Source organism: Patella vulgata, chromosome 6, assembly GCF_932274485.2.
Source record: "Patella vulgata chromosome 6, xgPatVulg1.2, whole genome shotgun sequence".
In the NCBI taxonomy this organism is placed as follows: Eukaryota; Metazoa; Mollusca; class Gastropoda; family Patellidae; genus Patella; species Patella vulgata.
The window spans coordinates 51,587,334-51,659,422 of record NC_065884.2 but is presented as its reverse complement, the minus strand read 5'-3'; the positions used below and the strand labels follow the sequence as shown (position 1 = coordinate 51,659,422).

The window sequence follows — 72,089 nt, the reverse complement described above, 5'->3', positions numbered from 1 at the left end:
TTAAGGTGATGACCTTTTGATTTGACGTATTAAAATGCTGGAGAGAATATAGTAAATCCACCCAGACTAAAATGATAGCATTGTTAACTTGGAGCGCAATAACGTTTTTAAAATCTAAAAACAGGAAAAATAATAACATAATTTTATGGGATACAATGACCGGTTTATTATACATATAACGCGACCTGTCAACCGCACATGAATTGTGAATCCAAATTACGCCATATCAGCTATATCGTCCAAAACAAGAGAAAAACGTCTCAAAATGTTACTTTTTTTCGAAAGAGCAAACCTGAACTCGTATTTCGAGTCTAAAATCGCCTAACCAAAAATAAGACCAAAATGATCACAACTGATCGCTTATAGAGGTTTCACAACAAAGTTGCATATAAATGAAGAGCTCCGCGGAAGAACGATCTAAGTCACTTTTTCAACGAATCCCAGTTAATGGCGCCATCTGGTTCTGTGGAACAATCAATTTCAGGTAAAAACGACCGGAGTCACATCGAACCACAACCCTTCTGAAATGGCCTCCCGGACAAATACAAGTCCATCGTACCCTTTATTTGACCTTAAATTGGCTGAAAAGTGGAAGTCAGTTGTTGTACTGGTAATTATGATTCGTATTAAACATCATTTTGAAGTTGTAATTAAACCTACTCGTTGTTCTGTTGCCGTCAAACATTCTCGTAATAAAGTCTGTTTTTCCTTTTATGCGAAAAGACAAAAATGTGACTTAGATCGTTCTTCCCCTGGACTCTTCAAATGTTATTACCACAAATCATTAAAGAACAAAAGGCTCGTTCATCGTATATATATAAACAACCTTACGTGACTGAAGGACGAAAACACATGCTGACAACAACAATGTGTATTTACATGTAACCTGGCAACAATCAATTGAAATTTGACTACAGCTTCAGTTGAACATTTGGAAGGTCAAGCCTTGAATCGTCACTTTTAGCCCCCTTCTTTCTCCCGAAAAAAACTTATATATTAATTTAAACGATGTGTCTTGTGATGGACATTTGCCCAGAGGACTGATTTGATGCCTACTCTTCGTCGAGGTCCAACTACCAAGGGTTCTTTAATGTGTATGACAAACGGTACCTCGGTTTTTATTTCCCATCCGAACCACTAGACCCTATTTCTTTCCAGACGCCGCCCGCGTCCCGCACCACTGAAAATCCCGGGGAAATATTTCGGCCAACATCGGGACCTCCTGGTTAGTGAGCTAGCGAACTACTCACCGTGGCGTCGTTGCTAAAAGCTGTCTGTACCAAACCCTACGATATGCAATAGAAAGAATGTTAACCATACAGTGGGAATATTATTATTGGTCCGTTGGTCGTGAAAAATCCTTTATCACGAGAAATATATACCGCCTCATACAATGTTATTCTAAAAGATATTATATCAAGCGCAGATCCAAGAATTACACTGTTGTATGGTGTTTGTGGAGGGAGACCAATTGAAAAACGGCAAATATTATGTATTTTTTGCTTTGCCCTGCAGACCCAGACCGTCAAAATACCCCCCAAAAAAGCCATTTTACCTTCTAATCGATAGATTTTCGTAAATACTTTATTTACGTGTTTAGTTGCTTGTTAACCCTATCCCACACACACAAATACCCTCCATTTGGTGCTGCTTGATAAGAAACAACTAACAATCCTTTTTACATCTCTTTTCAGATTTAAGTCAGTATCAGCACACTCACAGTAAAGCTAAGTTAACGAAGCGGGGACATCCAGACGTTGATGTGTGGCAGCTATGTCCTCAGAGGATGGCCCAGGCCGATTGTTTCTACACATATCTACGGGTGTATGCAAGATTGAGAAAGGGTGCCAGAAATGTGGAACCCGTAAGCATGAGGAATATTGGCAAGCGCACGACCTCAAAGTCGTCATCGGCAATAAAACGCTCTACTGCAGGGACCAAAGACAACATAACAGTTAATTGTCCAGATTATCTAGAAAACATTGAATGTTATTACCAAACTCTTGTCTATGCTAAGAAAATGATTCAGTTATATAAAGAGTCCAATTCCTGAAATTAAAACAATTTCATTTCTTGTTTATTGGTTGGATTTTAATTAATCGCAATTTAAGAACGTCATTTTAAATTCCACATTCAAGACTTCTTCTTTGGCTTTGAACTGAATAATAAAACAAAATGGGTGGTTAAAGACACGGAAGTACAGGTTTTATGACTTGGCGCATTATTATTGGAATAAATGTGTAGGCAGGCGTATCTTGTTTTCAAGTGTGTTTGAACGTACGGGGTAGTCAGTTGCAGTGTGAACATTTTGAGACAATTATTCTTTTCATAAAGCAGGTGACAGCTTTTATAAGCATAAGTTTAAAAAATATGATATAATGGATTAATTATGCAAGTAAAAGAAATCAAATTTATTTTGTAATTAGTGTCTCAAATTTCCCCTCACACTTCTATTAGCGTTTAGTTTGCTTCGTCAAACGAACGGGTAGAATAGTTCACAGTTAAACAAATGAATAAAGAAACTTATATTGACCGGGTTATTTGCTTTCAGGATGGTAATAAAAGTTTCTATTGTCCACCACCACAAACAGTTAATAGAGTAAATATATGCAGCTCTCTAGGGCCGGGCTTTAAACTATTATATATTTTAAATCATTAATTTGTGTATCCGCCTTGATTCTGTTAATATTAATAGACTATTTGACCTTTACAACGTTCTTTTTGCAACAAATATGAATCAGAGTATTCCCTAAACTGAGTCGTTAGGGAATCTAAATGTCTATTATTAAAAGAACGATTACATTGTCTCAATGGCCACAACAGAAATTGTACAAATCCAAATTTTATGGCTGATAATTAACAACATTCAATTCCGCTGTTGTATATTATTGGTTGCTATGAGGGTGTCGCCTTAGGGATCGGTGGTTAGAAGGTCAAAGAACTCATACCTTCGACTGACAAAGTTGCAATGGGAACGCCTATTAGAATCAATGACCATAACTTCCGGGAAAATATAAATGTAAAATTATATTGATAGAATCATACAATTATGAACCAAGATCTAAGCAAATGCCGAATCCGTGTAAATAAAATATTATAAATTCCGAACTTACGTTTCTACCAGTGACTTGATCAATCTGATTAAAATACAGATATATATTTCGTTTCGTCTTTTTGTACTTTCGATGGCCCCACTACGTGAAGATCTGGAAGAAAGTCATGTGCATTGTGGGTTCGGGTTACGGTAAAGTTTAGGACCTGTAGATTTCGTCAAAGTCTCGAGATGTAAACAGGGCTAGCTCTGACCCCGACCCTAACCATGGACCAATCTGGAACTGCTACTTTAACAATGAACACATTCAAGATTGCACCATATTTCAATTTTAATTTCCGTTTTTAATCAGATCATTTCTCATTATCTAACTGAGAACAATTTTTGACAGATTAATAGATCATATTACTATATCCACCTTCTACTGTAAATGCGGCTTAACAAGAAATCCTCACGGGACTGACTTCCCCAAAAAATAAGACCCCAAAAATATATACCATTAAGTATTATGTCAATGACAGTGTCAAAGCTGAAGTTGCGTTTGGTGAATTACAATGAAACGGAAATTAAAAACGTTGCAATCTTGAATGTGTTCATTGTTAAAGGAGCAGTGACATATCTTACATCATATTCAAAAGGTTTTAAGAATCCAAATTAAACGTCAAAATATAAAGAAATAGCCAGCGGTCTAAAGTGTGCTATTTAGGTCATAAAGTCTAGTGGCGTGGTTTGGATCTCGGGATTGTACGCAGGACAAGGTGTCGGGTCGTCCACCAAACCTCGTTATTTCGATCTCAGGTTTGAACTTTGTGGTTTCGGTCGTTGGTTTATGTGGGACAAACAGTAGCTGCAGTTTATCCTCGTGGTTTCAATGCCATGATTGTACGGGATAAGGAGTAGGGTCGTCCGCCTAACCTCGTTATTTCAATCCCAGGATTGTGCGCGGGACAAGGAGTGGGGTTGTCCGCCTAAACTCGTGGTTTCGATCCGAGGATTATACGGGACACAGTATTAGAGGCGTCCGCCTAAGCCCCTGTTTACTACAAATACTTAAGACCCTTACGCGCAAGCGAATTATTAAAATTCCATGTTAGTACCAAAACAACTATACATTACTGTAGGTGACAATTTGGAAGCATTGCGATTTAGAGAATTCGAGATTGAGATAAATGACTCTTTCACACGTTAATTTGATTCAGTATTATTCTGGGGCTACTCCTTTATTTTCATTTTTTCTAGGCCAAAGATCAATTCTAATTACAGCCACAATAGATAATACAGGATAAATAATATCTAATTCCATGATAAAAACATTTATTGATAATTTGTAGTAACAAACTGTGATTATAATTAGTTTTCAAATCCAATTAACAATACATAGCGTCTGAAAACTTCAAACACGCACGGTTCAAAGATTTTGAAAACCTAAAAATGAAATATTTAATTTTGATATTATCAAATATATTCATTTAATGTATGTAATTTTACTTAATTCAACATTACCGTATCATTTTTCTTTTAAATTTCAATTTTCATAATCATCTTGTATTTCTGAAATTAGTCCCAATAAGAGCTGGATATATAGACAATCAAGAGTACTTTTAATTATTAAAAAAAAACAAAAAAAAACAACATTTTATTCCTGGAATTATTCATATCTATCAATTCTTATTTTTAATTTAAGTTACCGCCATTTTGGGATTACATCGGCTTCTGTTGATTTCACATCGTCATTTCTGAAATCAATGGGGAATCCGTGGAGAACTGGCCCTGATTTCACAAAGCATTCTTGGACTAAACTTAAGAATTTGCTCAACTTGCAATCACTGTCTATGACAAATATCTATTTTATTGTTGTCCCAGTGAACTTTGTTGAGTACAAGTACGATTATGCACGTTTATCAGACAAAGACAACCAGACGACAATCCGTAGGGACCGCCTGTACCCCGATACTAACTATCCCGGAAAACTAGATGAAAATTAGTCAATAACTTAGCTCTGTAGAATGAATACAAAAAAGAGAGGACGGACGAAAGTGACCGACAGACAGGGCAAGAGTCTAAAATTACTGAATGTGAAAACAGATATTTATACTTTTTACAAATCTAATCTTATTCCATTTAAGTTTAATTTCTGCATGTTTACGTGTATTTTTTTTTTTTTTTTTTTGTCTTCGTAACCTAATTTCATCCACTCGGAAAGATGTGTGCTGTCGCCTGTTTTCCATTATCAAACAAATGCAAAGTCTCATTGGGCAATTCCTTCAATAAAATCAAACTCAGAACGGACAACAAAAGAACACCTTTGATCATATTTCCCACCAGAATGGTTAATAGGATAGTCTCCTTGCAAACCATGCTCTGTATAAGACTCTCGACGGCAATCTGTCCGTCTAAAAAGCAGATAATATATTGGCTGTTGTTGGGAGAGTGTGTGTAGGAGTATAAATGTAATAATTGTCTACATAATTAAAGCTAAGCATAGTATAGAACTCGAGGTTAATATTCTAGACTATAATGGTGCAGAGTTCTATAATTACGGATGTACTATTAATATTTAAAAAAAACCACAAAAGCAAAATGGCACACACTCTATTTTCGTTTCTTTTTATAATATACTGTTAAAAAGCGTGTAAATATTTACTTGGTAATTAGACTATATAGCCTTATGTATAGATTAAATTGGTTGCTTAGCCTTTTACTAAATATTTTTAAAATAACTGTAAAACAGTTAATATTTAACTATAATCTTTACCAACCAGTCATAATATAACCCAAATCTACCGTTACTATACGAGGTTTACGTCCATCTAGGAAACCGACAAATTCTAAAAGAGATCGAGGGTGGAAAAGAATCAACGACAGCGAAAATAGCTCACGACCCAGGACTCCATGGTGGAGGAGGGAGGCTATAGCACCGCCTTGACAAAAAAAAAATTGTATAGCCCCAAACGGGCTATACTATATACCGGAAGACACCGGAAAACACTGAAAAACACCAGAAAACACCGGAAAACACCGGGAAAACACCGGAAAACTACCGGAAAACACCATGTTATACTGAATTCCGGAAAACACCGGAAAAACACTAAATACCGGAAAACACACTAAATAGGTAACCCGGAGAAGGGCTATACTATAAACCGGGAACTAACCCTAACCCTAACCCAGGCACACAGGACCAGGCTCCGGGTTACCTATTTAGGGTGTTTTCCGGTATTTCCGGTGTTTTCCGGTATATAGTATTGTCGCCCCAAACCCAGATCCACTTTTATATGCCTGCGAGATGAAAATTCCCGTAATTCTCTACAAAACGAAGGCCATTATATCAATGGCAACAATTTGATTGGCCAGTAAGTGATCTGATCAACTTCTTCATAAAATAAAATATAAAACAAACGTAATTGACATCGGATTTCAATGATATCGATAATAAAATTTATACTTTAGACTAAAGCTAATATCCTTAAATGACATTTAGAAGTAGAGGTATAATATTCATATTCATAATACCCGTAAGAGTATTGAAACGTTGCATGTAATAAACTAAGAAGTAGTAAATCCATAAAGTTGTGTTATTATGAATAGACTAAAGCTGATGATCATTTGCTTTTTTCGGATAATATCAAATGCAGTCAAATTGATCATTAAGAATTTTTAAATTTAATTTGTTTTTCTCGATTTAATCCACACAAAAAAATTAACATTTAATTATAAGTGGCACTGGCGATAACTTTGTAAATAATGAACTGAACTGGGCCATTTTTAGACTGGAACTTCTTTCAGAGATCCAACTTTCACGCAATTGTTGTTCGAAGTGGATTCAAAATTATGTATAACAATCGTTGTTAAACTAAATCGGGGAGATTTCAATTTGACAGTTTAACAGGTTTCGAAGTATTTTGGTTCTGTTATGCAAGATCTTTTTCGACGTACCAAAGTAAAGTACGGTGCTAAGACCACCTAAAGATAAATTTTAAATGTTCCTATTATTAATCAGAACAGGTTTCGCTTTAGTTTTTATATATTACGCTGACATTTATCGCTTTAAATCTTCCTAGTGCAAAAACCGAAAATGTGACCTTTTGAGCTCCGGGGTCACAAACCACAAAGAACTCTCCACACTAGTCTCGCTATCCAGCATAGTTTGGACTGCAAGGGAAGACAACTCTGGGAGATTGAGAACAAAGGTGAATTGCAAATTTACATTTTTATTGAAAAGGTGATTACTTTCGATCATTTTCAGTATGTTTTCATGATACAAGAATGGCTGCGCATACACTTTCAGTGCAATTGACCTCATTTGACCTTTGACCCCGCATAATTCGAAAACGCCCCAACGGCAACATATTCTACGCAAAATTTTACTATAGAAAAGTTGAGTTTGGTCTTGTGCCCATTTGATGGATCCCCACTCACCCCCACGCACTGACCCTCAATGATCAAAACAAGCCATCTAGAGTTCCTAGACGCAGTTTTATACTTCTTTTTACGTTTTGATTTATGTTATCTGTCAAGTACAGTTCTTGACATAAATTGGTTTTAATCATATTTGAAACTGTCTTGAAATTTGGTTGACGATTTTTCAGAAGATCTGCTCTTATGTATATAAAGAACGAATATACAGAACTATCTGAATCCATATCCCCACATTTCTGCTCCATACAACAAAACGGGTTTTACAACTGAGTCAAATATCTTGAAACTTCATATAAAGGATATTGACCTGGTCTTCCGAAGAAGTGACTTTTTAGCTTTGACAGGAAGACTATACACAGCTTTGCTCCAAACTAATCTGGACGAAAAGGTACACCGAGATAATTATAATATGAAACGCACTCTATCGTATTATTCGTGTAGTAATACTGTTCATATTTTCGTAAAACGCCTCCATTTCTGAATACTACAACCTTTGTTTTTGGTGTATTAACATTAAGAGCAGCGCAGAAAGTATGTAAAATATGTATTTTCTTCTGTATATCAACTGCAGAGTCCGGTGGTATACCCAAATCACCAGCATACCGTAACATGAGACTATTTTTGGCATCTTGATTAGTAAATATATCTCTCTAACGTCACCGCAGTTCATATAATCGATGATTGACGATGAATCGTTTGATGTACAAGCAAAATAAGAGAGGACTTAAGAGGCAACCTTGACGAGAGAGAGGGAGAAATGGGGTTTAACGTCTACTCGAAACAAATTAGGTCATTTCGAGACTAACATATGGTTTGAATTTATTCGCTTGCGCATAGGGCTTGCTCAAAATCTATCAGGAGTTTGTAAGTTCGCGCGCAATTTATCACAACTTAACCCTTGTGCGGATACAAGGGATATCATGATTCATGACCCCATGGCCATATCCTTAACATTTGTGGCTAATTGTCTAGCGAGAATTTTATATTTGTGAGCTAATTAATGTCGGGTATAATGCTGCAAATAGAACAGAAGTGAGGCAGTGGCAACATTCACCATTTGACAAAAAACTAAAATTAAAACGTTACCAGAAACAAGTTGTCTTCGGGGCCACCCCTTTAAACATTTTGCTGGTTACAAGTGTCTAATCTGTTCTGCGATCGTTATTTACAGATCTTCATGGTTTCAGAAATACCTTTTACCATGACATGGCGACAGACAATTATGCCCCCAGTGAGTGTCCTTGTAGACAAATATAACAGTAGGCGATATGCAATTGGATAGGCCATTTATTATTAATAAATGACAGAGAGAGAGAAAATATAATATACGTAATAACAATAATGTAACAAAAATAGACTAGAATACAAAAATACCACATTGGGAATGATTATTATGAATTTCAATATTGATTATGTTATTACCTCAATTATTTTTTTTACTTTGCCTAATTATTCTCAGTCTTTATATGCAGCTCTAGTTTAATCGTATTTGAATAAAATTATGCATCCGAAGACCTATTTATGTCTGGGGTCTTAGATTACCCCTTGTTGCCGAAAAGGTTTTTGGTGCGACGTGTTTGCACATGGGTTTTATTATTCATGATCACGTTTTTTACTTTCATATAAGGATTTAAAAACACCCTTACTTTTAGTATACATTTTAAAATGATTAACATTGTTACTTTTTTCTAAATCGATTTAAAAATTTGTATTTCAATTGTTTCTGCCCTAGGAATTTTCCATCGGACCATGGGGGTTGCCTATTTTGACTGCGAAGTTTATTACCCGTTTTTGCATATCTGAAATTGTGCACATAACAGTATGCTATGAAATCTGTAATATATTTTACAGAATCGGGATTCCATACATATTTTGTATAAGATTGTAATTCATTCTTCTCGCTTTCTGAAGATGGCTCTAAACCGTTGGCTCGGAAGTCAAAGATTAATGGCTGAAGATCAGATTCTGTTCTTGGATTAACTGCAAAATGTTTCACATTGATATGCATTATTCCAATCAATATAATTATGCCCTCTTTAAATTTATTGTCATGGTTTTTATATTTACTATTATCACTGCATTCATTGATTGGTCCCCTTGAAACATTTCGTCCCACACACATTGTTTCTCAACACAAGGGAATATATTTTAAAAAAAACAGCCATAACACTGAATTAGTTGATGAATAGCTAAGTCTTTGTTCTGAAAATCATCACTCATTAACAGCTTAATCATAAAAACATACTGCACCAGATGTGGTGACCCTAGGTACAGAAAACGAACGCCGCGTTAAGCGGAATAATTTCCCATGGGACGTGGCTAATATTCTTTAAAGGAGCTAAGTAACTAATATTTGGGACCTAGAAATTGACACAAATGGGTCACAACGCATACAGTAATGTAATATGAATTTATATAAATTGATTTACATTCAATCGTTTCTGTTTTTACTGTAATTTCTAATCAGTTAGGTTCGGCGAAATACGCCAGTATTCTCAATCGAATTTCAAACATTAGCGTCTGGTTATTCGAGTCTACGCCGATAGTATTTATTGGGCACGCTCTCCAGATAAGAATATATCGTCACCGTTTGACATGACTTGTGGAATATGTCTAGCCTCGTTTTTCGAGACCCTTATTACAAATAGCGCTGAAACGCATTATGGTACACGATTCGTGTACCAATTGTAAAATGTTTATTTTGTCTTAAATATTGGATATCAGAAGACCATCTTTTCCCGGTAAGAACACAACATCAATGTTGATTTAAACCGACAAATAATTTGTGTTTTCAATGTCGACGATTTTGGATGATATTGAGTTAGAGACTTAGCTACTTTAAGTATTGATAAGGGCGATAATAGTGGGTATGGGTCATTATTCCATGTTCAACCACATTTTTTTCCTTTTGGATTCTGTTACCAACGTGTTTGATTGACACGTATCCGAATTAGGATTCTTCTATAACTAAGTACATTCAAGAATTTTCGCTTAATTAGAACATTATTATTTGTCAACTCAAATGTTGAATTCACATATATATATTGGTCAGACAATTAGCATAGGCTGTATTTAGACAGAATGTCTCTTTGCCAATTTTTGTCCAGAGAATTGGATTTGTTTTTAGAATAATGTCCGGGTTGATGGAGGAAAAATACAGAAAGTGCGACATAGGATTATTGCTAGGACCAACGAAACGAGTAATTTAAAAAAAAAAAAATTATGGACACAATTTGAATCGTCCCTTAATAACTGTTTACAGCAATAACCATTGAAGGCTATGATGCCTCATGCTGAACGATATAGCTATTTAAAATAGTCATACTATGCACCTTGTCAGTTCATAAAATGACCAATAATTCCCCGAATATAAGAGACACGCCATACATATTGGCATCATCATCATCGTCATCATTATCATCATCATCATCATCATCATCAATCTTAGAAATAAAATACTAGAACTGCATGGCAGTGCTGAACCGGCTTTAAGAGTCCATTTACCGGGCTATCCAACGATACTGAAGCTGTTTTGATCCGTAATATCCGACGGAGAAATCGCTTTTTTCGCAAAAAAACATCATTTCAGAAACATGGACAGAAAATTCGAAATATAAAGGGCGATAACTCTGAACGAAACTTTAATTATTACTGGAATCGGATGGACTTCAAGTATCTAAAAATGTAGGTCAAATTTGAAAAATAACAAAAATTGTCTGGTAAACAACGTGTTGTCAATTTTCGAGCGATAGAAGTCACAGACGAATGTTCGAAACTGCAAAATGTGAGATTGCTATTGTCTCGGAAAGGAATCGGGGTTTAAGAAAATGTGATTTGTTTGAAAATAGGTAAAGAATTGACGAAACCACGGCCGATTTTTAATTTCTGGTCACCGTCCGAAATTCGGTCACTTGCGGTCTGCGCAAAACTTTCAAATATAGTTTTTCAAGTACCCATCACATGGTTCCCCAACAGGACATTATGTCTCAGATCGATATCTGTTACAATCACTGAGAAATAGGTTCCGGGATAAATAATAATTTTAGTAAAAACAATAGTCTTTCGTCCCATCCGAACGACTATATACGTTATCCCTTGACATGCCCTCCGTCCCACATCCCTGACAGCCCGGTCGACACTGGTATGGAACACGGGATCTCCATATTAGCGAGTCAACGACTTACTCACTGAGCCACCGCGGTTCCCCAAAACTTATCAGAAAGTGGTTATATCCAATCTGCTCTTATTGACAGATTTATATTCAATATTCTGTTATATTTTTATTTTCAACATGTGTAGATAAAAAAACGATATATTTCGTTAAAAATAAGAAAGAAGTCGTTATCTATAAAAAGGTCCGGTATACAAATTTGTTTATAATGCAAATTATATGAAAAGAAGAGGGACGGGGTTGTTGATCTCGATATAATGGTTGTTATTTTCAGCTGTAAGATTATCAGACAGGCAGCCTTAAGGACAGATTCTAATAGGTGTCAACGTCATATTCCGAAATGTCGATAACCAATCATTGAAACACAATCAAAACTATAGAAAATTATACTTTAACGCCCTATTATTTCTTAAACTAGACTCTCAGATCTATTTCGGACATATTTTTCATTGAAAGTGAAACAATGGTGTACAGACACGATATCATTCTATCCGCCATTGGTAACAAAAACAAATTATACACTGCCTTGTTCATATTGATACGCCTACATTTTAGGATATTGACCTAAAACTATGCAGTTTAAAAGACATGTCAAATAATGACTTTACTTTTTTAGACTCCACAATATTATGCAACAAGGACAGAAATCAAAAGTTCCATGCCAATAACACATTTATAATGCAATTTTAAAAACATTATGAGCTTACTAACTACATCAGATAGCAATTTTGAAGCTGGGGTGGGGTGACAATGGATGTGACGACCCCGGGGCATCCATTTGAGAGAGTGTATTAATATTGCTATAATTTTTGCTCTTATATTTAATGATAGCATTATATTGTATTAATTAATATCTTTGGCAAGTTATTAGATTCACATACATGTAGTATTGTACTTAATGAATAAGTGACAGGTTGACACATAAAAAGAGTTACAGAACCAAAATATAGCTGGATGTATGTGTCAATAAAATACCACGAAATTACACATGCTTGAAAATTTATTAATTGCATCATATTAGTAATTGCACAGGTTCAGGGTCATGAATACACTAGTTTTGTGCGAGCTGTTCATAGGTTCTATAAAAAACATCATGACAAACTTTTAAGCCAGATTCTATTAGATCCCGAAGAGATTACCATCTGAGTGCCTAGACAGCAGACAGGTTCTGGAAGAGAAAAGATGTAGCAATTTCTACCAGCAGACTCGCCCAGCGAGTCTGGCTGAATGAGGTTTGAGAGAATGACTTTATTCTATTATGCATTGTGCCATATGTAAGCAGCTATGATATATAAAATGTAAAAACGAATTGTTGCATTGTTATTCCTGGTAAGGCAGACGTCTTAAGAAAACAGTAAGAAGTAAATATACAACGTGAAGCAGAAGCAAAGATAGCTAGAGACAAATTCTAGACGATCACAAGGCTACTAAAATATGTAGTAAGAAAAGATGCATGGGTCATACGTAGGATGTGGCGACCGGAGTTGGTTACCCCGCTTTCACGTCCGACAGAAAGGCCCATGGTGCTACAAGAGGCATCCATTCAAAGAGTGAAATTAATTAAATCAGGCTTTAAATTATCACTGTTAGCTTTGTTATATAAACTGCCCTACTTAATCTTAAAATAGCTAAATCTCTATTCTTTGGCACCTCTATAGAGATGGGCCCAAATGGGTTGCAACGCATATAATAATGATATATGAATGTATATAAACTGATTTACATTCAACCGTTTCTGTTTTAACTGTAATTTCGAATCAGTTATGTTCGGCGAAATACGCGAGGAGTCCTATTTTGAATGGCAGTCTTTGGCACCTGGTTATTCCAGTCAACACCGGTAGTATTTTCCTGTGGGATATGTAAAGCCTCGTTCATCAAGTCGCTTCATCAGTACAAATGTCACTCAGAAGCATTCTGGCACGCGATTCGTGTGCCAATTGTAAAATTTTCATTTTGTCTTAAATATTGGATATCAGAAGCCCATCTTTTCACGGTAATATAAAAACATCAATGTTGATTTAATTTGACCAATAAGTCGTATATAATGTTGAAGACTGTGGATGATATTGAGTTAGCGACTTGCCTCCTTTAATTATAACTTTTTTAAAACATATATAAAATGTCTTCCTTTTTGACATATCTGATAGGCCTACGATTCATACACTGATCACAGTAGCTCGGCAAGGCAGGGTCGCTACTCCCTGTTAGGTTAGCACAACAACCTTTGCCTATCTCAATCAGCTGTTGCATGTTCAACAATAAGCTTAGACATCAGAAAATAAAATACTATAATAGGTTGATGTTTGTACAAAGTTTCCAAAAGATTTCTTGAACGGATGATGAAATATGCCCCGGAAACGAAATCAGGACGAGAACGGTCATCAGAAAATAAAATAATAGGTTGATGAATGTAAAAGTGTTATAAAGCTTTCTTGAATATTTCTGTGATATGCTCTAGAATAATAATTATAACCAAAAACTAAGTCAAATGTGTAGTAAAAATTCAAAAATCATTCAACAGAGAAACTTGTTTCCATGGAAACACAAAAATTATTAAATCCGAGAAATTCTAAATTCCCAAAAGGCACAACTACTCTAATACATTAATGTTTGTACAAAGTTCCATGATGATATCTTGAATGGTTTATGAGATATGCTCCGTAAACAAAAACTAAGTCCAATTTGTTTTCAAAGAAACACAAAAATTATAAATCCAAGAAATTCCAAATTATCAAAAGACACAACTACTATAATAGGTTTCATGAAGATATCTTCTTGAACGGTTCATGCTCCGGAAACGAAATCAAGAGAACAAACGGAGCCCATTTCAATATCCCTCTCTAACTTCGTTTGATGCGGGATAAAAAAGAAAGTAGTGTTGGTAACCGATTTCCAACTTTGTAAAGTCTTGCCCAGCAACAATCTGAAAATGTCATTTTAGTCGATCAGCATAACACAAAACAATGATTCTGTTATGAATCTAGCAAACAGATCTGTTCGCTTAAAAAATACCACTTACACCTCCACTTTAAACCACTTCAAAAACATGTTTATCATTATGAAATGATATAATTGGCTTTGTAAGAAGTATACCTGAACACTGAATGACGTGATATCGATCATTTGTGCATACATTTTTTTAAAGTATTGGCTATAAAAAGAGTAAAATTGTTAATAATTCAAAAGCAAAATTGCAGGATTAGATGGCAGGTACCCTATCGCTTCCTGGACGCCAACACCACATTAAGTGTGGTTTAATGGTCGAGAGCGAGACATTAAGTAATATATTGTAACAACATAAGGGCCGTGAGGCCCGAATGTTTTTACAATATATACTATTCAAAAAAAGTAGGGGATATTTGATTTTGGGGGCATAATACTAAAATATGCAAATGACTACGAAAAAAGTCACTATAGAACCTAACAGAAGAAACATTTCCAGTTACATGTGACGCCCAAACGCACCAATAGCTACGGCATGGAATGCAGGTGATGCTTGGGGTCATCATGGGGGTCCAACCCAAGATTTGCACGACTCTGACTTTGAATGTTACAGTCATTGTGGCATTGAATTCCAGGGTGGAAACATCAGTTTAATTGTTTTAGTGACCAGAAAACAAATTTTGATATGCGTCGGCTTACCCAAAATGAAAGGTTACGTGCCCTTAGCATGCTACAGATCGGCACAACACAGGCGGTTGTGGCGCGGACGATGAATGTTTCTCAGTCTGTCATAAGCAGGCTATGGTCCAGATACCGTGATACACAATCTGTACAGGACAGACCACGCTCAGGTCGACCAAGGGCGACAACTCAAGCCCAGGATCGATTTATCCGTACCTTGGCCTTGAGAAATCGTGTCATCACAGCAAATCAGATCAGCGCTCGTCTTCAAACAGACACTGGTGTGAGAGTGAGTGGCCAGACGATTCGGAATCGACTGCATAGGGGTCACCTTCGCGCCCGACGTCCTCGCGTGATCCCTTGTTTGAGAGATCATCACATTCAGGCAAAACGTCGTTGGTGTAGGGATCGTCAACACTGGGATAATCGACGCTGGAGCAATGTGATGTTTTCAGATGAGTCAAGGTTCACTGTTGATTTTTTGGACAGACGTAGGAGGGTGTGGCGTCGTCGAAACGAGCGCTTCCCAGACGTTAACGTCATCAGACATGATCGATTTGGGGGTGGTTCTGTTATGGTGTGGGGAGGCATCACTGTTGCTGGAAGAACGGCTTTACATGTTGTTGCAGGGCGTGTTACAGGCCAGTACTACCGGGACAACATCTTGGCAGTCCATGTTGTGCCGTTCGCACGACGTCATGGCCGCCGTTTCATCTTCCAGGATGACAACGCAAGATGTCACAGAGCCAGGATCGTTACAGGTTACCTCCAACAACAGAACATCACCACATTACCTTGGCCAGCACTGAGTCCCGACCTCTCCCCCATCGAGCATGTCTGGGACATGCTTGGACAGAGGTTACGTCAACGTCAACAACGTCCTGCCAATGTCCAAGAACTTGCTGCTGCGTTGCAACAGGAATGGGACAATCTGGACCAAAATGACCTTAGACGTCTCATTAGGAGTATGCCACGTCGGATCAATGCTTGTTTGGCAAACAGAGGAGGATTTACCCGTTACTGACTTGGTTGTGATGCTGTGGTAACTTTGCTGTTTGACCCCGGGTATCATTTTACCCTTATAATGGTCAGTCTGTGCCTTACTTAGTCTAACGATCATTTGGAATAAATCGATGAATGTGAACTTCATTTCATTTTGTCATTTGTTTCTTCGTCAGTTTCATTAGGTGACTTTAATAACACTTAAAAATCAAATATCCCCTACTTTTTTTGAATAGTATATATTACGCAATGTCTTAAGCTCGAGACCATTAAACAACTTAAAATACAGACACTTGCACGTGCTTTGGAATGAAATACGTCACTCGAGTTCAATATTTTACCAAGTTACTCTTGGCACATTGCCCGTACGTCACATCTGTATTTTAAGCTGATATATGTATGGAGGTTTGCTAGAGGACCGATAAACAGAAATGAAAATAAAAACCTACGATTTGATTTCTACTTCTAAGTTTTTTTTCCAATGCTAGGTCACTAACTCTTTACAATTGCAGGGGTTTCTCAACCTTGCATTTGCTCAGCCAACTGAGAGAGAATTTAATCTTGACACAAACTATGTCATTTAAAGTATTTAAAGACTAACATACTGTTTAATTTTTATACGGCCCTATCTGTGCGTTTGTATTGCCAACCTAACGGGGACCTACAATAGGTAGAACACCAACAAATAGAGGACATTTTGTAAAGTGAGGACTTGAACTTGGGTCCTCACTCTGAAAATCTTAAAATCAGTGCAAAATGAGCTCTTTATCTAAATTTCCAAATTTGGTAATTTAGTCCTCTGATATACCATATTTGAGACATTGCATACACTTGTGCCATTGTCGTAGCACAGATTGCAACCCGTTATGGTAGAAAGACAGAGTGCTAATGTTGACCAATGAAATCGCGTGTACCACGAAATCTAATGTTGGCATCATTTAGGGGATACACATTATGTGAAGACAATATATGTTCTTAGACGTAATACAGGTGATTTGCTACCCTGCCCCGTACCCGGTATTTGAATACATACTAGCTGGGGCCCCTAGCTGGCGGATTCCAATGTATAGGGGCCGAGATATTAGACCGCAAATATGGTCCCTCGTTTCACGAAATCGCTCAAACTTGGGCCCCATATGCCAAAAAACCCCACCAGAGTTCCATCTGTAAACACCCAGATGCACCCAGAGGGGGGGGGATTCTGAGGTTCGGTATTATTGAAGTATATCGACCCCGGGGAGTCGCCTGGGGCCCTCGGAATTCACTCCCGTCAACCGGAAATAGGTGAAATTACCCAATGTTGCACGAAAAGGCCTGTGGACCTGACCGGACGTGGATTCTTGGGCCATATCCTGATTCGCAGGGGCCGATTTAGGTGAATAGTGCCCACTTCCGGGGCCCTTGCCTCCTTTCCTGAACTTTGACCTGGAAAAAGCAGTTGCAGGGCCCTTTTTGCTGTCTTTTTGGGCCCAATTCCGAAACCGGCAGTGCAATGTCTGTAATTTTGGGCCATGGCCCAGAACGACCCCAAGATCCTGGTCCCATAGTTTAAAGCCACTAACAGCGGTCCTTTGGGGTTTAGGTGCCCAAAAACTTCTTATTTCAATCATTATTTTTTTCTAATTTTTTTCTAATCTTCCGCGGAATTAGTCCTCGCGGCTATTCCCACTAAATCGACAATTGCGCGTCGTGTGGTGCCCTTGAAATTTTTCTGCCGTGATCGGAAGTGGGTCAAACCAAGGTAACCGAGCAAATCCCAGGGGTCGATTTAGTTTAGAAGGCCGCGACCTCAAGGTCGTCGAATCCGGTTTGGGACGTGCGAGTTACCTCCCCTTTGACCACATCAGTAAAATCCGTCTATTTGGTTACCGGATAGATCGACCCCACATCTGTTCTTAATTTTTTAAAATCGTCAACCAAAGGTCGTGACCATGACTCGCTAAGGGTCCCGGAAGGATTTCGGTTTTTGCCTACTAGGGACACATCTAATAAAGTCCGGACCACCCGACCTTTACCTCCCGACATGGCACAAGGCCAACATGACCCCGGTAGGTCAATGTCATCTGAAAGGGCCAAGGTCACCAAAATATCTACCAACTTGTGGCCTTCCGGGCATCTGGTGGGACCCCGGGCCCACGTGGCAAGACTTTTGATGGACAACTCACTGACCTTTCGAATGAGACCTTGATCTTTGACCCGAAATTTGACCTTAGACAGGTCACGGGGAAGTCTTGTGCGTCAGGGTCATAACCTTAGCTGACATATCCTGCCCCCGGCGGCAACTAAGGTACAAAACCCAGACTTACAAAAAATTTCACCAAGGTATCCGTGGTCGATTTAGTTCAAGAGGCCGCGAGTCGTGGTCGTGAGTACAGATACGAGCTGACCGAGTGGGTCCCGCCGGTCCCAGACTGGGGGCGTGAGTTCAGGTCGTCCAATCGGATCGGGTCTCGGTGACCTGATAGATCGACACAATATTTGTTCTTCATTTTTTTTAAAACGTCAACCAAAAGTCGCAACCTTGATCCGCTGTGGGTCCCGGAAATATTTTTGACTTTTGCCTGCTAGTGAGCCTCCGGATGAGGTCACGTCTACCGGATCTTGACATCTGGACATGTCCCCCGGTCCTGCATGACCTCGATAGGTCAAGGTCATCTCAAAGGTTCAAGGTCACCGATAAATGAACCGATATCGAAGCGTCAGGCCCCTGGGAGAGGCTCCAGACCCCGCAGGAATTCAAAGGTTACGCCCCAAGATAGATAGTTCACATGACACCATGACCTTTGACCTGATCTTTGACCTTGGGGTCGATAAACTCCCCAAATTTCATGTACCGTCTAGACTTAAGCCAGAAAGGAAATGGTCAAGTTCAAGGTCAGGATACAGACGGCCAGTCACGGGGCTGTCATTTGGGCCCAAGATCTTGACCTTGGCTGACCCAAGCCATTTATGTAAGATTTACATAAAGAGCTGGACGTTATAATTGATATAGTAGTTAATAATTAAAAAGGAAATTTCAATCAAATCAAATTACTTATTCTGGACGAAGTTATGAATGTTTGAATTTTGACAAGATTTAGCCTAAATAGTTTCGATTGTCAAGTACCCAATGCCGGATTTAGCTATAGTCTTGGCAGGTGCAAGCCCAGGGCCTCAAAAGGTATCGGGCCTCCTGCCAAGGTGTTTTAAATTTTTGAGACTGTCATAGGCCTTTCTTACACGCATTTTAGTCTTAAACATCTGCTATCATCCTCGGCTTTGCTTCCATCTTCCTCTAGTCACGAGAGTGGGCAATTGGGATGGGCCTCACAATTGGAATAGTCTGGGGCCTCTCTTTAACTAAATCCGGCACTGCAAGTCTCGATTACGGTATATTGTCTAATCTGTTTAATAGCTCAGCCATCAAATGGTCTAGGGAGTTGGTTGTGGGCTTCTCATGTGAATAAATGTCTAAACAATGATTTATATAACATTTGAAGCCAGAAAAAAGACCTATGATAGGCAGGTTTAGCTCTTGTGAGGTCTTATAACATGTTTCTTTTATCAAAAATGCTGTTATTTTGATTTAACTGGTGGTAAAAAAATGTTAATTATGTTATATACTATTCAAAAAAAGTAGGGGATATTTGATTTTGGGGGCATAATACTAAAATATGCAAATGACTACGAAAAAAGACACTATAGAACCTAACAGAAGAAACATTTCCAGTTACATGTGACGCCCAAACGCACCAATAGCTACCGCATGGAATGCAGGTGATGCTTGGGATCATCATGGGGGTCCAACCCAAGATTTGCACGACTCTGACTTTGAATGTTACAGTCATTGTGGCATTGGATTCCAGGGTGGAAACATCAGTTTAATTGTTTTAGTGACCAGAAAACAAATTTTGATATGCGTCGGCTTACCCAAAATGAAAGGTTACGTGCCCTTGGCATGCTACAGATCGGCACAACACAGGCGGTTGTGGCGCGGACGATGAATGTTTCTCAGTCTGTCATAAGCAGGCTATGGTCCAGATACCGTGATACACAATCTGTACAGGACAGACCACGCTCAGGTCGACCAAGGGCGACAACTCAAGCCCAGGATCGATTTATCCGTACCTTGGCCTTGAGAAATCGTGTCATCACAGCAAATCAGATCAGCGCTCGTCTTCAAACAGACACTGGTGTGAGAGTGAGTGGCCAGACGATTCGGAATCGACGGGTCACCTTCGCGCCCGACGTCCTCGCGTGATCCCTTGTTTGAGAGATCATCACATTCAGGCAAGACGTCGTTGGTGTAGGGATCGTCAACACTGGGATAATCGACGCTGGAGCAATGTGATGTTTTCAGATGAGTCAAGGTTCACTGTTGATTTTTTGGACAGACGTAGGAGGGTGTGGCGTCGTCGAAACGAGCGCTTCCAAGACGTTAACGTCATCAGACATGATCGATTTGGGGGTGGTTCTGTTATGGTGTGGGGAGGCATCACTGTTGCTGGAAGAACGGCTTTACATGTTGTTGCAGGGCGTGTTACAGGCCAGTACTACCGGGACAACATCTTGGCAGTCCATGTTGTGCCGTTCGCACGACGTCATGGCCGCCGTTTCATCTTCCAGGATGACAACGCAAGATGTCACAGGGCCAGGATCGTTACAGGTTACCTCCAACAACAGAACATCACCACATTACCTTGGCCAGCACTGAGTCCCGACCTCTCCCCCATCGAGCATGTCTGGGACATGCTTGGACAGAGGTTACGTCAACGTCAACAACGTCCTGCCAATGTCCAAGAACTTGCTGCTGCGTTGCAACAGGAATGGGACAATCTGGACCAAAATGACCTTAGACGTCTCATTAGGAGTATGCCACGTCGGATCAATGCTTGTTTGGCAAACAGAGGAGGATTTACCCGTTACTGACTTGGTTGTGATGCTGTGGTAACTTTGCTGTTTGACCCCGGGTATCATTTTACCCTTATAATGGTCAGTCTGTGCCTTACTTAGTCTAACGATCATTTGGAATAAATCGATGAATGTGAACTTCATTTCATTTTGTCATTTGTTTCTTCGTCAGTTTCATTAGGTGACTTTAATAACACTTAAAAATCAAATATCCCCTACTTTTTTTGAATAGTATAATATTAAATTTCATGATCTTGGCTGGACTCAAATTTTAAACTCATGTTAATTGAGATAGAAATTCTATTAGTTGTATGTTCTCTGAAATAAAAACCCTTCATCTAAATGAAAGCTTTTTTTTTAAAAAAAAGAGCTAAAATATGAGAAAAAAATTAAATGGGGTTTAATGTCCATTCAACATCAACTGGCTCATTCAACACATCATCAGGGTGTCTTTGCGATGTGAGTGTGTGTGTGTGTGTGGGGGGGGGGGGCTTGAATGGTTTAACGCATAGCTTTAGATAAATATAAGGTCTATCATTGAGTCAAGTGGCGTGGTTTCGATCCCATACATGTATGTGACAAGGAGTAGGGTCGCCTGTCCAACCTCGTGGGTTTTCTCCGGGTCCTCCAGTTTCCTCCCACTGCTAAAGACGCCTACGCACAAGCAAATTATTGTCTAACTCCCAGGGTGAGGGCCTCACCCAATTTTTGTGTTTTTTGTCTACAGGCTGGAATTCTGAATGGATCATATTTATTCCTTGTACGAAAGGATAGCAACTGTCCCGACTCCCGACCCCCAGGGGTGTAGTACCACACCCACTTTTTTGTTAATTTTTTTTCTGTAAATACTCTACAAGTTGCAATTATTAACATATTTTGTTCAGTACATATCCAACCCCCAGGGGCAGAGCCAGGCCCAATTTTTGTGTTTATCATCTACAGATGGCAATTCTGAGTGGATCATCTTGGAAATTGCATATTTATTCCTTATATTGCAAGGACAGCTACTATTTATTTTGGTGCATGCCCCGACACCCTGGGGCAGTTTCACACACCCACTTTTTGTTAATATATTTAGTCTGTAAATTTGGCGAAACAAATGAAATGGGGTTTAACATCCTACTGTTCTGCTCCGAACTGGGCTAATGAAGACGGGTATACGCCATACAGTGTGCTATGAGGGAAATTTTGCCCAGACAGACGCACTATGGCCTACTCTTATATTGAATTCCAACTGTCAAGGGATCTTTTATGTGCATGCCAATGTGTACACGGGACCTCGGTTTTTTGTCCCATCCGAACGACTAGATAGCTGTACTTGTCAGGCCCTCCATCAAGCATCATTGACAAGGGGGGAAACCATGCCGAAAAATCTGGATGAACTTTCTCGGCAGGGATCGAACACCCGATCTCTAGGCTAGTGAGCCAGCGTCTTACCCATTTAGCCACCGTAACCCCCTTGGCAAAACAAACCCAACACCTTGCCTCTTGTCATACTATACTCATTGCTGCCATATTTCATGCTCTTCATTTTAAAAAGTACCATATCAATCAAAGCAGTTATGTTGACATATATTGCAGCAGTAGTGATGCTCTTGTTATTTCAATAATTCGCTTGCAGATAGTGCACTAGTGGGACGAAATACCAGAAAACCCACAAGGCTAGACAGGTGACACTATTCCTCATCATGATCAGGTACAAGTGTAGGATGAAACCATGCCATTTGGCTCAATGACAGACTTTATGATCTAAAGCACACCCCTTAGACTACTCGGCCACCGAACTGTAATAATATTGGGACATTTATGATATCTGTATGAATAATTAAATTAGGCAAATATAAGAATTTTATGGCTTGGACATAAACCAGTTAGATATAGCAGTACACCAAACAGACATGAATTATAATTTGATAAACACATCTGTCATGTGTCTAGTTCATTGACATAATATATATTGCTTGATAACCTTTAATATGAGTTTATTTTAAACAGAGTTAATTTATTTTCAATTTTCAATATACTGTGAGAAAAACAGGATATATCAGGTCTACAGTCAAACAGTCAAGGCTAGTTTTGTATTGTCCAAAACACTCGTGAGGGTTACCAATTATGTCTTTAGGCATAAGTAACCAATCACATAATTAATTGAGTAAGTTTGGCCATTTGAATAATTAATCGCAGAAGTCTAGACATATAAAACAAAAGATTTGTGTGCGTCAGGACAGACATGCATTTGATTCTTTAGAGATCAGATACCATGTAGATTCCTTAGGAGATACTGCTGGTTCTTAGGGTAGACAGGATGTACAGATTTCTATCAGCAGTGTGGTAGCTAAAGACATGTTAATTTTGAGTATTGTAATGTAGACTATTATGTAATCTGCTTCCATATAAAGATGTTAAAGAAACTGTTGTACTGTTATTCCTGTAACTGTTCAGTCTTAAGAAAAGAATTACAATAATATACCTCTGAGACAAATCTAGACGATCACTGGTAACAAGACGTGTAGCTGAGAATATATCCGACATTGGATGAGGTAAAGGATTTGGTGGCACCGCTTTGCCATAGCTAAAGACATGTTAATTTTGAGTATTGTAATGTAGACTATTATGTAATCTGCTTCCATATAAAGATGTTAAAGAAACTGTTGTACTGTTATTCCTGTAACTGTTCAGTCTTAAGAAAAGAATAACAATAATATACCTCTGAGACAAATCTAGACGATCACTGGTAACAAGACGTGTAGCTGAGAATATATCCGACGTTGGATGAGGTAAAGGATTTGGTGGCACCGCTTTGCCATATTCGACCAACATATATTGCTACACAACCCCACCTAAATTTCAAGACAATATTGACGGACAATGGATTGACATATAAATGTCTGCATTACAAAATAAATATAACTAACAATGTAATATCACAGTTTAATAAATGAAAAAAAAAAATTTATAATGACAAAATAAAAAGATTTGTTACTGTTTACATTTCAGCTTATACTTAAAAATTTTACTTAAAGTGTTAAAGGTCACCGGAAAAGCTTCATTTTTTTTTTAAATAAAGAAAGTAATTATGTCAACATATCCTTTCCATAAGTATAACAGGAACTCGAATATGTTGCCATAATTACTTGTATTATTTAAATAATATATGATTATGAAGCTTTTCTGGTGACCTTTAATATCATTAACAAATTGTCTTCTGTTATCACAGTTAACACCGGAACAACCAAAACTAATAGAGGGTGTATTCTAAATCACAATATTGAGGAGTGTAGTGTTAAGAGCTTATATTTGCACATTTCTTCATGAAAGATCAATTTTAATACATTTAGTTTTTAACATGAATATGACCAATGTATACAAAGAATATACGACATATGTTCTGATTTGTGTGTAATAATTAAAACATTTAAATTCATCATACCAATATGGTAATTGTTCCAACAAAACTAATATACCGTAATTACAATCAATTATAATTTTCACAATGCAATCAGAAACTAACAAGAATATTTTTCAACAAAAATGTTTTAAATAATATTCTTGAGTGGAATTCCAATACAATGTTTTCAAAAAGCAATAACAGAACAAACTTTTGGATGGAATGTTTTACAATAAGAGATAAGATTCCTATCGGTGGAATATTTATGATAACTGATAAAATTTATTTAGACAGATAAAATTTCTTTGGCTGGAATATGTTACGATAATTGATAAAATTCCATTGGACGAAATGTTTTACAGTAACTGATAAAATGTCTTTGGACGGAATATTTTTACAATAACTGATAAAATTCAATATTTTACAATAACTGATCAAATTTATTTGGATAAATATATCACAATAACTGATAAAAAATCATTTGGATGGAATGTTTTACAATAATTTGTAAAAAAATACACTCTCAGGCGGAAAGTTTTACAATAACTTACCAAATAGTTAAATAAAATGTTTTAAAATAACTTAGAAGTACAGTGATAAGACTATACAATATTTGCATAACATGATTGTTCCTAAAATATTTTTATATACAAACACAGTAACACCTAACAAATTGAAAATAATATGGCCATATAATAATATTTAATTTAACAAAACAGGCATCCATTTCATAGAATTTAAAAACTTAATAATATATGTACATAGATGCGATGGAATATTTACCATTAAAGTTTATGTTCTGTTTATCACAGACCAAACATAACATGTAATAATAAACCGATTATTTCATAACTTTCTCATCATCTATTTAAAGATGTAAGAGCCTTCAGCATACAGCTGGGCTACCAGATCATACATTTTGTTCATGTTGTATCTAGTTCTATTCTCACATTTCAGTTAAAGAGAATGAACTGGGATTATTTCTATTCATGAAGAGATAAGAGGTTTCTTGCAAAATATACATTAGCAACACAAAAGGTTTTCCATTGTGAGAATCGGCTACATGGATTCCATAATATTCTTTTAATTGAAAGTGAATTTATGGTGTGAAATAAGTGGTATCATACAATTCCTTGGTAATCCTTTAAACAGCATTGAGTAATTTAGCACAAATGATTCTATGGAAGGGAAGGAGAGACACAGAAATGGTTTTAATGTCTATTAAACAGAAAGTAAGTCATTTTGGGACTAACATTGTAAATTTTATTTCAATAATTGAAATGAGCGTATAGGGTCTTTAGCAGTGAGAGAAAACTGGTGGACAAGGAGAAACTAGTGGTTGCCAGGCAAGATAGGCCCACATTTTGCAAGAGATGGATAGAGAACAAAGTAAAAAAATCAAACAAAAAGCGATTATTCGTACAATCAGGGGTCATAATCCAGGAAGTTATGGTCTGAAATGCGGCAATATCGAAATAGAATGAGATACTTGGGATATAAAGATACATTTTAAGTTTCTTCAAAACCAGATAAAAATTGTGACTTCTAGAGGGTCTACAACCTTGGTATTACATACTTTTACACTATTTGCGTACAAGGAGCGGCCATTTTGTCCGGCAGTTTGGGTCAGATTTTTACAAAATTCAAACTCAACATTCATTGATGGGTAATGGTGATATATTTAAATGTTTTTTTAAAATTTAATACAAATTGTGACTTCTAGTGGGTCCACAAGCGGAACCGAGATCTTTGGGATATAAAGTCATATTTAAAGGTTCATCAAAAGCAGATAAAAATTGTGACCTGTAGAGGGTCCACAAAAAAAAAAGTTTAACGGACACACAGACGGACAGGGATAACAACATAATACGTCCACATGAAAATATACAGTAATCTATCCCCTTTGGTCATAGATTAATTTGAGTTCAAAATGACAATATGATTCCTTGATACCACCACTATAAACATGTATTAGTTTGCTAATCAACCCTGGTACGTGTATGTTATATTATTTGAGTGTGTCACTTATTTCCATTCATTTCTACATGTCCACTGATCATCACCTTCTCACCTCCCATAACAATTCCCCATAACAATTCCCCATATCACCTTCCACCTATTATAATCGCTTCCGCTCATTCTGCCTTCCATGCTCTTTCTACCTTTCTTATCAAATACCAACACTACCCATTTATACCAGACATACACTCCTCCAGTCACCTTACTCCTCCCCTCCCATTCTAATCCCCCAACCCTGGTTCCCACCTCATTCCCGTCCTACACACTTTACTTGCCTGGCCCATCCATCTTACCCCTCCTCCATCCACTTTAACTTTGCACCTCTACAATTTCACTAAACTTCAGCATGAGCAACACTTGATTTGAGACATGATTATCTCTGTTCATGAATGTTAACTGGTAACCTAGGCAGCAGTGAATGATTTTTTGACTACAAATACAGTGACCAATACATGTGGGCGTATAAAAATGGATTTGTGACTATTGATATAACTCTAGTTTTTAAATCTAAGTTGGATAATTTGCATGTATTCAAGGGATCTATCTGAAATTAAAAAGCCTGTACATTTTTTCATGAAAGCCAGATTGAAGTGGGCACATGAACAGAGATAGCCCTCAACGTGTATAATATTCAGTAATAATTTGAATTTGGTACCAATAGTGGTGTGAAATGGTTTAGATTTTGAGGTTAATTTTCTAAAAACAGGATGTTTGTAGTTAGATCACTTATGCTCTAGACCCTCCAATTATTATTTGAATATGTGATAAACCCTTTTTTTGTATTACTTTTTATGACCTTTACACATGTTAAATATATAGTTTAACCCGTTAAGTGCGTAGGTCGTTATATAACGTCCTGGACAACTGCCACTCACTGTGTGTAGGGCGTAATATAACGCCTTGGAGGTATTTTCCCCAACCTATTTTTAGAACATAATACATAGTTCTTTGTCACTTCGTCAAATTAATTACACAATAGGGGGTAGTTAATGTTTTAAAAATGTCACGCTTAACGGGCTAAGACAAAACACAATAAGAACATTTTGGTTCAAAAATTATTCAAATGGGTCAATTTCAACTTTTGTTTTGGAGATTTAAATTGACATTGGTTTCTAATCTATTGATTTTACACTTTCATCTTTATGGGTCTAAGATAAAAAAAAAATATTCTGCTTTTTCCTTAGTAGCAAAATGAGTTGCAAGTCATCGTTCACGATAATAATATACAAACAAAAATCTGAAAATAGGCTAAAAATATGAAAAAATGTAGTGTGATTAACTTTAACCTTTTGCATTATATCACTAAAAAGGTATTTTAAGCCCATTTTAACGGTTCGTTCATATCTTAAAAACTCATTTTGCTATCACAACAGGTCACACATTTTTGACCTAAGCAAATTATATGTGAACAGATTGGTTTGATGTGCCCTTAATAAATAAAAAAAATCATATGTACAGATATGTGTGTAGTTTTATATATCTTATTAATTAATAACCATCATTTAAAGTACCTTTCTTTTTCTTGGATTTTTTGCCAGCAGGTAGTGCTTCAAGTTTACCAGGTCGTCGTAGTCCAGCCTCCTCTTGTTCTATCAATTGTCCGTGCACTGCAGCAGCTCGTAATTCTTTTTTCATTGGTTCTTCAGTAAAACCGTTTCCGTTACTTATATTACCGTTACTACTGACGCCGTAACTATTCCTTATTTCTCTCATATCTGAAAACAAACAAAGCGTAGAATTATTTAAAATGAAATGAAATGGGATTTAACGTCACACTGTTCTACAAATGAAGATGGGCATACGTACCATACAGTAGGCCAAGTGAGGCTGATGTCCCCTGCCGAAATTCCCAAATAAATAGATGACACATGCTAATTAATTGCACATTTATCTTTTTGAAAAATACTGAGTAATCAAACTGATTATCTATATTTAGTCTAAGCAGAAAATGTTCACGATCAAACTCAATAAAGGTTTTGAAGTATCTGGTAGTGAAACTATACACTAAGTTTCATCACTCTCCATAAGTTCAAACATTCTACCTCAATTAAAAGTAGAGTTGTTATGTTCCAAAATATTGACTAATCAAATTGCTTAAGTAGAAAATTCTCATCATCGAACTTCGCGACAAGATGTTAAAATTATGAATCTATTCCCTGGAGTTTCATCACTCTTACCAAATTAGAACCACAGTTATTGTGTTCCAAAGCCTCAACTAATCAAATTTCTTATCGCTCTGCTTACCCTGTGAAGAAAATACTCATTATCGAACTTAGTCAAGGTATTGACATAATGAAACTATACACAAAGTTTCACCACTCTCACTTCATTAGAACTAAATTTATCGTGTTCCAAAGCATCAAACCGCTTATCTATGCTTAGCCTAAGCAGAAAATGCTCATCTTCGAACTCCATCAAGGCATTCACCTAATAAACACCTACATGTTTATTGAACATTCTAGCTCAATTAGGAGGAGATTTATTGTGTCTCAAAAAGTGTAAAGGACAGACATGTACAGATAGACGGATGGACGGACCCATTTTAATAATTTCATGTTTAAATTGTCATTAAAATAGAATAACTTACTGATTTTATGATAAGGATCTGGTGAACCAATCAACTGACTTGCTCTCTTTGGTTGAAAATAAGAATTAGAGAAATCGTCATTTCTTCCCAGTCTCTGAAAAAACAATTTCAATTTACAGATGTGGTAGTTTAAATGTCAAGACTTTTAAAAGTGCAGATACATAAATAATCATGATACTTGGTTAACAATCTGACATTGTACACACAAACATTTGTTTTAATTTTATATTTAAGATTTTTCCAATCCATATCATTTATCTTTCCAGGGTCAAGGTAATACTGTAATTTCCACAAGTCATGGATTACTGTGACCAATAAGTCTATGGCTAACAACTATAGTTTAGACACACCCACATATAGTGCTGTCCATCTAAATTACCCAATGAAACTGTTATTAGTGTTAGTTCTATTGTGCACGATCCTATTTCAAAATTAAAAAAGAAATGAGAACTGTCATTGGTTAAAAAATATTGCTCTCAGATTGATAATAGTAATTTTGTCAGGGTAATATTACACATCGTAATTAGCCAACTATTCATTGTATCCTGTCATATTAGATTCCTGGATGCAATTCAAAGGACATTCCGCCAATAACTGAACCAAATGTAAGTCATCATGGTACTGTACCTCACGATATCTGTCATCAACCGGGTCATTATAACCATGTCCTATATCACCATTGGAGGGTCCACCTATTGGTCGATTACGTGCCTCTGATGATCTTACACTGGGCATGGTAGTCCCTGGACCTGCAATTAGGAAGCAAACATTACTTTATTCAACATTGGAGCAAGAAAAAAAATCTATTTCTTTTCTACTGTTATTGTGTCTTCTGTTAGCCTGCATAGACAGAACAAGGAGCACAGCATAAATATTACATATTCATCGATCAGAAGATACAGAAAAAACGTGACAAAGTGTTCCATAACTTTCATGAAAGTTAGACTATTTTCTATCATATATGAAATACTAACATTTATTTAGAACCACTGAACCCGACATGTTATTGATCTAAGATATAAGCTACTGTATGACCACTTCATACACACATATTTAATTACAGACTTAGAGCTACTTTCCAACAAAAGTATTTATCAGGTGGTTATTTCCAATAAAAGTATAGCAATTTTGGTATATATGGAAAGTAGAAACATCCAATCTTACTAAAAAAATACTGAATTCCCTGAAAAAACACTGCAAACACTGTCTGGCATGATATTCACAAAATTTAACAGTCAAACTTTAGTAATAATGCGTCTTTTACTTTCTTTTTGGACAACAATTTAAGAATTAACATCAACATTACCTGTAGAGGGTAAAGCTGTACGTTCTATGACTAGTTTAGGTAATATCCATTTCTCATTAGCTTCATCCCATTTACAATCTAGTTTAACTCTATCTAGATTACTATAGTTAGAATCTCTGCGTATACATGGCTGTATTCTCTCTAGTAAAGCTTCTAATAGTTTAATTTGCTTATCTTGTTTTCTCATTGTATCTAGATAATCTATACGATCAAACTCAAACTCAGACTGTAGATCTAATACTTCTCTCTCTAATCCCAATACCTGATAAATAAAACATAAATAATATTTGTAAAAAATATAATTTAGTGAAAAGGTAATGAAATCTTTCACCAAGATCTCAGGTTAATGTGTAACTTGTACTTCATTTACCCTACCCTTAGAACAGAGCATTCAGTAATGCAGTCATATTTTTCCTACAGAATTTACATGCTACATAAATTTCACCTTGCACTATAAATATAACCTGAGAGAGAGAGAGAGAGAGAGAGAGAGAGAGAAATGGGGTTTAACATCCACTCTACACAAACTAGGTCATTTTGGGACTAACATATGATTTAATTTTATTTCAATAATTCGCTTGCACGTAGAGGTCTTTAGCATTGGGAGGAAACCGGAAGACCCAGAGAAAACCCACGAGGTTGGACAGGCGACCCTACACGTTGTCACATACAACAGGGGAATCGAAACCACGTCAGTTGACTCAATGACAGAATTTATAATATAGCACGCACACACTAACCATTCAGCCATCCAACCCCCCTATATAACCTTAGGCCGAGAAAAAAAACCTGGTCCCAATTTTGTGGAGTAAGTATTCTGTGATATTTGGATCTGGTCTACAAATTTGTCCTTTATGGCCAAATAAAAAAATACCTGGGTTTACGGTTTCTTGGCCACCAAAATTAAGGTTGGTCGGGTAATTACATTAGGATGGGAAAGAAATGAATGGGTAACATTTTTTTAATGGACATAATTATTTGATTGCCCACTAAATTATGTAATAAATTAATTTACAGATTCAGAATGCTCAGTGATTTATTAATGCCCTCAGTGAATATAAACCAGAAAGGAAATACTTATACCTTTTCCTTTTCATGTTCAAGTAATTGTGTTTTAACTTTAAGTTCATCGTGTACATTATCAAACAACTTTAACATAATACCATCATCATCCATCTTAGCTACAGCTTCTGTATAATATATATTAAAAATATATAACAAAAAAGTTTGGATAATTGTAAAGTCTGAGTGTAATGTTATAATGCATTATGGATGGCCCAAGATTCATTCACTTGATTTGATATTTGTTTTGGTTTTTTTTGCAATGTCTATGTAGTTTGTCTTGTCCGCAGGTTTGTCATGTCGGTTTGTGTGTAATGCGGTCATGCTTAAGATACTAATAGAGCATCTGTAATGGCACACAAACAAATGATGCAACTTAAAATTGTTTTATGACAAAACATCATCAATACACCTGTAAGTTGAATTAAGTCAGTCTTTTGTTCTTTTGCATACATAAACAAATTAGTGAGCAAAGGGGGCACAATTGGTTCCCATAAGAATACCAATTACTTGATGAAAAATTACTCCTCAAAATTGAATAAATATGTTGTCAGCAAGGAATTCCAATATCCTTAAGTGTCATTATCACTGTATCTGTGCTTAGTGTCATGGTTTTTAACAAAATATGTATAATTATAATTGATGAAAATTTATGTATATCTAGAATTTCAAATTCTCATATCTTTAAGTCTAGATTTTAACTTACTACCGGTATGTGGAAAAGTGGCATGTGGTATATGTATGTGTAGGAATCTGTAGACAGTGAGAGACAGAGAGAGAGAAATAAGGTTTAACGTCCACTCGACACAAACTAGGTCATTTTGGGACCAACATATGGTTCGATTTTATTTACACAATTCGCTTGGGCATAGGGGTCTTTAGTAGTGGGAGGAAACTGGAGGACCCGGAGAAAACCCACAAGTTTGGACAGGCGAGTAGACAGTGAGTGTGACAGTAAATTTTAAAGAATCTACATCTGAACAATGCTACTGTTGGAGTATATTGTTTCACAGTATATTTGAGGGTCATCTTTGATAGCCATTAAAATGGAAAGGTCCTTTGTGAAACTATGGAAAAACTTCCTACATAATACTGTTTCAATGGATTTTTGTGCAGGTTTGGAATGCAATACAATAAAGGGAGATTGACATTTACATCCCCAGTTGTAATACTGAAATGTGTATGGACAAATCTATGATTGAATATAATGTCTTGCTTACTTAATGTGGCGAGTTTGCAATTAGCATTACCGATAAATTCCACAGAAACGAACCGTGCTATCCATATCTACAAACCTGCTAATTTAAGACGTTTTTGTTCAGCAAACTTTTTTCTAACTTTTCTTCTTTCTTTTACTTCTTGGTTGTTGACATTTTCACCTCCAACCATCTGATTCTCTAACTCTTGTAATCTAATCCAATAATCATGCAATTTTCAATAACATTAATTTTAAATATGATATATTAGACAAGGTAGTTTATTTTCTATCGGAGTAAAGATCAATAAAAACTTGTGAGAGTTTAAAATCATTTATGCAATTGTCTTTTTACTTTTGTTTATGATTTCATCTATATTTTTGGGAGTATATCTATTATTCTATGGCTTAATCCACAATAAATATACTCAAATTGATTATTTTATATTTAATTAAGAAAAAAAAATTAGTCCATCAAAAGATCTTAGAACAGATCATAATATGGGGTGCTGACTTGTTTTGACCACATCTCGTATATTTCATCAGTATAGAATGTTGACAATTATCAATTCATCATATCTTTGTAAATACTGAACTGAACTGAAACAATTTTAGACTGATATTCCCTTTTAGATATAAATTCAACTGTCACAATATTGTATTATACAAGAGATTAAAAATCACTTACATTACAGAGACTTTAGGGGAGGGGAACTGAAATTGACTGTGTCTGTCTTTTTTTGGATTTGCTTGTAGAGCATACCTCAGTAACCATTTCAAATTTCTTTATAAAACTTCCACTAATTATTTGTGCAAGGTCATGATATGTAGATGACCGAGTCACCTTGTATATTGTTACATTAGCATAGTTAATGTGATGTTTAATGAAATAAGTATGTGTAATATACCAAATTTCTGAATTCACTTCTGTATAAATTTTCAGATAGTATGGTATATGTATCAACAATATCCAATACAAATTATCTCACCGTTTTTTGGCTTCATCTTTTGCAGAGGCCGATTGTGTATTAGATGGAGTAGGGGTTAGTGATTTACTTTTTATTGGTTTACCAGTGCCCATTTCAGATTCTCTTGGTGGCAGTGCTATACTGGCCTAGAAAAACATATGATATATTCATTTTATATAAATTTAAACAAATAAAATATCTATTTGATAAATGCATTAACAATATAATGATTTTTGTAGGTAGTGTTTTCAAATTATAACTGGAATTTTTTTTACAAAGTCCACAACATAAAAAGCTACTTACAGGATTAACACTTTGATGAGCGAAAAGTTCTTCATCCAATACCACTGTTTGTCCTGAAAAGGTTTTAAAAAAAGATCTTTAAATATAATTTTGTATAAGTACATTTCAATAAACAAGAAGGTAAAAAGCAAAATGTGTTCTAAGGACACAGTTTCCATAACCAAACATAAGGCTCTGACACTTTTTTACTCACAATCATGGGAGTTATTTTGCAGACATCCTTGACAGAATGCCTACAAAACTTGGATTCCAGTCAATTAATGGTTACCATTTTGAATTTAATATGAAAAATATTGAAAAATTCAATTTGGAAATATTAAAACAATACGCCTTATTTTCGTGAATTCCTCTTATTTATACATTTCTTTATAGCTTGTCAAAATTAGGAATGTTGTCTTTGACTTTATTTGTGTCAAAAAGGCACCTTTGATAAATTTAAAAATTTCACACACTTATTCTAACAGCAGAGGTTATTTCGATTCCAGAAATATAACTTTTATTCAGAGCTATCTCCCTTTATTTTCAGAGAAGAAGTTTATTGGGAGAAATGTTTCTCGTTATAACTTAACATGTTTTTGACCCATTGTAATTATTCTTTTTTCTTTTTGAGATTTTGATGAATTCCATGACAGCAAGTGACGATGAATATGAAAGCTTTTATATCTGCCTGGCAGATCTAGTTATTATTATTATTATACAACACTTATCTTTCACATGCATGTACAATAAATATTGAACATATAAATATCTATAAAATGAGTATAAATAAATAAATATCTATAAAATCAGTAAAAAAAAATAACTATAAAATTGGTAAAAAGAAAATATCTATAAAATCAGTAAAATATTAATATCTATAAAATCAGTAAACCAGCGGCTGCCAGGCAGGATACGCCCACATTTTCGAGAGATGGATAGAGAACAAGCTAAGAAGAAAGTGATTTTTCCTACAATCAAGGGCCAAAATTCAGGAAATTACAATTCGATATGCGCAAATATCGAAAGGAATCGAGATCTTTGTGTTATAAACTTACATTTCAAGTTTCAACAAAATCGGATAAAAATTGTGACTTCTATAGGGTTCACAACTTTGATATACCCTATTTTTACACTATTTGAGAACGAAGGGCGGCCATTTTATCTGTCAGTTTTGGGCCGATTTTCACGGGTGTCGTGCTTAAGGTGTAACGGTGATATAACAATACGGTTTTTTAAATCGGATAAAAATTATGACCTTTATAGGGTCCACAATCTAAAAACGTGATTTTTCGTACAATCAGGGCCCATAATTCAGGAAGTTACGGTCCGATATGCACGAATATCGAAAGGAACCAAATTCTTTGGGTTATAAACTTACATTTCAAGTTTCAACAAAATCGGATTAAAATTGTGACCTCCATAGGGTCCACAACCTTGATATACCATATTTTTACGCTATTTGAGAATGAAGGACGACCATTTTGTCTGTCAGTTTTGGGCCGATTTTCACGAAATTCAAACACAGCCATCCTTAGGGTGTAACGGTGATTTAATAATACGTTTTTTTAAATCGGATAAAAATTATGACCTCTATAGGGTCCACAAGCTAAAAATGCGTATTTTCGTACAATCAGGGGCCATAATTCAGGAAGTTACGGTCCGATATGCGCAAATATCGAAAGGAACAGAGATCTTTGGGTTATAAACTTACATATCAAGTTTCAAAAAAATCGGATAAAAATTGTGACCCCTATAGGGTCCACAAGCTAAAAACGTGATTTTTCGTACAATCAGGGGCCATAATTCATGAAGTTTCGATCCGATACATGCCAATATCGAAAGCAGTCGAGATCTTTTGGGCATAAACCTATATTTCAAGTTTCGTCAAAATCGGATAAGAATTGTGACCTGTAGAGAGTCCAAAAACAATTGTGGACGGACGGACGGACGTCCGGACGAACAGGGGCGACGGCATAATACGTCCACATGAAAATGTGGGCGTATAAAAATAAATAAATACTGTTATCTATGAAACCAGTAAAATATAAATATCTATGAAACCCGTAAAACATAAATATCTATATGAATTCAGTAAAATATAAATATCTTCATTAAAATATAAATATCTTCATTAAAATATAAATATCTATGAATCCAGTAAAATATAAATATCTATGAATCCAGTAAAATATAAATATCTATGAAACAAGTAAAATATAAGTTTCTATATGAACCCAGTAAAATATAAATATCTCTAAAATCTATAAAAATATAAATATCTCTAAAATCTATAAAAATATAAATATCTATAAAACAGAAAAGTACAGATAATTGGAAAGGTTTAAAATCAATTTAACATTTAACAGCCTTTTGGAATAATAAGGTTTTTTTTTGAGTTATGATTTAACAGTTATTAAAGAAGTACAACTGAATTAAAGACAAGGAATCCCACTGTTTAGATGCTGGAAACGAAAAGATTGTTCTCCATAACTTGAAAGTTTGGCTTCATCACTGAATGATTGTAACATTCAAGAAGTGTTATAAAAATCTAAAAGACTGGACAAAATTAAAAAGGAAGGTGTCACATCATTAAAACATTTAAAAGTCAATAGAAGTATTTTAAATCTAATCTAAAAACAATAGGCAATTTACCAGTTTTGTCAATCAAGTGTTGTTCATCTTGCTGATTATTTGGTGAATTTTCTCTTTCTTCATCTCTTGGTGATTGACTTTTATTTACTTTACTTTTTTTACTTTCTCTTGTACGTGGTGTTAAACCTGATAGAAATAAGTTACATTTCAACTAAATGAACCGTCCCTTTACCACTTCAACATACTGCTCCCATTTCTCCCTCTTGTACCTAAAAAAAACCCAAGTCACCTGAACAGCTGTGAACTATTTAGAACTGTTTACTATTTCAGTGACTGGGTCAATTTGAGGTGGTCAAGGGAGCAGTAATTTCAGGAGGTTTTGAAAATGAGTTGCAAAACTCAATATAAAACAGATCAGTTTTCTCTGATTTTTAAAATGTAACTGGAGAGAAGTGGTTAAAGTGAGACATAATTCTGCCAATTTCCTGCTTTATTTCTATTTAATCTGCTTATAATCAAATTTCCAATAATATTAATTTTAAATTGATTTGATCCAAATTGGTTCAGCATGTTTTAAGAAACAAGCTAACAGTGAGGGTGATGTTCCCCCCGAAATAAATAGATGACATTCATTACTTACTTGCATATCTATTGATTTATTTTCTAATAAAGCATTTACAAATTAAAATTTTAAATAGACTTATTACTCTTCAGAACCTGGACAAAAAATATTCATTAGAATCAAGAGTTATTGTTGTCCAATGCATTCACAAATCAAACTGCTTAACACATGTAAGCTGATACCGTTGACTAATGAAGCTAGGCCTTTTAGTAATGACAATTTTTGTCATTAAATCATATAAGTGGTCAGTATTCTAAACTAATGTTTAGTATGTATAGAAAGTGGTTAGAAATTATACTGTTGTCATTAATTAGCAAGTGTGTAACTAGCTGTAAAAAATGTGACTATTTATAACACGATCCTAACCAAAAGTGGTATCATTCAATAGTCACAGTTTTAACACTTTAGTGACGAAACACCTACTTAATGACTACTGCCTGATTACTAACAATTTTAACTAACTAATACTCACTATGTATATAAACTGATGACTTTGATCTATTAATGACATATATTTTCATTTATAACAGTTATTTGTTGCTTAGTCAACGCTATCCATGTTGAAAATGCTTATCATCAAACTTAAATAATCTTATGGTATTGATGTAATGAATCATGGCACTAATCAATTAAAATCTAAGTTTTTGTATTCTAAAGTGATGACCAATCAAATTAGTTATCCCTGCTTCATCTTAACAGAAAACACTCATTACGGAACGTTGTCATGTTCAGGCATCAATACGTCGAAATGCTTATCTCTCATCATCAAATATAGTCCCTCTACTAACCAAATGAAATGGGGTTTAACGTCCTACTGTTCTGCTCTGAACTGGGCTAATGAAGACGGGCATACACCATACAGTGTGCTATAAGGGAAATTTTGCCCAGACTGCGGCACTACGACCTACTCTTATATCGAATTCCAACTGTCAAGAGATCTTTTACGTCCCATCCGAACGACTAGACAGCTGTCCTTGTCATTCCCTCCGTCCTACATCACCGACAAGGGGGAACAATGCCAGAAAATCTGGATGAACTTTCTCGGCCAATGCAGGGATCGAACACCCGACCTTCGGCTAGCGAGCCACCGCGACCCCCTTCTCTACTAACGAACGGAGACAGTAACTTATTGACATCTATTACTTTTTGTTCACACTTATTACCATATTCCCTGCTCTTGGATAAAGTAAAATCAGGGAATATCGACCATAAGAACTCACACTAATTTTGTTCAAATATTTTCAATAAAATCACAAAGCTTATAAAACATCTATCACTGTAACCCAGGTATCATTTAATCTTGTGTATCTAGCACTAATTTCTTTCACATTTCTTTAATATAAAAACATTGTTAAAAATTTTGTAAAAATCGTTTAAAATCACCAAAAATCAACTAATTTGTACTTATGTCCAGTTTAAAGCTGACTGATTAATTTTGATAATGAGTGTCCAATTTACAAGTATTTAATTTCCTGACCACTGTTGAAAAATTAATCATTATAGACCTACAACATTAATCAATTGGGTTGTTTATTTTTTAACAGTGATTGAGAAATAAAACACTTGTAAAACGGACACTCATTATCAAAATTGAATGGTCAGCTTTAAACTGGACAGAAGTACAAATTAAACAATTTATAGTGATTTTAATTAGATTTGAAGTTGCTAGTGATTTTTATCCATAAGTTGTGTTTGTGATATTTAATTTATTTATATTTGTGAAAGTGATAATGTCATGTAGCTATATTGTACAACAGAAGCTTATACTATAGTATATGTTTAATTGCAGTCTCAATTTTCAATGAAATATATCATATTGCATCTAAAATATCATATTGCATCAAAATAAGAGGAGGTTATAAAACATCTATACTATTAACCTTTTCCCACAAAATTGTAAGCATTATAAAAATAGAGTTAAAGTAAAAACAGCATAATAATTGTTCCATACTCAATTTAAACTATAATATTATTATTAAACAACAAATTATGTACTGGAAAGTAATATTAGGTGGGTGTTCAAGGGGAAAAACAATGTGAGTTTAAAACACACCATTATCGTATTGTTATTTTAAAGAATACAGTAGTGCTGGTGCCAGTGATATGTGCAACGACATACAATATTTTTGGTAAAGCATAGTAAAATGCTGGTTGAATCCCTTAATTGGTATGCCCACATTCTGTGTGCCTCAAGTTCTGTGACTTATCAACAGATCCTCTATGCATCAATGGCATACCCTCTGAAGATCATTTTAGAGATCATGGACAGACCCTCTGTAGATCATGGACAGATTTCTCTAGATCATGGACAGATACTCTGCAACTAATTCAGATCATTGACAGACCATTGGCACATCAAGTCTGTCATTAATGGTGAAATGAAATGAAATGGAGTTTAACGTCCTACTGTTCTGCTCCTATACTGGGCTAATGAAGACAGGCATACACCATACAGTGTGCTATGAGCGAAATTTTGCCCAGGCAGCGGCACTATCGCCTACTCTTTTATCGAATTCCAACTGCCAAGGGATCTTTTACGTGCATTCCAATGTATACATGGGACCTCGGTTTTTCATTTCATCTGAAGGACTAGACAGCTGTCCTTGTCAGGCCCTCCGCTCTGCACCACTGACAAGGGGAAACCACATCGGAAAATCAAGATGAACTTTCTCGGCCAATGTAGGGATCGAACACCCGACCTCCAGGCTAGCGAGCCAGCGTCTTAACCACCTAGCCACCGTGGCTCCAGATTAATGGTAGATTGTCAGATCCTTAGCAAATTATCCATAGATCATCTTCAGATAATTGAAAGACCCTACAGCAAATCAACGACAAATCCGATCTACATATATATTTGCATCATGATATGATAAGATTCAGTTTTACTCAAATTTAATAATTCCACTTCGGATTCAGATTCTTGACTAATATTGAGACAAGTCATAGGCTGAGAATATCCCTTCATCTGCACAGAATCCGCCAAGAACACTATCAGCATCAGTATGTGTTGACAAAGAGGCATACAGAATATTGGCATACTTTGTATTCAACTGGAGGAAATTAAGCTTAAAAAATGAAACATTGATCCATTTTTTTAAAACTTTGACAAGCAAAAAGTGTTCAGGAAAAGGTGCGTAAAACAATTTTGCAGTCAGCAATTAAAGCAAGTTCACAAGCATGCAATCAAACTTAATTTATATGATAATATCACTTACTGGTATCACTGTCGTCTGTTTCACCTAGCACTAAACCGACGGTTAAATAGATATAGAAATAGATATACTTGCTACTATACAGTATAAAGAAATTGTTGAATAACTCAGATGCTACCTGCTACTCTGTTTTCCTATTTTCAATTCAATATCTTATCAGAATAGGCGAGACAGTGGTTAAGTGGTTCGGGAACTTCAGTCTCAACCAGAATGTCCCTGATTTGAATCCATGATGGAGCAAAAAAACAAAGGTCCACGACTGCACACATTAGTGCACACTTCAAAGAAACTTAGCAGTTGGAAAGTGCAGGAGTTCATAGAAAAAACTAAACATATTATCTTGGTTCGAAAAATGACAAAAGTGTTGTATTGATGAGACACTAACCAGATTACTGGTACATTCCCAATCAAACTATTTATATAAGATTCAAACCTACAACTCTGTTATGAAAATACATTTTTAAAGGAGGTTAAAGAAATTATAAATATGTTTTTATTCAGTATGTGATAACATTTTCAAATGTGGAATGGTGTAGAATAGGTTTAATATCTCATCAATACAATACTTTGGTCATTTTGAGTCTAACATATGGTAACTTTCATTTTAAATGGCCTAGTCTTCTTTGAATTCCAACTGCCAAGGTTTTTTTTTATATGAACATGGTTAAATAACTAGGCATATTTTCCGTGCTGGCCCCACGGACAGAAAGTTCTTCTAGGGATTCAAACTGTGACATTCTTGCCAAGACGCAAGTATCCTACCGCTCAACTACTGTGCCCCGCATCTGTCAAACTCATTCCAGAACTAATAATATTAGCACCACAATCAGTCAATCATGACACATCTGAGTTATTCAGAAAGAGAACTGAGAAATTACATAATAACAGAAAGATGAAAGTCTGTTTTAAGTTGATCTTATCGTAATAACAAACTTTCAAATTAATAACAATTAAAAAATCAAGAAATACTGAACATAATTCACGATGTCTTAATAAAAAACCTGTAACAGTTTGAGTCAATGATAAGAATATTAAGCAAATTATATCTAAATAACTGGGTGTGCTCAATTAAAAGTTAAAACAAGGTTCCAGAACAGTTCCAGTGATGTCACTGTGCTAGCTAGCTCTACTAACATATTCACCAGCACAGGCAGAAAATATACTGAAAAGTCTTAGGTTGATGTTCTAGAGATATGAGTTTAAGAATTGATTGCTTGCATTATATTAAAGACAGATGTGATAGATACATATATCAGTTAGAAGGGATTAAAGAGGTAGGCTTCAACTAAATCTCAAACTTTTAAATTACCTTCAGCAGTTGATGGTAAGTGGTCTAACTGTCCATTTACATCTTGCAATTTATTATCATAAAAGTGACGTAGTTTCTGCATGTCTTCTTCCAATCTTCCTTTGTTAGTCTTCTCCGCTTCATACATCTGTTTCATTTCCGACATTTCTGTTTCATACTCCTATTTAAAATACAGATGTGACGTCATCCTTTGATGTTGTCGTACCATTATTTCACATAATGGTACGGGCAATGTGCCAAGCATACATTATTTATACTAGTTGAAATATTGTCCCGTGTGATGTATTTCATTGAAATGCATGTGCTGCATAGTGTAATAGTGTCTGTATTTTAAGATGTTTAATGGTCTATTGCACTGGACCATTTAACTACACAGAATTTATAGTAATATGAAAAATAATGTAATTTAACATCAAGTACAAGAGATTACATTTGTCAGATACATAAAATAACATTTCGGTCTAATATAGCTGGATCCAAGAATGCTGACCCAGGAGGAGGGGGAGGTGGGGGTGGTTCGAACCCGGTGTTGGCCGAGAAAGTTTCTCTGTATATGTGGTTGTGCACGTAAAAGAAACCTTTGTTGGTATCCACTAAAGAGTAGGCGAAAATACTGATGTCCGAGCAAATTTCCCCCATGCATGATGTATGTCTGTCTTCATTAGCCCAGTTGGTGCAGAAAAGTAGGACTTTAAACCACATTTCATTTCATTTCATTTTGCAAAACAGGCCCAAGGGATGTAACTCTATTCAAGCAGAAAGTCAATTTCGACTTGGATATAATGCATCATCCAAATTTTTGCAAACGGTCACACCATACACTTTTACTAGTTTACAATATACATGTATAGAACTATGAAAAATTTTGTCAAAATAAGCATTATCCAGATAAAACCATTGTCGCTGTAATTATTTGGGTCTCACTCATATATAAAAAAAAAATGTCCAGTTTTTTTAATATCATTCAAGACTAAGGAATAGAAACTCCAAAGATCACCTGTCTAAGTCTTTCTTTTTCTTCTTCTAATTCTTCACGTGTTATACCAGAATGCTCTATTGCAGTTTGTCCTTGTTTCACATTATTAACATCTATACCTGATAAATAAAAATATTCAACAAAATATTATTCATCATGCAAATTTATTCTTAAAATTACAAAACCTATTACCAAAATAATCAAATATTATACCCTACACGGGTTCAAGACGTAGGTAAAAGCAGAGGGAATTTTGTGAAATATGGAAATAAGAGAGAGAGAGAGAGAGAGAGAGAGAGAGAGAAAGAGAGAGAGAGAGAGAGAGAGAGAGAGAGTTTAACTTCCACTGGACATAAACTAGGTTTTTTCAGGACAAACTATGATTCAATTTTATTTCAATAATTCCCTTGCACGTAGAGTTTTGTATAAGCACCCCCTACTACTTGTTATGTACAATCGGGGAATCGATTCAGTGACAGACATTATGATCTAAAGGGCACATTAAACCATTCGGTCACCCACCAATCCCTTGAGGAGACAGAAAGATGAGGGTATAGATGAGGTATAAAATGACCTGTACCTGTTAGTCCATCTGGTGATAATGGTAACTTGCCCATCAACATGGCTTTAAGTTTCTCGATCTCTTCTTGGTACTGCCGCAATAAAGCATCTTTAGGATCTTCATTGATCTTGGGTTTATTTTTGATGTTTTTGGCACGGTTGGCGTAACGTAGCGTACTCAGGGTTTCATCATAGTTATTGTCAGCTGGTGATAGACAGGCCACCATCATGGTTTTGGTATTTCCTCCAAGGGAATCTTGTAGCAATCGTGTTAGTTTTGAGTCTCTGTATGGTATATGTTTAGATTTACCATCAACTAAAGCTGAGATAACATTACCCAGAGCTGACAGAGACAAGTTAATTTTGGTTGCTTCCTTTAATCTATCTCCAGTTGCACCTGAAAAATTCAAATCAAACCATATTTAAAGTCCAAAAACATACAAACAGGTATGTGTTTGAGGATTTTAAAAGATCATTGAGAAGAAAAGAGAGAGAGAGAGAAATGGGGTTTAACGTCCACTCGACACACTAGGTCATTTCGGGACTAACTCATGGTTCAATTTTATTTAAATAATTTGCTTGCATGTAGGGGTCTTTAGCAGTGGGAGGAAACCGGAGGACAGACCGTATAATACAGCGAGCGCATGCTAACAATTCGGCCATCCAACCCCCCCCATTCAGTAGAAAGATGAGTATCCATCAATGACTGATTATTCAGAAGAAAGATGAGTATCCATCAATGACTTTAGGTGAAGCAAGTAAATTTGTAATCAATGGTCTATCCAAGAAATTTCATTAGGATTTTCAGGCCTGGTTTCCCCCCTGTCAGTGGTGCAGTACTGACTACGGAGGGCCTGTCAAGTATATGTAACAAACTCTAGTTGTTAGGATGGGACAATAAACCAAGAATGTAAATGTAGATTCTTTCCATAATCAGGTCACATAGAAAATGAAATGTAATTAAATTGGGTTTGACATCCTACTTTTCTGCACCTACAGGGCTAATGAAGACGGACATATGTCATGCATTGTGCAATGAACATGAACAAAATTTTACCCTGACAGCGCAACTAAAACCTACTGTTAATATGGTTTACATATTGACTCACATATTTACGTGACTACTGATTCAAACTTTTGTCGAAATCTATGGCAATCAGAGGTATCTTTATATTACAGACAAATGTATTACCTGTTTTAGCTTGTCTTTCACTACCAGCCAAATCAACCAAGTTAAGTTTACCAGCTCGTATATGTTCTTCACCAGATTCATCTACATTCGCCATCTCCAGATAGATGGTAAATATAGAATGACTACGAGACGAGTCCGCATTCATCAATGTAGCACCTGTTGCTCTGTTTCTCCAGCCTTTATCCATAACTTTCTGACATTCACTTACATTATGTACAGGATGCATAGACAGACCTGAAAATGACAATTAATACATGTTAAAGTTTTATAAGAGAGAAGAATTTGTCAATCTGATTTTACATTACAATATAAATACAGGCGGGGGTTTGTTCAGTCGCCTATACGTTAACCAACAGCAAATGGTAAATCTAAAATCATGGTCAACAATTCAAACACAGGAAGTTTTATAAATCTCTTATAATTCTGCAAAAAGCGTTCAAAATGTAAAATTTAATATGTTCTATCTAATTCCTTAATAAACAGTCTCACCAAGTTTTAAACAATTCCGATGAGAACTTACAACCACATGAAAACTTTATTTCAGTATCTCTTTCATAATATTTACCTGTCAAATTGTCAATGCATTCAAAATTCACGGTCCAAAACATTTAGAAGAAAGTAAAACCTTATAAAAGGCTCCAAATAATAAAATTTGATAGGCTTCTTTCTAGTATTGTCATGAACAACAAATGTATTGGTAATCAGATGGTAACTTTTGCTGTTTGAGTTATGTGAAATAATTGAAAATTAAAAGTCTAGAACTATGTGCATAATTATCAAGACAGTCAGATGATAACCTTAACAGTAGGGAGGGATAACAATAATATACAAACATAGAACACGTATGTACAAATTTTCTATATTAGAACCAGTAATGAAATGTTACTTTATTTCGAAAGACCATACGTTCTGATACAGAGAATTTGTAATTTGTGGACTTGGTATCTTTAGGCCTTTGGAGCAACTGGTTTCCATGGCCCCCCACTGACATGATAAGAAAACAAACTAGATTGATTCCCCTTTCCTGCAACCACTCATATAGATCATATTTCTCCTCAGGTTTAAGGTACTATATATTTCCACGGATCCAAAGATAAATTTTATTCATTTTGAAAACCAGCGGCTGCCAGGCAAGATACGTCCACATTTTGCAAGTTATGGATAGAAAACAAGCTAAAAACAAACGCGATCTTTTGTACAATCAGGGGCAATAATCTACAAAGTCTAACAAAGTTATGGTCTGAAATGCCCAAATATCAAAAGTTTTAAGTTTCATTAAAATCAGATAAAAATTGTGACCTCTAGAGAGTCCACAACCTTCGTATTACATACTTTTACACAATATGCGTACAAAGAGCGGCCATTTTGCTGGGCAGTTTCATTTCAATTTTCCACAAATTAGAATTCAACCGTCATTATTGTGGAATGGGATATATTTAAAAGGTTTTTAAAATTGGAAAAAAAACTGTGACCTCTAGAGAATCTGCAAGCTAAAAATGCGATTTTTTCGAACAATCAGGGGCCATAATCCAGAGAGTTACGTTCGGATATGCGTGATTATCAAAAGGAACCAAGTTCTTAGTGTGTAACGGTGATATATTCACACATTTTTTTTAAATTGGATAAAAATTGTGACCTATAAATGGATCACAAGCTAAAAACGTGATTTTTTTAAATTCATGCGCAATAATTCAGGAAATTACAATCCGATATGCACGAATATCGAATGGAGCCAAGATCTTTGGGTAATGAACATGTATTTCAAGTTTCATCAAAATCGGGTGAAAATTGTGACCTTTAACGTGTCCACAAGTTAAAAACGTGAATTTTTGTACAATCAGGGGCCATAATCCATGAAGTTATGGTCCGATACATGCCAATATCAGAAGGTAACGAGATCTTTGGGAAATAGACCTATATTTCAATTTTCGTCAAAATTGGATAAAAATTGTGACCTGTAGAGTGTCCACAAACAAATTCTGGACAGCCGGATGTCCGGACAGACAGGGGCGACGACATAATATGTCCACATGAAAATTTAGGCGTATAAAATAATATGTATAGATTCAATTTTCCCATGTTCTAAAGGTTCTTTAAAAATTACAATACCAATACAAAGTTTTGTAAGATGATTATAGGTTAAAGATAATATGTAATTATATGATACTTCATGATCATATCTGGCAAACATCCAATTTGAATTCAATGCAATTCAAGTCATCATATAATTAATACTGAATATACCATTTTAATATGAATGCTTTAGCAAACCTGGTCAGGATCAGTGCCAGTGAACAAAATAACTCTCAACAATTGGTTAACAGTGCGAAACAGTTTTAATAAATTTTTGCTAATCAAATCAACTTTTGATTAGCAGTTTTGGTCATTTGAGGTGCAGTTACTCAGTATTAATTAAATTTAACAGTTTACTTTTTATTTGCCTTAATAGCCCATTTACATTACGGTAGCTATGGTTATTAAATTTTGCTGGTTATTGTCATTTTGGAACAGAATATATCACTATATATTGTGGTATTAATTTCAGGTATTAATTTGATACTAAATCTATAAAAATACTGTTCAACTGTCCATACAATAAATATTGAATATTTTTTTAACCATATTGAAAACCCTGAGGAGATCAACATACTTTTTCCTTGCAAAATGATACTAAAATTATATGCTAACATATTATTTTTTTCACTAATACTGCCATCATACAAAATAACAGGTTATTTGTCCAATAATTAATATATCACAATATAGTCATATTTCAATATCATTTTTCAAATATAATATTTGTAAGTTCACATATTTCACATCTATAGTCAGGTTCATCCTGTCAGAGCAATGGTGTTAACAATCTCTTCTACAATTGTCAAACACTTAAGTTGTTGGGAGGAGAGAGACAGAGAGAGAAATAGGGTTTGATGTCCACTCGACACATACTAGGTCATTTCAGGACTAACATTTCAATTTGATCTCAATTATTTTCTTGCATGTAGGGATCTTTAGCAATGAGAGGAAACCAGAGGACCCACGAGGATGAACAGGTGACCCTACTCCTTGTCACGTACAAGTGGGGAATCTAAACCACAGCATTTAAACTCAATGACAGACCTGATGATCTAATGTGCATACTTTAAACAATTTGGTCACCCCCCCCCCCCCCCAACTACTAAATTAAGTAACTAATAAAACATATATCCACAAATACACGACCATAACTCAATAAGATTGTATACTACAGCATAATAAATTCACTTTTTAAATAAGTTAAAGATGGGTTCCCAGAAAAGTATTTATCGGGTGGTTATTTCCAATAAAAGTATGGCAATTTTGGTATATATGGAAAGTAGAGATATCCAATCTTACTAGAAAAATACTGGATTCCCCGAAAAACACTCATGGAGCTTATACAGGACAAAAATGTAAGGGTTCCCCCTAATCAACAGCCCGACGATTAAGAATTTCTACATGCGTGATGTCAAAGGTCACACGCGAATATTGAGCGCTTGATGTAAAAGTTGATAAACTTTATGAAGAGTTAGACGTACAACACTTTCTGAGATAAAAATGACGGAAAAAAAACCCGGGTAGTGGATAATCCGAGAATTTAATTAGGATTTGATATTTGTAATAAATAGTAAGCGATTAAAGACAACATCGTCTTATGTATACAATGAATTCTCCTCTGATTTCCAAGACGTGATGTAAACATGACCTGGTTTGATCGAATTTTAATAGCAGGGCATTCCTTCGCAATTACAATGTTTGAGAAGGATTTGAAGCATAATTATGACAAATTAATTAGTTTGAATATGTTTTTAGTCCATATATACTATTAAATCACCCATCTTTAATATATGATTCTGACAGCTTACCATTTACATAAACACCTTTCTCTGGATGTTCGTGTAGATCTAGTTTAGCTTTTGCATCTTTTCCGAGTAAATCTCTAATTTCTTCATTATAAATCTCAAGATAAGCAGCATGTATAAGAAACTTGGTACCATCCGTAACAGATACCGTCTCAAAAACATGGTCAAATGCTCTAAAAAATAATTTTAAAGATTACATGTAATTTTTACATCGCTGCAGGTTTGGGTAATTAAAAGTAAACAAAACATCACATTTGAATACTGAACGGAGGAAGCTACAAATATTTCTGACTTCTTCCACAAATGAAATTTAAAGTGTGATATATATTTTGTTTTTAAACCACTTGTCAGGTGATTCTTCTAGTGTGCTAGTATATTGAACTGAAGAATCTATCATTCTACTCAATAGCTTCAGCATTTATTTACTCCATCTAGAAAAATTGATACGACTTCTCATATATTCAAAAAGTTAAAAGAAATAACAATTTTTGCTCATTCTGGCAAATGAAATGAAATTGGGTTTAACATCTTATTTTTCTGCACCGACTGGACTAATGAAGACGGGCATATGCCATACTGTGTGCTATGAGGGAAATATGGCCTATTCCAACTGTGAAGGGGGTTCTTTTACGTGCATGCCAATGTGTACACAGGACCTTGTTTTGGGGGGTTTTTTTTGTACCATCAACCGATCGACTAGACACTGTCCTTGCCAGGTTCTCTGTTCTGCCACACTGAAAAGGAGTAATTCGGACAATAACTTGTATCGTATATTCTTCAAATATATATAATCTATATAATGGTTACCTTGGTATAATTCCTCTCTGTGTAGGGGGATCTGTAATACCCTGCATAGAGAATGATTTACCACATCCTGTTTGTCCATATGCAAATATAGTTCCATTGTACCCTTCTGTTACACCCTATACAGAAAACAAGCAGTTTTATAGAACTTGTAATATGGTACAAATTTAATTCAGAAGTTATCTTCTTTTTAAAGGGGCTATCCCTTATTTGAATAGAGTCTCAAAAATAAAAGGCTGAGTTTGTTTGAAATTTAAACGCCAAAATATAGAGAAATAGTGTACTGACCGTATCTCAAAATTTCAGCTCAAAATATTGAGTCGTTTGGACGTGACCGTCAAAACTGCTTATCCGGGCACGTAACCCTTTTAAGATTTCGGGTCAATTTTTTCGTTGGGAGACCTGATAATCGATTCCCGTTCATTGAGAGGTCTATACAGTGATTGACCCAAATGCTATCATTGATAATGAAAGATAAATTTCACCTACACATTATTTTTATACAAAAAATGTCTGGTTTTATCTAGACACCGCATAATACAGCTTGGGATACCGGTCTCCATTTCCAGATGAAGACTGACGGGTTTCAGTTATTTGAAAACTTATCACAAATATTGAGTTAGTTGCTCGGCCCTTAGGTAGAGGATTTTAAGGCATTTTAAAACAAAATTAAACAGTTTTATTCTCCAAAAAATTATCGGGATTAGCCCTTTAAGTAAAAACACATAAGCATTACTAAATCTAGTCAACAAAAACATTTAAACAGAGAAAGTCAAAATTCAATTATCTTGTTTAATTCGAAATTATACCATTTTGTTCAGTTTTATTTCTTGGTATCTAGTACTATTATGCAGATTGTGAACATTCTCTCCTCTTCTTAACTGCATGACCAATCAGATAAATGGATCGAAAATAACATCAGATTTTAAATAGATTGTATGGTACATAATCAACGTACACTGCACACTGCATGCCTGTCTTAACTGAAAGGAGCTAAGTCGCTAATACTTTTGACCTAGAAATTGATACAAATTGGTCGCAATGCTTATAATAGTACTATGAATGTATATAAACTGATTTACATTCAATCCTTTCTGTTTTTACTGTGATTTCTAATCAGGTATATTCGGCGAAATACGACATAAGTCTCAATCAAATGACAATGTCTAGCGTCTGGTTATTTCAGTCTACACCGATAGTATTTATTGTGCATGCTCTCCACATAAGAATATGGCATCACCGTTTGACATGACTTGTGGAATAAGTCTAGCCTCGTTCTTCAAGTCCCTTGTTACAGATGGCGCTGAAACGCATTATGGTACACGATTTGTGTACCAATGGTAAAATGTTTATTTTGTCTTTAATATCGGATATCAGAAGCCCATCTTTTCCCTGTAAGATCACAACATCAATGTTGATTTAAATTGACAAATAATTTATGTTTCCAATGTCAAAGACTTTGGATGATACTGATTTACAGACTTAGCTACTTTAAACTCCATTTCATTCTTTGGTTATGGTACATTCAACTACATGTATTGTCAAAGAGAAAGCAGAAGTACAATCTATTTACCTCTACTAAAGGGTATGCTATATCATTATATATTTGTTCTGTGGTAGAATCTGTAAAGTAGGATCCATCAAATGTGAAATGTTTAGGCGGGGCTTTAGGATCACCAGGATTTTTAATGGTACAAAGACCTCTACTACTGTCCATCATCAACACATCTTTACAGTTCAGATTTTTCTCTCTTTCGTTCATAGGACGGCACCTGACGATGACCCTTACACATTCTGCTGTCATTCTGCAAAAAAAAAAGGAAGTAACATCAAATTATCGAAAATTAAATTTTCCAGTCATCACTGAGGTACCAATGTTATTGGTTAAGATAAATAAAACTTATGTATTTGCTGTAGTAATACTGAACTTCTCTGTTGTGTTTCTTTCGTGATTGTAAATATAACGACAGGTTAGTTCGTTTCTACAACTTTATTAAAACTGCTGGGCTTCGATGTTGCTCGTTCTCAATAAAATATAGATATTGGCTGCTCGGAAAGTCTGGGGGAGCTCTGATGAATTTCGCTCAACACCCTCTTTTATAACCCCCTAATTTGTTTATGTCATAGATTGACCTTGGCTTTAATTTCCTTCCCACATATGGAATAAACACCCCCCATAATGCAAAGACCATAGCATTACATTGCATTCTTATCAATCACTGAACTCCTGGTTAGGCGTTTATCTCACACAACTTTTCTTCAAGAACGTGAGAGAGAGAAATGGAATTTAACTTCAACTTGACACAAACTAGGTCATTTCGGGACTAACGTATGGTTCAATTCTATTTCAAAAATTTGCCTGCAAATAGGGGGCTTTAGCAGTGGGAGAAACCAGAGGACCTGGAGAAAATATACAAGATTGGGCAGTCAACCTTACCCCTTTGGAATTGAAGATGGGAATCTAAACCACACCCCTTGACTCAATGGTACACCTTAGGAATTAATGTCCACATGTTAGATCAATTTCCCCCCCCCCCTCTCCACACACACACACACACCCCAACAGCTATTCATTTAATTGCTCTTTAAAGTGGCCAAAGAAACGGAGAAACTAACAGACAGAGCTTTGATACAAGTAACTGATAAAATTCCTAGTGCCAGCCCACAATGTTCTTAATAACTGTTGATTTCTTTAATTATTAATTAAATTGAATTAGTCATTTATATAGCGCGATTTATCCAGGGGGCCTGCTCAAATGCGCTTAGTCGTAAGCTCTCTGGAAAAGAATAGTCTTCAATCTGGATTTAAAGGTGTTCGTATCTTCTATTTGTTTTAGTGTTAGGGGTAGATCGTTCCATAAAACAGCAGCAGGTTTGTGGTAATATTTTATATTTTTTCTATCTATAGTTACAGGGCGTATAGCTATATTCTTTTGAATGAAAATCAGTCTAAAAGCACATATTAATGTAATATGAATAATATTAATGTTTGTGGCAATATGTTATATTTTTTTTATCTATACTTAAATGCGTATAGCTCTATTCTTTGGAACGAAAATCAGTCTAAAAGCACATATTAATGTAATATGAATAATATATATTAATTGATTTATATTCAATCTTTCAAAATGTTATTGTTATTTCTAATCAATAATGTTCAGTGCAGTAAGTGAACAATCCAAATTGACCAAGAATCGTTAACGCCTGCTTAGTCCAATCTACACGTTTGTTTTATTATTATTTTGGTGTTTGTGAATCAGTCATTACTAATTACTTCCGCATTGTCTTGTAGGATATGTTTTTCTTTCTTTATTACAAATGGCACCCGAAGCCATAGAATACACGACTCATGTACTGAATATAAAATGTTCATTGTTTCTTAAATATTGGATATTAGGATCCCATATTTTCACAGCAAGATAACAACATCAATATTGATTGAAATGGACAAATATTGAAATTTAATTCATGTCTTTAATTTCAAATATTATGGAAAATATTGAGTTAGAGATTTAGCTCCTTTAAATACATAATTTCTATGTTTCAAAAGCCAACACCTAGACACAAAGCTGAATACATTTTGTTTTCGGTTCACATTATATCTTTCTAGTGCAGCAGGCATGTCGATGGAAACTAGACGTCCTCAAATATATGAACAATCACCCAGTATACCACATATTTACATCACTGTTAAACTAGCAACACAAGTGTTTTTGCTATAACATTACTGTGAAAAAATTGTGGAAGAAAACAAATAGAATAAAATTAAAAAATATATCAAACAAGAACAATAATAATACATACGGTATAGGCATTCTAAATTTTAAAAGTAAACTTTCAACAGCTAAAATTTGTTATCCTTAAAATCCTTCTGATCACAACCACTTCTGAAACCAACTATAACTTCAGAGCAAGTCCCAACATAATATAAATCTAAGACAAAGCAACAAATATCCCCTCTAATGACACATAACCCCACATAATGGTAATGTACACACAAATCACATGTCAGCTGATTGATTGAATGATTTAAGTATAAGCTGACAACTAATTACATTAATTATTTATTGTAGTCAAGCTTTAATTATTAATATCTTCTATATCTAGTCTTCAATCAACAGTCCTCCAGCCTAGCATATTGATTTTAAAACTTCAAGGTTACATTTAATAACAACCATAGTCTACTGATAAATATAACATAATGGTACAGCACAGCAGGCAACAATAAAATAAAACTAATTCTATGTTGTATCTAATTTTGTACAGATATACTAGATTATGCTATATTGATATCAATATAATTATAAACTATGTTTTTACAGCCATGAGTTTAGCCCATCAAACCTATACCACTATCGCTTACAATCTCGAATTAATATCTTTAAATTATCAACAATTTGTATGGCTATCTCGGCCAGAGTTACATAACCCTTTATGAGAATATATAATAATGGTCACATCAAATGCTTTTTTTTACTCCAAATGAGAGAGAGATAAATGAGATTTAATATCTGCTCTACTCACTACTAACCATGTCAATTGGAGGCAAACATGGTGTTGTATTTTATATTTAAGTAAACTGCTTGTGTGCAGGCTCCTTTAAAACATGAGATGAAAGTCATAAGTACCAAAAGAAAACCTATGGATTTTTTTTAGATTTCTACAAATTGTCCAAATCACTATATTCTCTATTATATGTTGGGTATCTTTTAATATTGGATGTTTTCGTTGTATGAATATTATTAAATATTTCCCATGGCCAAACACTGATCAAATGAGCTGTAATTGTTATTTTAAGTCCAAGTCAAAATTATGAGTTCCTATAATACTGCTTTTGTTTTATTTGAGGGTAAAATTTCAGTAAATTTGCCTTTGGATATGGAAGAGACACTTTCTATTTAATAATCTACCAGGTAATCATTGGACTTTCAATCCATCACTGACTGTATCTGTGGTACTAAAGATAGGGTAAATGTACATGTAGATGCCTACCCAACATCGAGGAACAAAATAGTTTTAAATACTGCTTTTTTTTTTAAAAGGATATCAGTATTATCAATGTTACATTCAAGAGCCAAATGGTCATTCAACTTTCAACTAGATATGAAGGAGGTGAAAGTCAGCATCTGTGGTTCTATAATTAAAGTTCATGTTTATTATGTTACAAGTACCCATCCAGTAAGTACTAAGAATGCTGCTGTTCAATCAATATGATCAGCGTAAATCTCTTTTATTTTTTCCAAATAATGTAAGCTATTCTTGCATACTAAATACATTAAATAAGAGCTACATGTAGGCCCTATATGTAAAATATTCAAATAGTAAGTGCAGGGGGACTGCACCACACATAATTTACACAAAAACAAATATACGGACAAGACATAAAGCAGAACTCACAAACGCACAATTCAAATAAAAAGAATGGATCTGTGGGCTAGCTGTAAGCGTCCACTGCACTGTACACAGGGGCCTGTAGTGACACAGACTTCACATAAATTTGAAAACAATCAGGAATAAAACCCAGAGAAACCATTGTGTAATGCCAGCATTAGTCATGATCTGCTATATGTTACAATATTCACATTGTAGTAAAATTTAAAATTATACAACAAGTAACCACATAGGTGAAATGTATAACAAAAACCGGTAGACCAAAACTAGTTCTAAGTCAATTAAAAAAACGTTTTAGTATTCAATAGAATAGAGGCATATTGAACACAGTAGGAAAATGTCAAACAAAAATAGGCCTTGTTAAGATTGTTATTTTAATTAGATCTAGATCTACAATAACTAAAATAACTTTAGATTTTGATATATCCATCCTGAGACTGCCTGGAGAGTATTTTATTTTATCATTTTTGTGTCCGGAACTAAATTCCAAACGGGATTAGGTCCTTTAAAGTTAATACTTACTTTTCTTTTTCTCCCCTCAGTTGAACTAAATGGAATGCAGTATTGATATATTGTATAGGCCCTACTGACGTTATCACGCCTAAAAAAAGTAAAATAATTACGGAACTTCTTGCGTCCTTAGAAACGAGAGTAAATAGTCAAATTATGAACGATTTATAAATATCTGGGATTTATTCTTTCTGGGAAAAACTACGCAAACACACATTACAGTAAAGATGCGCCATGTTTAATTCCTTTAATTCTGATGATAACGCCATGAAGATTGATTTTAGGTTATAAATAAATGATACACGTTCACATTTTTTTTTAGCCATTAGCCTATTTATAAACTTCCGGTACAGGTGAATCGATAGAAAGATCATCCAGGCCATCTAATGTTTGTCGAGTGCTAAATGATAAGGGCAGATCAATTTTTCGTCATTGATCACGAGATGCTAATCCCAATCCTAACCCTAACCCCCACCCTGGACCTAGCCCCAATGTTTACCCTAACCCTAGCCTACAATCTCGCCAACAATCACGTGCCCTGATCTTATTTTACATCTCAGCCACCTTGACACCTTGATATTTGTGACCCAAAATAAAAATGACCCAGACCACGCCATTCTTGCGCTTTATCTTCTAATTTTTTAAAACAATAATTAAAACAAAAACATATACATAGTATTTTCTTTTATATTGATAATTCAGGAATTAATATGCAGTTTTACTTGATTTGCCAATTCATGTTTTCTTGAAATGAGTTATCCCCCCGTGCATTTGGAGGAATCAAGCACACCAACATCAGCAAACATGGCCGATAAAGCAAAAACGAAAACCGAGAATCCAAAAACAGAGAAAAAAGAAGACGAGAAGAAAAAGAATGGGGAAGAAAACAAAGAACAAGAATTGGTATAATAATGTTCTAATGAAAAATAGATATCTGCACCTTAATCAGAGCAGACAATCTTGTGTTTGATGTGATACATTGCTCCAATTTGGCAATTTCCCTTCTATTTTGCATTGTCATTTCATTCATTTTTTTATTAATAATTTTATATAAGCTAAAGTTCAAACACAGATTTTGAAACTTTCAAATTACATTATGCTGATTAAATTAGTTCAAGTTGTGAATGTGATGACGTTTTCGTTTTGATAAGATTAAGATAGCCTACCGTAATATAGTATACTCATATACATGTAATACTGGCCTTCCTAATCCATTTAGATCTAATATCTCAGCCATCCAATGTCCTAGACTAGAGAGTTGATTTTTGGCTTGTCATGTGAATAATTGTTTAGATAATTATTTACATAACATTTGACGCTAGAAAAAAGACCGGTGTGGCAGTTTCAGATGGTCCCTGGTGTGTGATTACCGTTTGGCGCATGCGCAGTTGTAGGAGTCACCTCACACCGTTACAGACGCGGTGTGCATTGACTCCTCGTGATAGGATTTCCCCTAAGATGTTCTTACAGTCAAATCAATATATTATAGACTATTATATATTTACAATATTACCACTAAGAGAGGATGCAAATTGACGATCTTTATTATTATTATTTAGTTTATATACCCGTCCATAATGCGAACTTTCTCTCTTGTAGTTGGGCTGTCTACATGCATGTTTGAATGTACGTATGGGATGGTGTAATAAATCTATATTTATGTTAAAGAAATCGGAATAAGAAATTCCATACTTTTATATTTGTGTTAAATGAAGCCACGAAATATCAAAGGCCTTAATCTTCCCTTGGAGGTGAATTAATTGATAATTTCAAGCCAATCATCAATTTGTATGGTTTCCACTGATCGTACGTGTGTAGAACGACTAATCACTAAAAAAAACAACGGCAACAAATAACGAACGAAGTATCAATTTCAAGCCAATCAACTTAGATCCGTTGATCGTGTAACTACTGATCGCTAAAACAACAGCTAATCACGTCAACAAGTATTTTATTAATGACAAAACTCTAATCAAGTACATGATATATTTTTTCCTGTACTGACCAGTGGTCAGGAACCAACTCACACTGCAGGAAGTAGATATAGTTTCGTTGTTAAGGCAAACATCAGTTTCGGACATGCGCAAGTGCCCAGGAGAAAACACACACCAGGAGTCAACTCAAACTATCACACCGGGTTAATAGTTTTGTTTATGTGATAAATATATAATTCAGTTAGTAAGACATTCCTGTGTTCTTACTTATCCCTACTGCTTATAATAACTGCTAATTATTAAAAATCCAATACTGACAATAGAGATTACATCATTACATGTAGTCCCAACACTTTCCGTATTAATTCCATCACGATCGATCAGTACATAATACTTTAACACAGATATCGGTAATCATCTTGACAAAAAACAACAAGACGGTACCGATACAAATAAGAATTTAAAAAAAAAACCCAACAGATTTTAAAAAGGCGGCAACATATGCTGAGTGAGCTAAATAGAAGAGCCTGCTGACTGGTGAAGTCAGGTTGTTGATCACGTTTATTCGTTGTCTGGTACATTCGCTGACATTTTACAACAGTAGTCAGTACTCTATTTATTATACTGTTAGGTAACTCTTATGTAATAAATGGAAAGTTCTTTAGGGAAATAGGGTTTGGATGGCCGAATGGTTAGCACATGTTTGCTGTATCATACAGTCTGTCATTGAGTCAACTGGTGTGGTTTCGATTCCCCGGTTGTAGGCTACATGAGAAGGAGTAGGGTCGCCTGTCCAACCTCGTGGGTTTTCTCTAGGTCCTCCGGTTTCCTTCCACTGCTAAAGACCCCTACGCGCAAGCGAATTATTGAAATAAAATTGAACCATGTGTTAGTCCCAAAATGACCTAGTTTGTCACTTTGTTGAAAGAATAGAAAGTGCACATATATATGATTATTTTAAATTTAAAGTACTTTATTCAACAGTGTGTTTAGCAGACAGTAAAAATCAAACATACATGTAATTAATGTGTAATTGTATAAATATAGATTGGATGAAATGGTTTTTCAAAATGTGATTTGGTTTAACCTAGAAACCAAATCAACTACGACTAAACCGGTTAACTGTGACAACCCTAGAAATCGCACCTACCTATATAATGTCCCATGAAATTTTAGGTTTTTATTTCTCATTTAATATTTTTTAAAACGAGTACAGGAGTCAGCTTCTTGATGAGGTATGCCAGGGGGATCAAATCTGACACTAGGAATATGAAGATTATCAAGACCCTCAGAACCTTTAAAGTTTAAAGGTTGAGAAAAACTGACAACAAATGGAGACTTTTTGTTTTATTCTCTGATGCACATCAGCCATCTTAGTAGACAAAGAAAATACTTTTATGTGTTCTTTTGTTTTTCAGACTGAGGAAGATCAGCTATTACATGATGAGTTGAATTTGTGTGTTGAAAGATTGACTGTAAGTATTGTTCCACAGGTTGGTCTGCAATAATTCAGTTTTATAGCCGTTCGATATATTACATATTATACCAGTAATGTTAGGCCTACATGTACCTATAATAGTACTGGTAACATGTCATGTATATTGTTATTATGAAAAATTTACTGTGTTGTATTCTGTGGTCACGTTTGTTCTATAATGAAAGTAGGCCTCTATGCTCTACGCAAATTTTCTAGGAATTTCATATTTATAAAACTAAGAACATAAAATAGTTTTTGGCATGTACAATGTATATTATATACATGTAGTATGCACACATGTAAGTAAATGTTAACTGACCTATAGTTACACTAACACATAACAGGTACATGTAGTTGCTAATGTAATTATTTGTATTCCACTGAAAGCTGGTATGTTAAGATTACAGTGGTATAAAATGAGGCAACCACCATTGGGCATACACTGCTCCAAAAATTGTGGCACAACTTTGTACAGTTTTTTGTATTGTTCCATAGCCTTGTCAAAACAACCCAGATAGGGCCATGGAGCTACCACAAAATTTTGTAAATCTATATGAATGACAATTATAATTTGTAAAAACTTTATAGCTGTGTTCCTCATGATAGTCTTCATAGTCTGTTGATATACATAGATTCTATTCTAATTATCCATGCAAACAAATGTAGATGCTAAAATTTGACTTTGAATTGAAAATAACGACCTTTCTTTTTCTTTATTACAAACAACTATAGGAATCGGATCAAAAGTTGTATAAAGCTGCACTGGAAAATCTGAGAACTCTTATTAGAGCATCCACAACATCGATGACATCAGTTCCAAAACCTCTCAAATATTTACGACCCCATTATGACACTCTGAAACAGGTGCATGAAAAGATCAAGGATGGGGATACCAAGGTATTGTTTACTATTTTATTACAAATTAACATTCTTGACAATTATCAGTGATTGATTGATTGAATCATTCATTCATACATGTAAATGTTATGAATAAGGCAGTTAGAAAGAAATAAAATGGAGTTTAACATCTTACTCTTCTGCTCCTGCTGGACTAATGAAGACGGGCATACGCCGTACAGTGTGCTATGAGGGAAATTTTGCCTGGATAGCGGCACTATGGCCTCCTCTTATATCAAATTCCAAATCCCAAGGTATCTTTTGCGTGCACGCCAATGTGTACACGGGAACTCAGTTTTTCGTTCAATTTGAATGACTATGTGTTGGCCCTTGCCAGGCCCCCTGTCCTGCACCACTGGCAAGGGGGAACCATGCCGGAAAATCTTGATGAACTTTCCTGGCCAATGCAGGGATAAAATACCCGACCTCCAGGTTAGCGAGCCAATGTCTTACCCGCCTATCCACCATGACTCCAAGGCAGTTAGATAGGTTATGTTTGAATAGACATTGAAGAACCACTGCCTAGTAAACAGAAAATCGAGGTGGATTTAGACATTGTGTTGTGATTTAAACACAAGACCTTCAGCATGAAAAGCATGCATATCAATACAATACTTCTGCCCTTTTGAGACTAACATATGGTAATTTTCATTTCTATCTATGATTACAACCCATGCGACAATTTCAATTTTACTTGCTCTGCTTTGAATTCTTGACTCGGCACAACATGTGATAACCAGGTTTGATCATTTCTAATGGTACTTCTCGACCAATGCCTAGATTCAAACTCTGGACTTTTCAAGTCAGGTTCTTCATTCACACAATAGTTACTTTGCTAAAAGAAATGTTTCAGATTTTTCTTTTAAGAAATTTAAGTAACATATTGATATGTATGGTATTTGTATATATTTATTTTGTGGTTCCCTTTTCAGAAATTCTGTGCTGATATTATCTCTGTATTAGGTATGACAATGAGTGATGGTAGAGACAGTTTAAAATACAGATTGTTGGGTTCAAAAGAAGAAATAGGATCTTGGGGACATGAATATGTAAGGTAAGTAGTTAATGACCAACCAAAAATGGAATCTCATTCACACCAAGGCATCAGATTACATAACAGGTACATGTGAATCTGTTTTAATTTTATCCGGGGGTGGGGGGGGGGAGATGGTATTTACCCCATTTTATTGTTCTAGATGATAAAATGAACATATTACAAATATCCACCGCTGGTTAAAAAATAAATGTTTGAATATTGTATATTCACTCAGCTATTGAATGTTCTATATCTGTTTATAAAACAAAATGTTCTATATCAATTGGATGTGTTCTAAATATTAATCAGATATAATTATTTTATTATATATCAATTGGATGTGTTCTATATATTAATCAAATATAATCATTGTGTTCTATGTCAATAATCATTGTGTCTTTTGTCTAGGCATCTAACTGGTCAGATTGCACAGGAATGGCAGGATACTGAAATTGGTGATAAAATTATGAAAGATCAACTTATTATTCTAACTAAGCAAATAGTACCGTATCATATGACGCATAACGCAGAAGCAGAAGCGTGTGATCTATTGATGGAAATAGAGAGATTAGATTTATTGATGGAATATATTGATGACTCAGTTTATTCTAGAGTTTGTCTCTATCTAACAAGGTATGTATTGAAATACAAATATCATGCCTTTTTCAAGAGAAAATAATTATTGATTAGCCAAAACACAATCTTGTGTTTCTATCATAAAATCAAAAATTGATTGGTATTTGAAGAAATGAAATTAAAATATCTTACATTGACTTTGCATCTATTTGTCAGAATTTGTAATGTTTCTGAAATATTGATGTGTGGGGGTTTTATTTGAGTAAATATTTGTTGAGTTAACTTTCATACCATTTTATTTTTCAGTTGTGTACCCTATGTACCAGATCCTGAAAACACTACACTTATAAAAACAGCTGTAGATATATATCTTAAATTTAAACAATTTCCACAAGCCTTACGATTTGCTCTCCATTTAAACGACATCAAACTTATAGAAGAAATATTTTATTCTTGCAATGACACGTTAGTAATTTATGTGTTTCTTTTATTATATATTCATATACAAAGACCGTCTTCATTAACCCAATCACAGAAAAATAGGATGTTGCAGAGAGAAAATACTACAACTTTCATAGTTTTTGTTGGACTTTGTTAATTTTTCTGATCTTTAGTAAATACTTGTACAGAACCCCATTTACATTACATGTAAAATTATTAGATGTTTAAACACTTGCTGTTTATAAACATTATCTTGCATGTATCATCTAGAAAGTAGATTTGATTCTGACCCCTTCTTCTACTTTATAAAACAATTTTTAGTAGCTCAGAAATTTTGTTTGCTTTCATTTCATTTAGATAGAAAAATTAAAATTATTAGTAGATCATTTGCTTTTACAGACACATGCAGAAACAACTAGCTTATTTACTAGGACGTCAACAGATATTTTTAGAGTTAAATGAAGATATGGAAGAATATGATGAATTAACCGAAATAATGTCTAATGCTCATCTAAATAATAACTTTCTGGCTTTAGCTCGAGAGGTATGTCAAATTTCAAGAAGCTTTGCTTGAGTTAGAATTGACACCAGGCATAAAAGATGACCATGAATACAAGCAGGTTTAATGAAAGTAGATTTCCCACATTAACTGTATTTTTATAAGATATGGACCATGAACATATTGATTTAAGATAAAAGTAGAGACAATGTGATTTTAATCAAAAAACAACTGTGTAAATTAAAGGTTACATTATTGAAGATTAGATAAGAAACTGGTAGTTCTCACAAATAATAGTTAAAAACTAGATAATGAAAAGGCAATATGCTGAAAATCTCTAGTCAGATAGCTTCACTCTAAGCCGAGAAACCATATTTTAAAATCCCTGTAGCTTCGATTGTCATTGTTACCGCTGTCATGACAATTAACATAGTCTCAATTATCCATATTTTGTGGTTAATCATCAATAGGCGTTGAATAGCAGTTCGGATTTAAATCCAATGAAAATCGGACACATTAGATGGCATTGAGAGTTGATTATGGTCTAAACATTTCAGACCTGCAATAGGCAGATTTACCTTTTGCATAATGTATGTTTAATATGGAATATTTCTCTTTATTTTTACAGTTGGATATAATGGAGCCTAAAGTACCTGAAGATATTTATAAAAGTCATTTAGAACCTAATAGTAAGTAACGAGAAACTCTGAAACTGTTAGAAGTTTGTGTTATAAAATAGCACAGATCTATATCCTTCAGTGTCTGCATAACATGGGGGGGTGGAGTAAATATACTATTCAAAAAAAGTAGGGGATATTTGATTTTGGGGGCATAATACTAAAATATGCAAATGACTACGAAAAAAGACACTATAGAACCTAACAGAAGAAACATTTCCAGTTACATGTGACGCCCAAAATGAAAGGTTACGTGCCCTTGGCATGCTACAGATCGGCACAACACAGGCGGTTGTGGCGCGGACGATGAATGTTTCTCAGTCTGTCATAAGCAGGCTATGGTCCAGATACCGTGATACACAATCTGTACAGGACAGACCACGCTCAGGTCGACCAAGGGCGACAACTCAAGCCCAGGATCGATTTATCCGTACCTTGGCCTTGAGAAATCGTGTCATCACAGCAAATCAGATCAGCGCTCGTCTTCAAACAGACACTGGTGTGAGAGTGAGTGGCCAGACGATTCGGAATCGACTGCATAGGGGTCACCTTCGCGCCCGACGTCCTCGCGTGATCCCTTGTTTGAGAGATCATCACATTCAGGCAAGACGTCGTTGGTGTAGGGATCGTCAACACTGGGATAATCGACGCTGGAGCAATGTGATGTTTTCAGATGAGTCAAGGTTCACTGTTGATTTTTTGGACAGACGTAGGAGGGTGTGGCGTCGTCGAAACGAGCGCTTCCAAGACGTTAACGTCATCAGACATGATCGATTTGGGGGTGGTTCTGTTATGGTGTGGGGAGGCATCACTGTTGCTGGAAGAACGGCTTTACATGTTGTTGCAGGGCGTGTTACAGGCCAGTACTACCGGGACAACATCTTGGCAGTCCATGTTGTGCCGTTCGCACGACGTCATGGCCGCCGTTTCATCTTCCAGGATGACAACGCAAGATGTCACAGGGCCAGGATCGTTACAGGTTACCTCCAACAACAGAACATCACCACATTACCTTGGCCAGCACTGAGTCCCGACCTCTCCCCCATCGAGCATGTCTGGGACATGCTTGGACAGAGGTTACGTCAACGTCAACAACGTCCTGCCAATGTCCAAGAACTTGCTGCTGCGTTGCAACAGGAATGGGACAATCTGGACCAAAATGACCTTAGACGTCTCATTAGGAGTATGCCACGTCGGATCAATGCTTGTTTGGCAAACAGAGGAGGATTTACCCGTTACTGACTTGGTTGTGATGCTGTGGTAACTTTGCTGTTTGACCCCGGGTATCATTTTACCCTTATAATGGTCAGTCTGTGCCTTACTTAGTCTAACGATCATTTGGAATAAATCGATGAATGTGAACTTCATTTCATTTTGTCATTTGTTTCTTCGTCAGTTTCATTAGGTGACTTTAATAACACTTAAAAATCAAATATCCCCTACTTTTTTTGAATAGTATACTATTCTTCAGAGTAATTGGATAGTAAGGTTATATATTATATGTATGGAGCCGAAAGAATTATTGACAGACTGAGAATTACAGAGATACGCTGGATTCTATATGATTATTAAGTTTTAAACTCTTCCTTCCTTGCTGTTAAATTCACCAATCAACATTTAAAGCAGTAAAGCAATTTATATAGTAGATCTTTAGTTTGCCATGTATGCAGTCGGTTTTCTTGTTCCCATCCTTAGTTGAATAAGAAAAAAATGTATTCCAAAATACCATGTATGTTAGTCCCATAAATGGCCTGATCAAGTGGACTTAAAACCTCATTTCCTTTCATTACAGCTATGAAAATAGCAAACATAAATTTTGTATTAAAAGTTTATTTTCCATCAACAGGATCTACACTTGGACCAAGTACAGTAGATAGTGCTAGACAGAATTTAGCAGCATCTTTTGTTAATGGTTTTGTTAATGCAGCATTTGGTGCCGATAAATTATTAATGGAAGATGGTAATAAATGGTTCTTCAAGAACAAAGAACATGGTAAGATATGTCATTTGAAAAACTGCTATAATTTGAATCTTAAATATTGTGGTACCCCTCACATCCAGTGAATGTTCAGCTTTCATTTCTAAAGTGATTATATAACAGCTGTGATGCCAAAAAATGCAATAGGGTTTAACATTCTACTTTCTGCACCGACTGGGCTAATGCAGACGTGCTTACACCATACAGTGTGCTGTTAGGAAAATTTTACCTGACAGCAGTGCTATAGCCTTCTCTTATCAAATTCCAACTGTCAAGGGTTCTTTTACGTGCATGCCAATGTCACTACTGCATGCAAATCCCATGAAATCTAGTTGGTTATCAAATTTACATAAACTGAAAATATCACATTCTTTATATAAAGAAATAGATTTGTTTTTTACATCAACTTTTCAAACTAGCCATGCCACCAGTCGATGAAGCTTTAGGGGTAACACCAACCTGGGGTTTCATCTGTGTCTGATATCTCAAAGCCACTTGTTACTGCTGTTGGGGGGGTTGGATGGCCGAATGGTGAGCATGTGCGCGTTGTATCATAAGGTCTATCATTGAGTCAACTGGCGTGGTTTCAATTCCCCAGTTGTATGTGACAAGGAGTAGGGTCGCCTGTCCAACCTCGTGGGTTTTCCCTGGGTCCTCTGTTTTCCTCACACTGCTAAAGACCCCTACGCGCAAGCATATTATTGAAATAAAATTGAACCATATGTTAGTCCCGTAATGACCTAGTTTGTGTCGAGTGGATGTTAAACATCATTTCTCTCTCGCGCGCGCTCTCTCTCTCTCTCTCTCTCTGTTACTGCTGTTGAAGATGATCAACAGTGGATAATTAACTATGATCAGCACCCAAATGTAGATAGTTAATAATCAGAACTTCACCAATCTGTGAAAAGACATGATACATTTAATATTTGCCTCAAAATAATAATTTCCCATGTATCATATGCTTGTAAAAAAGGTTCAAAACAAAAATTATGAATAATGATTTGAATATGATGTCATGAATTTTAAAAAAAAGAGTATGCTTAAGTTTGAATGATTAAATTCATTATTACTTGCCCTTCTTTTACTGTTTTGAATTCAATCAGGGATCTGATGTAGGCATTTTGCCTATGACATTCTCTATGTATCTTCCAAATAATGAAGCCCTACATGTATAGTAACAGCTTTGATGCACGCACATGCAATATCAGTGTAGTAGCTTGTATATACAGTAGAATATGTATTCGGCAGCTACTCAAGGGGATTGGTTGAAGTCTACTTTTAGATGATGATAATTAAGGAAACTGGAGTAAGCTTTGTCATTGAATATGGTGGCATAATTATCAATATAAAAATTTCTAATATTTAACTAGTAGCAGTAATCATGAGAAATAGTCTTTGCAAGGTTGTAGTTGAAATTCAATTAAGAATATGTCCATTGTAGTTTGTAATCATGTATTAAAAAGAATCATTTCTTTATTTTATAGGCATGTTAAGTGCTGCAGCATCTCTAGGTCTTATATTATTATGGGATGTAGATGGTGGATTAACACAGATTGATAAATATTTATATTCATCTGAAGATTATATTAAAGTAAGTAAAAGAAAAATTTCCATGTTAATTAATTGTATAAATTCCTTGGGTTGTCAGTATTTAGAAATTTTGAGGAAAATGTTGAAAAAATGTTTTAACATAATTTCTATGAATTTATAATGTATGTATTTTAGGCTGGAGCTTTATTAGCTTGTGGTATAGTTAATTCTGGTGTAAGAAATGAATGTGACCCAGCTTTAGCTTTGTTAACAGACTATGTCATGCATAACAGTAACGTGATGAGGATAGGAGCAATAGTTGGGTGAGTTTTCTACTGATATCTAAACAGTCGTTTCATTGTGTATGATAGAAGAGATACCAGGAACTGAAGACTTTCTGTGCTTGTTGTCATCTTCCAATTTTCAAATATTCTCTCTCTTGTATTAAACGGCAGTGAAAATCAATGTTTTCTAGTATCTTTCAGAATGGAAATCTTGTAAAACAATTGAAATAGGCTAAGTATTGTGAGTAGTATATTGAATAGAAATAAGAATATGAATTTCTCGAGAGGGATGCAATACAAAGGGAGGTAACTCTTTCTATGGTTCTTAAACTCATATTATGTCCCCTTAGACCACAAAATTGTAGCCAACATCCATGAAATGTTTATTATGGACACAGATATATATGTTTGAATTGTATTACAGATTAGGATTAGCTTATGCTGGATCAAATAGAGATGATGTTATTAGTCTTATTTTACCTGTTATGGGAGATTCTAAATCTAACATGGAGGTAAGTATTACTTTGTGGAATTATTTTTTTAAACTAAAGTTAGATTTTTAATAACTTCAGTATTTGTTACATATGGTCAAACCTATTTGCATTGTTATAGCCACTGTCACACATTGATACTGATTTAATTATACAGTACATCAATGGGAACTGACATTTAACTTTTTAATATAAGAGTTAGTTTTGTGGTTGTATGTGTGGACATGCAAGCTTTCATCAAAAACAGATTAAACAATGAATATTCACATGAAGATCAGGTCCTGTTTAATGGTGATTTGCTGCAATTTAAGTCAGGGAATTGTTACAGTATAGCCAGAAAGAGTCTCTGTGAAAACGAGTTCACCCTCAATCCATTCACTCAGTTTGATATTTGTTGTTTATTTCTTGCAATGTCTTGTGTAATTTGTCTGCAGGTTTTGTTTTTCTGTGTAGTACGATCCTCATACACTTACTATTAAGTCCGTCAATTCTCTAAAAATCTGTTTATACGGACATACCAACGATATCCGAAAATTTAATGACACCCCCGTAGCCAAACATTTTAGTACCACGGGACACAAATTTCAAGCCCAAATTATCGCTAAAACGGGACGTAACACCAACGTCCGATTACGTCACCAAGAATCGATCATCGACCTCTTAGCAACCCAAGCTCCTGGAGGTTTGAACGAACAAACTTAAGAAAAACCGAAGATGGGATTCGAATGTCCGTTTTGCAGCAAAACATTCTTAAACGGAAGTAATGGTAAAAAACACATTAGAAATGTGCATAAAACTACAACCATCAAAAAGAAAAGAAGAGAAGGGATGACATACCAAAAGTCAACCGCACCAGTGGACAACTCTGTCAATAAGAAAACCGAAAAAGCCGCAAGTTCAACCATCAAGAAAAACGATAACGTTAAAAGAAATCAAGCAGAATCAATACCAATTTTACCACCATCAACGTGGATTCGACCCTTTGAATCAAGACCAAAATTTATTTACGTAAAGGGCTATAAATATGAACTAAAAGTTGAAAACAATCAAATGATTACTCAACCTTATAAAGAAGATAATCCAGAAAGTACCATCCCAGTTCCCATTAATAACACCAATAAAGAAGAAACAGCCACCGCCACCGCTATTTTAGAAGAAATTAATGACAATTATCTTATTTAAATATGCGATAATTCACCTAAAAAAAAATTTTACTGTCAAAATAAAACCTAAATCACTATTTAATTTACTTTAATAATTTTATTATCTTTAATTTATTATTTTTAAAAATCTTTTTGTACATACAAATAAATTTAACGATCCTTATTTTTTTAACAATCCTTAATTTTAACAATCCTTAATTTTAACAATCTTTTACTGTTTAACCAGTCATTGTACATAAATTTAAAATCCTGTGACGTCATCTCTTTTGTTTGTATATAAGGCGTCACAGGATTCATAAAAAATCATTCTTGAAAAAGGGTATTACACCCGAAATGTTGATTCATATAAAGATCTTTAAAATCTACAAGTCTGTTGCTGGTTCTGTTTGGCGGGGACTCTTTAATTTTTACTCATTCTACTACTCCGCCCCGCCGGCATCAGTTTTTGATCCAGTCCCGACGCAGATGTACCAGCCTGTCCAGCTATCTTTTTAATTCAAGGGATTGTTGCCGTACCCCTCTCCGTTTTCCTATTATGTGAATAAATAAATATTAATTATTTATAATTGAAGGTTATTGGTATGGCGGCATTAGCATGCGGTATGATATCTGTTGGGAGCTGTAATGGTGAAGTTACATCTACTATTCTACAAACTATGATGGAAAGATCAGAATCCGAACTTAAAGACACATATTCTAGATATTTAGCTCTTGGTTTAGCTTTACCATATTTAGGTATGACTCATACTGATAATACAAATTCTTTGATTAATAATAAACAGTCTCTCAAATTCTCTAATCTAATGCAGCGATTTATTTGAAATTTTTTTTGCAAAAATTTTAATCAAAAGATAATGCTGGACCAAAGTTTTATTTAAAAGATCCTTGGCAGTTGAAATTGATATAAGAGAAGGATGTAGCACACTGCATGGCATATGCCCATCTTCATTAACCCAGATGGAGCAGACCAGTAGGACATTAAACCCCATTTCATTTAATTTCAATTATCAACCTATTATTATTGTGTATGGTAATGTATTTTAGGAAAACAAGATTCTGTAGACGCGACACTGGTAGCTTTAGAGGTTGTAGGTGAACCATTGAAATCTATGGCCACAGTTTTAGTTGATGTTTGTGCGTATGCAGGAACGGGCAACGTGCTGAAAGTACAGCATTTGCTTCACGTCTGCTCGGAACATGATGATTCAAAAGATTCAGTAAGTTTCATCTTTATATAATTCAGTGAATCCCATGAATAATTAAACCCCATTTCTAGCTTTCTCTCTCTCTTAACTTGAGAAAAATGGGCGACAAGCAGACTTCACGAAAACAAGGACAGATCTTCAGCAATCACGAGTGAAACATGTTTTGAGTAGTTGAGTGGCCGAGTGGTCTAAAGCATGCATTTTAAATCATAAGGTCTGTCTGTCATGTTGTTGTTGTGTTTTGATTTTATGTTTATACCAGCGGTTGACCAGGCGTAGCACGGGTACAGGCCTATGTTACTCCCCGTTCTGAGCTACTTCTATACACCAAATTTCAGCCTCGAGACAGCCCTAGTATAGCCAACCCTGAACAGATGGACAAACAAGCGATAGTCACAAATATTAGTATAGATAGATGTGACCATAAGACTCGCTTGGCTAACATCTAATTTCTTCACACTGCTAAAGATCGCTTCACCCAAGTTAATTATTGAAATAAAAATAATCTTATTATACCACATGTTAATCCCAAAATAACCCAGTTTATTTTGAGTGGACATTAAACCTCAGTTCCTCTCTCCCTCTCTAACTCTCTCTCTCTCTCTGAATCGTGTTCTCCATATTTGTCGCCATTGAATAACTGGATTCTTGATAGCATCAGCTATTGACCATTGTTTTAAATTTTATATTGTACCTGGATGTTAACTGAATACACAAGCCAAGTCAATATCTAAACACTCTACTACATGAATGATATTGATTAAAATTGTCCAATATTCAAATTAATATTACTATATATGGATAATTCTTTTTTATTGCAGGAAAATAATGAAAAGAAAGATGATAAAAATAAAAAGAAGGATGATAAAAAAGAAAAAGAACCAGCTGGTCCCGATCTTTCAGTACAACAAGGTCAGTAGCATTGATTCATATTTATTGATAAATCAGAGGTATATCTGATGAATGGTTCGGTCAGGGATCGAATTTGACGGACGCAAACACGCAAAATGCATGTTGATTTTGTAGACTGCGTGTCACAAAATATGTCACACGAAAAAAAATGCGTGTAACATTTTTTCACTTATTGTTATTGAATAACAAGATTTCTTCTTTTACGCAAAATCAAGACGATAATTATGACAAAAAACAGAAATTCTATAGATTATTTTCCGTCCTAAGTTCCTTGCAAAATGTAAATAAAGCGATGTCTATATCCGGCGTTTTGTGACATCTGCGCATGCGTTTTTTCCCCCGAACTGATCGGGGTAAAAATCTTATATTTTATCGGCTTGGAGTTTACCCTATTCAATAAAAACAATACACACATATCATAAATGACCTCTTTTAGTGTTCGACTATCTGTCCTTTCATTATTGTCGTTATATTCCATCAAGCAAACTCCGACATCGGTCAAAAATATACGTTGCTTTCACGGACAGAAATTGACAAACAGTTTATTAATAGTATTCTGGATGATATTTAACACAAATATTGAAAAAATGTTTACCTTTTGATGTTATTTACGTCATTTTATTGCTTAATGATGAATAAGTACTATAATATTATAATATAAGGAGCTTTGTTTACGTCACGTGACTTCGCGCTCAATTTTCCACCCATTAGCATTATCCGTTTCTTTTCAATTTCTATAAATCTTGACAAATTGTTTATACCGATACTTTGATTTTCTAAAGGAATCATTGATTTTCAGATTGAAATAAATTTTAATAAAGCAGAAATATAAATAATGCCGAGAGTTTCGGTAGACTGATTTAATTATCATTCACTTCAGCGTCGGACGTACGTGTCATGCATAGCTGTCCGTGATCCGAAAAATTACTAAATCAATGGACACTTTTTGACACATAGTACTTATGTTTTATAGTTTAATTTACTATCCTTGTATTATATAATGCATCCTCAAGAAGGTATACGCTTGAATGAGAAAAAAACGAGTTTTCAAGGGTAGCTATAAAAATATGTACGGCCGAATAAACACAAACTTTTTTTTATGTTTTTTCATTAAAGAAAAAAATTGCCCCTTGAATTTCTTCAAAATCCTATTTTTGCTTGTACATTTGAAATCAACAAGCGAAATTTTGCTTGTGTGTTTTCAAATAAAGTTCTATCCCTGGGTTCGGTATAAGGTGTGTATGCTGTGGTGGCCCAATGGGTAAGACGTTGGTTCGTTACCCTAGAGGTGCCTTGTTCGATCCCTGCACTGGCAGAGAAAGTTCATCAGGATTTCCGGCGTGGTTCCCCCTAGACAGTGGTGTAGGGAGGAGGGCCTGTTATTGTCATTCTGATGCGACAAAAAAACGCGGTCCAGTGTACACATTGGTGTGCGCTTAAAAGAACCCTTGGCAGTGGGAATTAATATAGGAGTAGGTTGTAGTGTCGCTGTCTGGGAAAAATTTCCCTCATAGCACACTGTATGTCATATGCTCGTCTTCATTAGCTCAGTCATTGCAGAACAGTAAGATGTTCAACGTCTTTTCATTTCATTTCAGGTGTTAGTGTATTAGGTATAGCATTAATTGCTATGGGAGAAGAAATTGGGGGAGAAATGGCATTTAGAGCTTTCGGACATTTGGTATGTACAGTGATAATGTAATATTGTTCTAAAAAGGACATGACTGTTGTTAATTGTCCATCTAGCCGTTTGTCTATCGCACTTTTTGAAGCACAGTGTTTATACTTTAAATTATTAAATAGATGTATATAATCTGAAACTGCTGCTAATTAATCATGTTATATAATAATATTGTGAACATTTGTATAGTACTATCCCACACTGTATGCTTGTAGCGCGGGTGTTTGTATAACAAAACAATGCAATGGAACACTTTAATTTGACAAATTTAACTCTTTGAATAAAGCTATTTA

General features: G+C 35.2%; 2 protein-coding genes across 3 annotated transcripts; one reads left to right on the top strand and one right to left on the bottom strand.

Annotated features, from left to right (window-relative positions):
• Positions 1-24,075: 24,075 nt before the first annotated feature.
• LOC126824788 (osmotic avoidance abnormal protein 3) lies at positions 24,076-55,326 on the bottom strand. Of its 2 annotated transcripts, XM_050554171.2 has the most exons (18): positions 55,028-55,326; positions 50,688-50,919; positions 49,118-49,233; positions 48,314-48,483; positions 44,430-44,663; positions 43,257-43,634; positions 42,698-42,795; positions 41,701-41,860; positions 40,395-40,424; positions 36,618-36,743; positions 33,987-34,039; positions 33,705-33,829; positions 32,816-32,931; positions 31,542-31,648; positions 30,459-30,720; positions 29,780-29,901; positions 29,153-29,246; positions 24,076-28,280 (listed from the first exon to the last, which is right to left on the bottom strand). In XM_050554171.2, the coding sequence occupies exons 2-18, from the start codon at positions 50,916-50,918 to the stop codon at positions 28,054-28,056; spliced, it is 2,649 nt and encodes an 882-aa protein (XP_050410128.1). In that variant the 5' UTR covers position 50,919; positions 55,028-55,326; the 3' UTR covers positions 24,076-28,053. The 2 variants fall into 2 exon arrangements, with proteins under 2 accessions (XP_050410128.1, XP_050410130.1); XM_050554173.2 differs by lacking the exons at positions 36,618-36,743; positions 40,395-40,424.
• Positions 55,327-55,770: 444 nt separating this feature from the next.
• On the top strand, positions 55,771-68,819 carry LOC126824364 (26S proteasome non-ATPase regulatory subunit 2). Its single transcript, XM_050553575.2, has 13 exons — positions 55,771-55,918; positions 58,368-58,424; positions 59,159-59,323; positions 60,256-60,377; positions 60,768-60,992; positions 61,242-61,400; positions 61,776-61,920; positions 62,504-62,564; positions 64,399-64,545; positions 66,015-66,121; positions 66,256-66,383; positions 66,769-66,856; positions 68,571-68,819. The coding sequence occupies exons 1-13, from the start codon at positions 55,820-55,822 to the stop codon at positions 68,817-68,819; spliced, it is 1,752 nt and encodes a 583-aa protein (XP_050409532.1). The 5' UTR covers positions 55,771-55,819.
• Positions 68,820-72,089: the final 3,270 nt, after the last annotated feature.

Bases quoted from the DNA above. Each gene is read 5' to 3' on its own strand.
- LOC126824788 (XM_050554171.2), bottom strand. From the start codon at position 50,918: ATGACAGCAGAATGTGTAAGGGTCATCGTCAGGTGCCGTCCTATGAAC. The intron at 36,744-40,394 runs GTAAGTGATATT...TATTTCTATCAG, and splicing joins AACAGACGACAGTGATACCA to GTTTAACACCACGTACAAGA. The intron at 28,281-29,152 runs GTAAGTTATTCT...GTTTGTTTTCAG, and splicing joins AGATCCTTATCATAAAATCA to ATATGAGAGAAATAAGGAAT.
- LOC126824364 (XM_050553575.2), top strand. From the start codon at position 55,820: ATGGCCGATAAAGCAAAAACGAAAACCGAGAATCCAAAAACAGAGAAA. The intron at 59,324-60,255 runs GTATTGTTTACT...TTCCCTTTTCAG, and splicing joins TCAAGGATGGGGATACCAAG to AAATTCTGTGCTGATATTAT. The intron at 66,384-66,768 runs GTGAGTTTTCTA...ATTGTATTACAG, and splicing joins AGGATAGGAGCAATAGTTGG to ATTAGGATTAGCTTATGCTG.